Source organism: Crinia signifera, chromosome 19 (assembly GCF_055691185.1).
Source record: "Crinia signifera chromosome 19, ASM5569118v1, whole genome shotgun sequence".
Taxonomy (NCBI): domain Eukaryota; kingdom Metazoa; phylum Chordata; class Amphibia; order Anura; family Myobatrachidae; genus Crinia; species Crinia signifera.
Window position 1 is genome coordinate 133,623,302 of NC_139226.1, and position 66,607 is coordinate 133,689,908.

The 66,607-nt window shown below is 47.4% G+C and overlaps 1 protein-coding gene across 1 annotated transcript; it reads right to left on the bottom strand.

Moving 5' to 3' along the window:
• Positions 1-24,595: 24,595 nt before the first annotated feature.
• Positions 24,596-54,836, bottom strand: LOC146042180 (taste receptor type 1 member 2-like). The gene is made up of 6 exons (XM_083162107.1): positions 54,747-54,836; positions 52,760-53,057; positions 45,069-45,821; positions 33,007-33,213; positions 27,733-27,853; positions 24,596-25,525 (listed from the first exon to the last, which is right to left on the bottom strand). The coding sequence occupies exons 1-6, from the start codon at positions 54,779-54,781 to the stop codon at positions 24,597-24,599; spliced, it is 2,343 nt and encodes a 780-aa protein (XP_083018233.1). The 5' UTR covers positions 54,782-54,836; the 3' UTR covers position 24,596.
• Between the last annotated feature and the right edge of the window lie 11,771 nt (positions 54,837-66,607).

Consider the following 66,607-nt stretch of genomic DNA (forward strand, 5'->3'; position numbering starts at 1 on the left):
AACTAAACTAATATTACAAACATCAAACAAAGTGTGCCCCAGGCAAGACTAATTCAGTCTTTTTCTTGTAACCTATTACAAGACCCCGTTTTTCGAGTCTGGGGAGGTGCATGGTCTGTGCAGATAAGATTACACCAAGTTGAAGGAAGGACAAAACATCTCCCTTCGGCTGCTTATATCGGGAGAGACCGTATACAGGTGTTCTATCCAGGCCAGCCAAGGACTTGCTTTCGTTGTGGCGAAGAGGGGCATATGAGCAGTGAATGTGGAAACGTAAAATGCTCCCTCTGCAACGAGGCAGGTCACCCCTCAAGGTCGTGTAACATAGTAAAATGTAACTTGTGCGGCCTTGAGGGGCATCCCTACAGTAGATGCCCAGAATCTATGCACCATATGGATAGAACACCTGGAGCGGGAACAAAGGGGAAATTCAAAAAGGCTACAGTAGAAGAGGAGACTCTGGTAGTTTGGGAAAGAGACAAAGAATCAGAAAGGGAGGAACAGTTTCAGGAAGTGAGGAAGAGGAAAAGTGCCAAAAAAAGGAAAGGGGATGAAGAGATAGTGAGCATATCCAACAGGTTTCTAGTTTTTTCTGAAGAAGATGAGGATTGTGAGGAGGAGGAGGAGGAAGTCTATAAGGAAGGGGAGACTTTAGCTCTTAGGAAAGTTGAGAAAGAAGTAGGGAAGAGAAAGAAGAAAAAAGCAAATAAGAAAGGGAAAACGCAAGGGAAGAAAAGTAAGAAGGAGGAAGGAAAGGGGGAGAAAATAGAAAAAGTAGCCTTGGAGACAGGGAAAGTGGCAAAATGAATTAGTTCAAAAGAGAAAAAGGGAGAAGGGGAGCATGAAACAATACACAGAGAGGTGGTGACAAGGGATGAAGGAGAGCAAGGTGACCTGGAAAGAAACAGAGTAAACTTGCTAAATGTCTCAGACAGGCCTCCTGATCCTGTAAAAAGGAATGATGGTTTGTCTGAGGGTATGGCTGAGGATATGGATGTGTTGGTTAGTGGTGAATGTAAGGATGGTGGTGGGTCTGGTGTAAATAAGTAAAGGATTTGGTATTGCCCTACACTATGGTTTTTTGCATGGATCCTCACCCCGTAAGATGTGCCACAATTAATGTGGCTTCTATACATTCTGAGCGAGCTCGGTTCATGGCTTTTGATTTTTTTAGAACAGCAGAGGTAGACATCTTTTTTCTCCAGGAGACCAGACTGAGGACCCTAGAAGCCTTGCATAAGGCTAAAAGGGAATGGAGTAGGGGGCCCTCATTCTGGTCTCTTGCGGCCGAGCCGTATACTGGGGTGGCGGTACTTTTTTCCGGCATGGTAACCGTGCACAGAATCATAGAAATTGAAGTAGGAAGATGTATGGTTTTGGATGTCACCTTTAGAGGACATGACCTGAGGCTGATCAATATCTATGGTCCTCAAAAAGTTTGGGATAGGAAATGTCTTTTTGAGGTGAGAAAACCATTCCTATTCACAGCCCAACAGGTCGATTTTGGTGGTGATTATAACACTGTTGTAAGAACCAAAGACAGAGGAGGTACCAGAAGCAGTAGGACCTTGGGCTATGATGCAAATTATTTAGTTAGAATGGTTAGAGAGGCTGGTCTGGTGGATGTCCATATTAGGCATACTCCGGACCTCACTGGGTCCACTTTTTATAGCGGTCAGAATAAAAGTAGAATAGATAGATTTTTTGTCAAAACAAATTCGAAAACTCTGCCTTCCAAGGTGGAGCCAGTAGAATTTTCAGATCACTGCTTTCTTAGTTTTTCATTGAATGCTTCACAATCCATCCAGAAAGGGAGGGGTCTGTGGAGGCTGAACTCAGAGCTCCTAAAGGAAGAGAGTGTGAAGCAGTCTCTCAGAGGTCTCTTTGAGGATCATGAATCACTGTTGGAGGCAGGATGGAGTAAATCAGAGTGGTGGGAGGAAATGAAAAAGAAGGTCCAAGGTTTTTTCAAAAGACTAATTAAAAACAGAGGATTGAAAAAAAAGAGTGCCTACTATGTTCTTAAAAGGAAATTGGATTTCTTGATCTCTGAGGGTGGAGATGGTGGGGAAATCTCCCAGGTGAAGGCTCAGATGAAGGAATTTCAGTATAACCGATTGGCATCTTTGATTCTGGAGAGGGATTATGGTACATACCACTCACCGGATCCCTACCAGAATTGTAGAAAAGCCGTCGAGGCAAGAGAAGTCAGTGGCCTATATAATGGAAGGGGTGTGCTTCAGGAGAGGAGGGAAGGCATCCTGGAAGTCATTAGAGCCTATTATTCTGATCTTTTGTCTGAGCAAGCACCTATCAGAGAGAGGATGGAGACTTTTCTGAGGGAGATACCAGGTCTGATGGAGCCAGATGGCTCTCTTGAGTTTTTGGACAATAAGATTGGAGTAGAGGAAGTTAGGGAAGCAATTGATGGTTTGACATCAAAAAAGTCACCTGGACCGGATGGTCTAACATCGGAGTTCTATAAGGAATTCTCTGATGTATTAGCTCCCCGTCTCACGGATGTGTTCAATGCAAGTTTGGAGGAAGGAAATCTGCCTCCTTCCATGAGACGGTCGGCTCTAATCTTATTGTCCAAAGGAAAAGAACCAGCCCGTATTGAGAATTGGCACCCCATCGCTCTTCTTAATACGGACAGGAAGATTTTGGCAAAAGTTTTCTTTAACAGAATAATGGAGTTTTCTGAGAGGCTTCTCTCCCCCTCCCAGCACTGTACAGTGAAGGGGCGTAGCACTTTTAGTGCGGTCCTTGGTGTCCGGGAAGCCGTGGAGCGGTGCAGGGCTGGGGGGGGAAGGAAAATTCCTGCTGGCCTTGGATCAATCTAAAGCTTTTGACCATGTCAATCATGAGTATCTTTGAAAATTACTTGAAAGGTATGGCTTTCCGTCAAAAATGGTTAATTGGTTAAAGGTTCTTTATAAAGAGGCCAAGAGCTTCCCGCTTGTGAATTTTTGGGTAGGGCCCAAATTTGGGGTAAGCTCGGGTGTGCGTCAGGGTTGCCCCCTGAGCCCTCTTTTATACGTGTTTGCAATTGATCCTTTCGTGAGGAGGATTGAGAGCAGCAGGTTGGAAGGGGTGCAGCTGTCACCGGAGTGTACTCTAAAGGTGGTAGCCTATGCAGATGATGTTACGGTGGTCTTGTCAGCGGAGGAGGAGGCAAGTGACATCAACCAACTAGTGACTGATTTTTCTGAGGCGTCTGGTTCGAAGATAAATCAGGACAAGTGTGAAGTTTTCTGGATGGGGGAGGGAAAGAATTTTCTCTCCCGGACACCCTCCCCAGGCCTAAAGATAGTATCAAAATATTAGGCATCCAATTTGATCACGGAGATTATTCCTTGCTAAATTGGGGAAGAAACTAGATGATGTCACCAATAAGGTCAATCTCTGGAAAGGGTGCAAGTTCTCCCTGAGAGAAAGGGTTGACATTTGCAAAACTTATTTGATACCAATGTTCCTTTACATCAGCTATGTTTTTTGCCTCAGTCTTTGTGGTCTAGATTATGTTCCGTGTTTTTTCAGATGTTCTGGGGAAACAAGATGAACATAGTTAAGAGAGGAATCACATACAGATCGAGGGCAGAAGGGGGCCAGGAAATGGTCAATCCTGTAGTCCTTTTTGTAACAACTTTTTTTAAATTGAATGTGGGAGGTCTATTTTTAGACAACCCCCATCGATGGGTACATGGTTTCATGGAATGGATGTCTCCTTATTTTAGAACATGGATAGATGGTGGTCGGATGGGAAGACCTTGGACCAGGCGAGGTTACCTTCCGATTTACGTGATTCAATCCATAAAGATGATTACCAAGTGGAGTTTGAAGGTGGGTGATGTGAGAGATCTCTCGAGAAAGGAGATGGGGAAGAGGATCTTGCAGACCTACTTTTATGCTCCACTGGCTTTGAGAAATTGCCCAGGGGATGTCTGTTCAGCTGGGTTGAAACTGCTAAATGAGCAGAGGATCCCACTTAAGTTTAGAGACATTGCCTGGCTTTCTTTCTAAGGGAGACTTTACGTTAAAGGGAATATTAAGTTTAGAGGTGCCAATACCCGTGATTGTCCACGTGAGGAATGTCCTGGGGAGGAGAAGACAATGGACCATTTCTTTCTTAAATGTCCCTTCAATGTAAAAATTTATCAAGATGTCTCAGTTGCTCTAGGGATCCCTTGTCTTTCGGGGCTAAGTTACCCGGAGTGGGTCTATGGGGCATTCAAAGGTTATGGAAATTTTTATTTATGCACAATTTATATGATTAGTTTAGCAGTCAGGTTTCACACATGGAATGCACGGTGTCATTTTATATTGAGACAAAAGATCCTCCCTGTTAGGACGGTGGTGGGTCTTATTCTACATGAGGTGAAGGTAATGATGGAAATGGAAAAGGAGAAGCTGGATGCCATCAACTGGTCTCGCTTGTGGGGCCGGTTGAAACCTCCTTAGTAGGTGGCAAATAGTAGAACCTGGAACATACTGGGACTCTGTTCTTTTTATTTTCACACAAAATAGGGGGAATATGGAATATGAAATAAAATAATGTTTTACATACATGTTTTGCTAGTACCAGATCCTTCACTTAAAAAATAAATGTGGGTGGAGAAAATGGTTGGGGGGAGTAAATGAAGAGATGAAAGGCGTCTTGTGGGTAAGAGTAATGAATGTGTTCTGTATTAAAGGTGATGGGTATAGTGGTGAAGGTGGAGGGGAGGTATGATAGGAATGAATGTAGTGAGAATGAATGAAGATGGAAGGACGGGAGGATAAGGTAAAAATGATGGTAAGTTTAAAAGTGGAGTGGAAGGAGAGATGTATGGGGAGGTATGAGTATGAGAGGGTATGAGTCGGGGTGGATGTTTTGGAAAAGGAGAAATGGTGGAGCTCAGGATCAGGAGAAAGTACAGAATAGGAAAGTTTATTTTGTATAAGATTGTTAGGTGGTGGAGGTGAAGGTGGGGAAAAAAAAGGGGTGGGGGGATGGTGGGAAGGTATGGGGATATGGATCAAATTGATGTTTGTAAATTTATGTGAAATTATATTTTATACTGTATATGAAATGGTATATATTTTTGTACAAAAGGTTGCAATCTTCAATAAAGAAGCATTGTCATGGGTTCCATTCCCACCATGTGTTATATATACGGGGCAGTACAGATGGTGTAATGGTTAGCATTACTGCCTCACAGCACTGAGGTCATGGGTTCTATCCCCACCATGTGTTATATATACGGGGCAGTACAGATGGTGTAATGGTTAGCATTACTGCCTCACAGCGCTGAGGTCATGGGTTCTATCCCCACCATGTGTTATATATACGGGGCAGTACGGATGGTGTAATGGTTACATTACTGCCTCACAGCGCTGAGGTCATGGGTTCTATCCCCACCATGTGTTATATATACGGGGAGTACAGATGGTGTAATGGTTATATTACTGCCTCACAGCACTGAGGTCATGGGTTCTATCCCCACCATGTGTTATATATACAGGTAGTACGGATGGTGTAATGGTTATAGCATTACTGCATCACAGCGCTGAGGTCATGGGTTCTATCCCCACCATGTGTTATATATACGGGGCAGTACAGATGGTGTAACGGTTAGCATTACTGCCACACAGCACTGAGGTCATGGGTTCTATCCCCACCATGTGTGATATATATACGGGGCAGTAAGTATGGTGTAATGGTTAGCATTACTGCCTCACAGCGCTGAGGTCATGGGTTCTATCCCCAGCATGTGTTATATATACGGGGCAGCATGGACGGTGTAGTGGTTAGCATTACTGCCTCACAGCACTGAGGTCATGAGTTTCATTCCCACCACGGTCATGGAGTTTGTATATGCTCCCCGTACTTATGTGGGTTTCCTCCGGGTACTCCGGTTTCCTCCCACAATCCAAAAATATACTGGGAGGTTAATTGGCTCCCAACAAAATTAACCCTAGAATGTCTGGGTGTGTGTGTACATGTGGTAGGGAATATAGATTGTAAGCTCCACTGGGGCATGGACTGATGTGAATGTTCAACTATACCCTGTAAAGCGCTGCAGAATCTGTGTGCTATATGGCGGTGTTTCAGAGACATACAAACGGACAATAGACATATATGTAGACGAGGTACTTATGTAGTAGCCGGGCGCCCAATTTACATACGTACGGTTGCTGAATGAAATCGCATCACATCGCATGTCCCGTTTTAGTGCCATGCGATGCGATCCCAGTAGTTTATATGCATACAGCACTGATAGACGTTTGTCAGTTACCGTATCTATGCTTTGTGAATAAGCTTAAGCTACGCAAATAGCGTAGTCAGTCAGAAGTTGCGTAAGTTCTCCCGGTCACTCACTCTGAGGTGATTTGGTGTCGGTGATGAATGCTACTCAGTGACCGGTGTGCACAGTGCAGGCATGGCAGGTGAGCAGATGTCGATGTTCACCCTTCTTAGCAAGAGTCACAATGGGCACAACAATAATTGAAAATGAGAAAATGAATCTGCGGTACTAGTTTGCAAACCCTAAAATTCTCTGTATGGCTTTAAGACTGGTGGGTTGCACCGAATCCACAATGGCTTGTGCTTTGGTTGGATCCATCTGGTACCCATCTGGAGATATAACATACCCCAGAAAGGTAATTTTCTGCACTTCAAACTTGCTTTTTCAGGTTTGGCAAACCAATAGTTTTCTCTACGTTTTTGTAATATATACTTAACGTGACACCGTTTAGAGAAAATCAATATGTTCTACAAGTACACAACCACAAAAACTCCCAAAAAAATCTCATAACACATTGTTGATAAAATCTTGAAAGACTGGGTGACATCCCAACAGCATCACCAGGTATTCGTAGTGACCACTATGAGTATTGAAAGCGGTCTTCCACTTGTCTCCTGCCTCCTGCCTTTATTTGCTCCAAATTGTATGCCCAACACAGGTACAATTATCAGAATGAACTCCGGAAAACAGATGAGATGAGAGTGGTATGTACCCAGTTTACCTGTCTTTTTATCACTCTCACCTCTTGTCTATTAGGGATCATTTACAGAGGTTGATGACGAATCTGAGTTAAATCCCATATGTAATGAGAAAAATACTAGAGTTGGCTAGAGTGATTGCGTAAATTTAGCCACGGCCCCCACCTTGCAATGCCAGTATTTCAGGCGTTGCCCTGTGGGGGGCGGGGCGGGGCGGGAGGGGGAACCTGATTTCCAGGACCCACCCGGGCATTCCGGGAGGGTAGGCAACCAGTGGCGTAACTAAGTTTTGGACGCCCCCCTCCGATGTTAGGGGGGGGGCGCCCCCCCCCCCGCGCTCCCCCAATCCCCTGCCGCCCATGCAATCCCCCCCCCAATCCCCTGCAGCCTTACCTATCGCGCTGGTCCCGGCGGCTCCATTCTTCTTCTGCTGAGGACCACCACAAAATGGCCGTCCCCATACAGCAGACAGTTTCAGAGAACTGTGTGCTATATGGGGGCGGCCATTTTGTGGTGGTCCTCATCAGAAGAACGGAGCTGCTGGGACCAGCGAGATAGGTAAGTCTGTGGGGGATTGGGGGGGGGGTGTAACTATAGCACCGCAGCCCCCGGCGCCCCCACATGCACAGCGCCCCCCCACGGTGGCGGGGGCTGCGGTGCTATAGTTACACCGCTGCAGGCAACCCTGCATACAGGTAAGTTCAAGAGTCAATTGAAACAATATGCCATCTTAATAAAATGGTCAAGAGACTTGAAAACATTGACTCATGAACCGACTCCTGTGGTGATTCATATACAGTACCATACAGGTGGTAGTATATCACACTCATTCCATCCACAGAGAAGAATGCGGCACCAACACTCAGCAAAAAGAGTAGATTCTATATCATGACAAATTGTACAAAAAAGTAGTAGAGGCCTCCTTCAACTATAATAAATCTACTGTCTGCTGATTATCCTGAGTGCTGGTCCTGCATTCTGATGATGGGGTAACGGTTTTATTCTATAAATATCAATAAAATAATCCAGCACGTGAATTATTTAAGCAAACGGACAGATGTGGTGACTGCGGAGTTCGGTGGCTGTGTGGGATGCCAGCTGAACTAGGACATTTGTTTAAACGATGTCTTGAAAGCTATTGCCCCTTTAAAACACATATTATGTGACAGTTGTCTCTGTTCAGCAGATTTCTTACTATCTGTCTTTTTCTACCATGTACAAAATAAGCACAACTGACAAAATACATCTCACACTTACCTGCGGCATACGGAAGGTGCTGAACAACTTTGTAGAGACGGTGGCCTCTTCTGTGGAAGACGGTCCAATCACAGCCAGAACTCGGGTCTTGTATTCTGTTAGATTACAGCTCACCTCCATGTCTTGTGTCTCATTTCTTGCAAGGAATAGCATTGTAGGGTGTAGAACGACCAGCGAATTCAGACATGTATCATAGACTTCATAGCCTAGAACCTCTCCAGGAAGTAGGGTGGTGCTGTTATTGATTTCTTCCAAAGCAAATTTCATTGCTATTGCCTGGACCAAGCCTATGGGATTTAAACTGAAGTAACATAGTAACATAGTAATTAAGGCTGAAAAAAGACGTTAGTCCATCGAGTTCAACCTATCTAACTTGTAACTTGACTTGAATAAGTCATATCTATAGGATTCCTATGTCTAACAGTGCCTTAATAGACATATATTCTAAAAACGTCCAAACCTGCTAAATTTACCGATATCTACCCGAAGGACACTCACTACCTAATGGGGCCTATACAACTTGCATAGTTGCCAAGCCATTCACAGGGATCGGGGCTGGCCAGGGGCAGACATCGGCGGGGACAGTAATCGCCCATGGTAACACCCAGTGTCCCCCACGAAACCACTGGGCATTACCATGGCTAGGCGGACGCGACGATGTGTGCCGGGGGCAGGTGGCACTAGCAAATAAAAGTCAGTTTCCATTGACGACCATCGAATGATTTCTCCTGCAGCAGAGACATGCGAGGGGATGTCTTCATAACACATCCCCTTGCATGGTTGCACGGGAAGCGGTGGGGGAGGGGGGTATTTGGCGGGGAGGGCTCTGGCGCACAGCGGTAAACTGCAACCTTTGCAGCTTACTGAGCCAATCACAATCAGGCCAAATATTCTTCCATAATAACTGCTATAATAACATTGCCAATATTAATTTACCCACAACTAGTAAGCCCGCTCGAAGCAAATGCTTCGAAAGCTAGTCTGCAACCGTGTGATTGCCTCTGTGTTTGTGCATGTGTGAGAGAGAAAGAGATGTAGTTTTACTCGCTGCCAACAGATGGCGGTGTTTCAGAGACATACAAACGGACAATAGACATATATGTAGACGAGGTACTTATGTAGTAGCCGGGCGCCCAATTTACATACGTATGGTTGCTGAATGAAATCGCATCACCTCGCATGTCCCGTTTTAGTGGCATGCGATCCATGCGATGCGATCCCAGTAGTTTATATGCATACAGCACTGATAGACGTTTGTCAGTAACCGTATCTATGCTTTGTGAATAAGCTTAAGCTACGCAAATAGCGTAGTCAGTCAGAAGTTGCGTAAGTTCTCCCGGTCACTCACTCTGAGGTGATTTGGTGTCGGTGATGGAGGCTACTCAGAGTTGTTACACTGTTACAGTGACCGGTGTGCACAGCGCAGGCATGGCAGGTGAGCAGATGTCGACATTCACCCTGCCGACATCAGAGGAGGAGGCTGTCCTTTATTTTTTCAAATCTGCGTAACGGGCATCCGATGAGGCTTTCTGTCAAGGAAGTGACGTGGCGCTGCCACAAAAAGTGTTCCCGGAAAAAGGTCAGCATCCGAGCAGACCACTGGCTTCCTGACCCTGGTCCAGTTTCTCTACTCTTGGGCACTGGAGCTTACCAGTGTGCAGTACTGTCAGAGGGAGCTAAATATGTCCATTAAGACGACGGTGCAATACAACGGCCTCATGAGGGAGGCCTGCACCATGTATCTGCCGTCACAGCCGCAGACCCAAATTGGAGGCCCTGGCTTGGTGGTGGAGGTGGATGAGACCATTTTTGTGAAGAGGAAGTATAATGTTGGGAGAATGCTGCCCCAGCAATAGGTATTCGGTGGTATATGCAGGGAGACAGGGGCCTGCTTCCTGACCGCCATTGAAAGGCGAGACGCCACGACCCTTATGTCTGCCATCAATGCAAATGTCGCTCCTGGGTCCGTCATCTATTCCGACTGCTGGAGGGCATATAATAGCCAAGAACTGCAGCAGGCAGGGTACGAACATTGCCGGGTGAATCACCGCTACAATTTTAGGGGTACCCAAAATATCGAGTGGATGTGGGGGGCTGCCAAATGGCGCAATAAAAGACAGAGAGGCACCGCAAGGCACCACCTAGAATCCTATCTACAGGAGTTCATGTGGAGGAAAAGTTTGGGAGCAGAAGATCCGTTTCAAAGAATCTTACATGCCCTTTCAGTAACTGCCCTTTTTTTATCATTATTTCATCTTTTCTTATTATTGTTCGTAATCTTTCAATCATTATTCCTATCATTCTTTAATCTTTTATTATTGATATTATTGTTCTTAGGGGCAGATTTATTAAGCTTGGAGAAGATATAAACTGGAGATAAAGCGGAGAAAAGGTAAAAGGAGATAAAGCACCAGCCAATCAGCTGTGTTTGAAAAAGACAGTTGGGAGCTGATTGGCTGGTGCTTTATCTCCTTTTACCTTTTCTCCGCTTTATCTCCAGTTTATCTCTTCTCCAAGCTTAATAAATCTGCCCCATCTTTTCATTATTCTTCTTATATTTTATGATAATTATTATTAAGTAAATTCAAAGTTTAACGTTAACATGTGTCCACATTACTGTTTCAGAAGTGTTGTAAGGCTGCTGTGAATGTGTTCCTTAAACCCCCCACTATCCACACCAACCCGAAGCGTGGCGAGTGCAGCGAGCCCCGCGTGGGGTGGCGGAACACGTCCTCCCGACCATTTCATACCCCCACTATCCACGTCGGTGTGGAGTTGATTTTATATAGTGTGGCGAGCGCAGTGGCTCGCCACTGAGCCCGAAGCATGGCGAGCACAGCGAGCCCCGCGAGGGGACGTGGATTACTTCACATGTATTCCGCATCCCCTCGCAGGGCTCGCTGCGCTCGCCACGCTTCGGGCTCGCCACACTATATAAAATCCCTGTGATATTTTATCATATTGCTCAATTTTCATTTATATATATTTATTTTTATTAATTATCTTTATTTTTTAGATGTTGTGTGTTAGATGTACATCAATTGGGATATTAATTATTAAATAATATAATATTTTTTGAGAACCGTCTTGTCTATATTATTGGAACAGCTAACGCTGGCACACTTGCTGTTTTTAATCAGGTCAGAATAACCACCATAATCGCTGATGGAAAGTTACACACTTAGGAGATTATTTAGGTTTGATCGCTCCCCCGAGCGTTCGCACAGGGAGCGATGTTTAGCGGCTGCGCAATGCACACACATGTGCAGCTACTTGGTGTGAGCGGGCATGGTAAATTGACTATAGGAACGCCTGGAGTTCAATAGGTGCTCCCATGGAAATTCAGCTATGACACTGGTGTCACCAGATGCCAGCTCTGCCCAACTTCTTCCCATACAGGAAGCACACAAACCTGAAACACCAGATATGCATGCACATTACAAATCATTTGATGGTCAGCGAACGCACGCGCAGCGGTCCGACTCAATCAGAATAAGGGCCTTTGTTACCTTCCAATAGCAATGAGCTATCGGTTATTAAAATGCCAACAAGTATCCATCCTGTAGGCTTTCCTTACTCCTCACAAAATGCACATCTTGTCCAGCGGCGTAGCTAAGTTTTGGGCGCCTACCCCGCCGTTAGGGGGGGGGGGGGGGGGCGCTCCCCGCCGCCCATTCAAACCCCCCCAATCCCACGCAGACTTACCTTTCGCGCTGGTCCCGGCAGCTCCGTTCTTCTGCTGAGGACCACCACAAAATGGCCGCCCCCGTACAGCAGACAGTTTCAGAGAACTGTGTGCTATATGGGGGCGGCCATTTTGTGGTGGTCCTCAGCAGAAGAACGGAGCCGCCGGGACCAGCGAGATAGGTAAGTCTGCGGGGGATTGGGGGGGTTAACTATAGCACCGCAGCCCCCGGCGCCCCCATATGCACAGTTCCCCCCCGCGGTGGCGGGGGGCTGCGGTGCTATAGTTACGCCAGTGATCTTGTCATTGTATATTGATATATTGCCAATTGTACATTCGTTTGTTGTAGCAGCTGCTCAATAATGTGTTGTTGTTACAAATAAAAGTAATTACAAATAATAATGCTAATAACAGGTACAAGGTTTTAAACAAGAGAAACAACAAGATCATCTGAAATAGACTTTTCTATGATGCTGCCACTAAGATCAGGGTCTAGGGGGAATATTCGTAGAACTTTGGCAGACTTACCTTGAACATGTAAGTGGTTCTGGCTTCCAGTGATTATCCAAGTCACCGACTTTACTGTGAAATGAAAACAGACCGCCAATCATGAATTCTTCAGTCTTCTTAAATATCTGGTAGGCCTCAGCATCAGCGCTGGCCAGTAGGAACCTTGCATTGTATCCCAATAGGAACACGGTGTACAGGAGCATAGCTCCGATGATGTTTGCAGATGACTGTGAGGAGCACACAAACCAATGAGCAAGAAATGACAGCGCTAGTCATAACTATCGGAAACATCCTGAAGCCAGTAATCTGTCGTTAGCCAGATCATCTTTGTCACTGACCCTAATATTTGAGTATTTTAAAGTCTTTTTTTACAGCTGACAGTCAGGACGTGCAGTCAAATAGTGAGGTTTGTATCATATACAAGAGCTACAAAAATGCCTTCATTAACAAACTACCATGAATTTATGCAATAGATGCTTCTTTTGCCATCGACAGGGGAAAATCAAATGATTGCCCTTCATCGATGGCACAGCATAACCATATTTGTTTTCCCCAAGGGGCCAGGACAGGGAGCATAGCCCTGTCACCAACAACAGTGACGCCTGACCCTCCGTTTCTGATTGGCTTAAAGACCAAGAAGTTAAAGAAAATGGATGACCAATGATAGGTAAAACCATCGATGCTCATCTGTCGCATAGTATGCAACCATCTATGGCCAGTTATCAGCATCGATAGCAACCATCTATGGCCAGTTATCAGCATCGATAGCAACCATCTATGACCACTGTAACAATGGTCATTCCAAGTGTAGGGCCTCTGTGCTGGACGCCTGCATTGGTGCACACACTTTGATAATAGTGCCTGTGATTGACTTACTGCAGATACAGGGAAAGGTAAGTGTAACAATGGTAGAAAGGTAAGTATAGGAAATTGGTGCAGGCCAGGGTGAGTGGTGCAGGGTGAGTTCCACCTTGAATTAGGGGCCATTGTGCACCTTGCACTCTGTACCCATTATAAACCCAGGGCCCATTCTGCATGTGCGCAAAGTTGTATTAAGGTAACCTTTATCCTTAGCAATAAAATGACCACTCCAACCCAGCATGAGCCACCAGTCTTACACCGCACTGAGGTTCCACCTACAGGCCCTTATTCTAGTTGACTCGGACGGATGCGTATTTCGGACAGTGTTCGTAGCCCCGCCTACCATACGGATCGCTCACACTGTCCGAATGCGGTAAGACGCCGAGCGAACAGACCGGGAGTGGATGTTTCATGTGAACACCTCCCCCATCTGTGGGAACCTCCCCCATCCTCCGATGTTCGCCGACCATCGAATGATGGACCGAGCGGTCAGACAGCTCCGAGTGCTCCAGACCACTCGGACATTTCTCCGTATGAAAGCAGGGATATGGGCGGGCAGCTGGCATCCGGCTATGTCATATGTCCGCCCCCCACACGTGCGTCACAGCTGGATTACCATACGTATGCCCAGCGTTTACACGGCAACGCCCATGAAACGCGGGGCGTACGCATATGGTAATGAGCCCAAGCAGCCCTTCACGCCCCTCTCCACCCCCTGTTCGGATTGTTCCGTAGGATCAGTCTCTGCACGGACCTCACTCCATGGTTCGACGAGCGAGGCGTTCGCACATGCGCAGATACCAAACATCGGCCGCCCGACCGCACAAGCAGCCGTCCGACTCAATCAGAATAAGGGCCATTGTACATTCAGATTGTTTTTCATTTTTCTCTTACCAGTATCTGGACGATAAGTCGACAATGTCTAGGTCAACAGTCAATAGATCTACACTAAAAGGTTGACATTGACAAAAAGTCAAAATACGCAAGGTTGACACTGACAAAGGGTCAATACAAGCATGATCTCAACATGGCAATGGTCGACACATGAGAAGGATTTTTCCCAATTTGTCCATATGGATTCCGATGGGAAACAGTAAAGTGGCCCATAGGGCCGCAGCGAGCCATGCGAGGGGACACTGTGCACTAATTGGGGGTCTGAATACCCAGGTGTTGACAATCTTTTCATCTCAACCTTTTTGCTTGTATCAACTGTCAATGTTGACCTTTGTGTGTATGTCGATCTTTTCTGTATGTCGACCTTTTGTTGTTGACCTAGACACTGTCTAACCCTTTAATCCATAACCTTTCTTGCCACCATGAAACTTTTGTTCAGGATCACTTGGTGTAAAGCCGGGGTTCCCAAACTTTCTTGAATCGCGTCCCCCCAGATTATTTTCACTGCACTAAGAAAAAAAGTTTATAATTAATGTAATATTTATGGTAATTATTGCACCCATCTCCAGGGCCGGTGCAAGGTTTCTCAGTGCCCCAGGCAAACTGTCTGTCTACAGCCACCCCCCACAGAAACACACATAATGCATATAAGTAGAGATGAGCCACCCCCAAACGTACCTAATCCAGGGGCGGATCCGAGGACTTTGCTGGGTCCCACGATCTTTCTGAGCCCAGAACGAGGCCAAAACGTCATCATCTCAAGATCTCGTGAGATTCTCGAGAGACCGGATCTCTATAAAAGTCCCGGCTCCGGCGCCAGCTTCATTCGGCAAGTGGAAGTCAGACAGCACAGATGTGGCCGTGCTGTCTGCACAGAGAGGAAAGCTATGGGGGACAAACTAACACTAAAGGGGGACAAACTAGGGTGGGACAAACTCATGGGGAAACTTATAGAGGCTGCCTAACTTAATGGGGGCTACTCAAGGGGGACAACTACAGATCGGGAATCTAAAGGTACATTTACTAAGGGGGAACTAATGGTTCAGGAACTTTTGTACATCTACTAAGGGGGAACTACTGAGGGGAAACTATACTAAGTGGAAAACTATTCAGGTAACAACTACTAAGGGGGCATTACTAAGGCTACTACTAAGGGGGGCTGTTAAATGGAACTACTGTGGGGGACATCTAAGGGGCTCTCTGCCCAGAATTAGTCCAGCTGTGCTGCCCAGTGTCCCGTATCAGTCCTAGGGAGCTGCCCCTATTTTTTAATTGAAATATTAAAAAAAGGTGTTTTTTTTTTTTTTTTAACCTGCAAGGGGTGTTAAGTGTGCCATATCAGTCCAGCTGCCCTGCCCAGTGTCCCGTATCAGTCCAGGGGTGCCCGTATGTGTGCTGTATAATTCCATGGGTGCCCCCATTTGTCCCGTATCAGTACAGGGGTGCCCGCAAGTGTGCTATATTATTCCAGGGGTGCCCCAATGTGTCCCATATTAGTCCAGGGGTTCCCGCATGTGTGCCATATAATTACAGGGGTGCCCCTATATGTCCTGTATCAGACCAGGGGCGCCCGCATGTATGCCGTATAATTCCAGGGGTGCCCCCATGTGTGCCAGATAATTCCAGGGGTGCCCCCATGTGTCCCATATCAGTCCAGGGGTGCAGGGGAGGGTGTGCAGGTGCTACCCCCCCCCCCCCGCGCGGTTGATGCTGACCGGCTTTATGGGGGGGGGGGGCCCTACGGCTCACCTGCTCTTTCCCTGCAGATAGTGCCCCGGGCTGGCTGGGATGAATAATGGGTGGCTGATTTCTTCCTGCTCCTCGGACGGGTGCTTTCCTCCTGCTCCTCACGCGGCGAGCGGCTGCTTTCCTGCTTGTTTCCTGCAACTCGGTATCGCCCTCCAGTGGCCCATAGGCAAATGTGTTTGAACAACTACATAGAAGCTATAAAAGCAGACTTCCGTCCTTGATAATGGAGCCTCTACTACCAAATACAGTCTCTGAAAATCCAAACTTCAGTCATTGACAACCGAAAGCCATGCCACCAGTAAATATTGTGCATGGGGACTGGGTCTGGAATGGGCAGTCGGTAAATCTGGGTGGTTTTTCCAGCTGTTACACATGGAACAATGGGGCAGATGTATCAAGCCTGGCAAAGAGATAAACTGGAGATAAAGTGGAAGGATATATGGCACCAGCCAATGTTTAAATAATGACAGTTGATTGGCTGATGCGTTATCTCCTCCCACTTTATTACCACAGTCATGGACTGATGGTGCAAGGTTATCGGACTGGAACCGAAGGTATAGTGTTAATTGTCTGGAACCAATGACGCTGTTTTATCAGACTGGAATCGATGGAGACTTTGAACTAGATTACGGTTACAGTCAGGAATTGCTGGAATCTTTAGACCGATGGATGTAACTGGGTTTGGGCAATGGCGGCTCCTACCTTCTGTGAGGAAGGGGGCTGCCTCTGGCCGCAGCTGCCGTGGGGGTACCGCGATGCAGGCACCCCCCTCCCCCTGTCGCCACCGCTGCCGCTCTCCTCCCGGTCCCCGGCGCCTGTCCTATGATGACAGGTACAAACATATGTACTGCGCATGCGGCCAGCTTCTATGTGCTGCTTCGGCAACAGCCCATAGAAGGAATCTTGGTCCCGGCGCCTTTACAATATAAATGACAGGTACCGGGACCATGCACAATTGCCGATTTTGCACGGCAGCCTGCAGCAAGGCGTCCTGGAGGAAGGGAACACCTCCCAATGGGACTGCCTTGGTGACTGGCAGGTCGGACTTCCAATAGGAAGTCAGTGCCGGTCACAGTGAAGCCAGTGCAGTCTCACAGACAGCATCTGGCTTCACTATAGTGGCAGATTTTACCTGGGGGGGGGGGGGGGGGGGCTGCAGCCCAAACTGCCACTGGGTTTGGGGCCTGATTCTTCACCACTAATGTGAGAATTTGCAGCATAGGACTAAGCCACCACCCAGATACTCCTACTACTCCTTGCAAAACAGCAAGAGAATTGAGACTGGAGTGCTAATTGGTGTCAAATCACTATTCCATATGCAATTCATAAACCATTGAAAGGATTTTATTGTCAGTGAAAAAGTGAGTACGTCTGAGGCTTCCACTAATTTGTGAATAAAACAGGGTGGATGTAGCCATTGCTGACGTCACATAAATGCCTGGGCACGCCTGAGTTTTTTCTCCACACTCATTGAATGGCAGGTTAACGCCCCTAATCACCGGCTTCCAGTCAGTCACACTGCGAGTGGTATATGTTCCCGATCCATATGAGTTTTGTTTGCTAATTCCCATCATGCAATGCGTAAAGTGTATCGTATGCAGACGCAATCGTTCAATAATTGCTCAATTTGTTCGGCAACACTTGAACCAGGAGCCAGGTGGTACAGAGAAATTAATATTTCCGGATAGGAAATAATTCCACATGCGCTCACTGCAGACATACACAGGACCAGTCCAAGCCTAATTGTTTTGGTAAGCAAACATAGATTTTAGTGCCCCTCGTGCGGATATTCTCGGTGGAGCTACAATGTAGGTGGAATATTAATTGATACTTAAAAATAGGGATAGTGCGCAGTGGAGGGGCATAGCAAAAATTTAAGGCATGGCCACATAATAGGATCAATTACAAACATTACACCACACAGCAGTGCCCCTTATACACAGTGCCCCAGCTAGAGCCCTTTAGACACATTGCACCGGATAGAGCACCTTAGTCTCACTGTGCCAGGATTGTGCACACTGTAAGGCCCATTACACATTGTGCCACACACCGTAATGACCATTACACATTATACCACACTGCGACTCGTGATTGGCTGCCAAACCGGGAGCTCTGATTGCTGGCGAGTGGTCACAAGATTTCAAAATAGTTGTGGACCTGCTCGGAATACCGCCAGGCGGCCCACTGCTCTCCCACGCTTTGCCGCTGTCACCGCTTTCTGCCCCACCAGCACAAACCCTGGCCATCGGGGCTGTAGACGAATTTGGATGGCAAAGAGCAATCCTGAATTGGCCCCCGTGTGAGTCATGAGCATTATGGTGTGTGGCATATTTATAAGGGGCATAACAGTGTGGCATAATCTGTTAGGTGCATTACTATAATGAGGGAAAATCATTTGATGATGAGTGAGGTGCATTTAAATTTGCAGCCGCCAATTTTATATTTGCTATTAGTATAGTGGCGGATTTATAATACGATCAATGTGTGCGGTGCACACGGGCCCCTGAGTCCCAGAGGGGCCCACACCACACACACTGCACCCATTTTTTAAAACGTACCCCTCTGTAGCCTCGCGATAAAGGCAGCTGCGGCTCTCTAGTGCTCAGACTCTTTTGCGCCCTGCACTAGTGCTGCGTTGGCAGCCAGGAGAGAGCAGGGGGCAAAAATGGAGGAGGCTTCACTCGCGCCTCTGGTCCTGTATATTAAATAGTTGATTTGTCCTATTTACATAAAATATATGCGATTTAATGATCCACATCCAATCTGGCGCCTTATTTCCAGTGCAGAATCCATCTATATTTTTGTTGTTTATTACCGGTGAATGAGGATATTTCGTCTATGCTTTCACAGACATAGAATTGTTTCTGCTGATTTATTTATTTACCAGATTTTTCAGTTCTTTATATTATATAAATGTTGTTTATTTTCACCTATTGCATTAGTTCTGCTCTCTCTGCACATGTTACATCTGCCCCACCTACAGTGCAGCATGGTTTTGTCCATTTTGAGAGCACATTTGCCCTGTGATCAGGTGTGAATTAGGCCCTATACTTTGGAACATGCCTGGAATATCATAGGAGCTATACAATGAAACACAATGGATAACATCTTGTTTTGCACAGTAAACACAGAAGATTACAACTCATTTTAATAATGCAAACATATTTATTTAAACATCATTCCTGCTTTGCCTGCTGCACTGGTTGTTACTTTGCATACTATTTACATATTCCTAGAAACTAGGAAATCCGAGATTGCTGCTTTCCCATTCAGCATAACATCCGTACTGTGTATCACTGACAAGAGAAGAGAAGAGAATAGAATTCCTTTATTCGTCTCACAATGGAGAAATTGGCAATTGTTACAGCATAAGAGTAATAGCATAATACTAATAATATTAAGAAGAAGAACACACATAAGATAAGATCCAAATAATATAACTCAAGAATCTAAAGGGGTGTACACACTTAGCGATCCTTCTAATAAAGGGGTGTACACACGTAGCGATCCTTCTAATAAAGGGGTGTACATATGTAGCGATTCTTATACTAATGGGGTGTACACACTTAGCGATCCTTCTAATAATGGGGTGTACACACTTAGCGATCCTTCTAATAAAGGGGTGTACACACTTAGCGATCCTTCTAATAATGGGGTGTACACACGTAGCGATCCTTCTAATAAAGGGGTGTACACACTTAGCGATCCTTCTAATAAAGGGGTGTACACACGTAGCGATCCTTCTAATAAAGGGGTGTACACACGTAGCGATCCTTCTAATAAAGGGGTGTACATATGTAGCGATTCTTATACTAATGGGGTGTACACACTTAGCGATCCTTCTAATAATGGGGTGTACACACTTAGCGATCCTTCTAATAAAGGGGTGTACACAGTAGCGATCCTTCTAATAAAGGGGTGTACACAGTAGCGATTCTTATACTAATGGGGTGTACACACTTAGCGATCCTTCTAATAAAGGGGTGTACACACTTAGCGATCCTTCTGAAATGGGGTGTACACACGTAGCGATCCTTCTAATAAAGGGGTGTACATATGTAGCGATTCTTATACTAATGGGGTGTACACACTTAGCGATCCTTCTAATAATGGGGTGTACACACATAGCGATCCTTCTAATAAAGGGGTGTACACACTTAGCGATCCTTCTAATAATGGGGTGTACACACATAGCGATCCTTCTAATAAAGGGGTGTACACACGTAGCGATCCTTCTAATAAAGGGGTGTACACACGTAGCGATCCTTCTAATAAAGGGGTGTACATATGTAGCGATTCTTATACTAATGGGGTGTACACACTTAGCGATCCTTCTAATAATGGGGTGTACACACATAGCGATCCTTCTAATAAAGGGGTGTACACACTTAGCGATCCTTCTAATAAAGGGGTGTACACAGTAGCGATCCTTCTAATAAAGGGGTGTACACACTTAGCGATCCTTCTAATAATGGGGTGTACACACGTAGCGATCCTTCTAATAAAGGGGTGTACATATGTAGCGATTCTTATACTAATGGGGTGTACACACTTAGCGATCCTTCTAATAATGGGGTGTACACACATAGCGATCCTTCTAATAAAGGGGTGTACACACTTAGCGATCCTTCTAATAAAGGGGTGTACACAGTAGCGATCCTTCTAATAAAGGGGTGTACACACGTAGCGATCTAATAAAAGGGCCTACACACGTAGCAATCCTTCTAATAAAGGGGTGTACACACGTAGCGATTCTTATAATAATGGGGTGTACACACGTAGCGATTCTTATAATAAAGGGGTGTACATACGTAGCGATTCTTATAATAAAGGGGTGTACACACGTAGCGATTCTTTTAATAAAGGGGTGTACACACGTAGCGATTCCTATAATAAAGGGGTGTACACACGACGTTGCAATCCTTCTAATATAGGGGTGTACACCAGGCTTGCCTACCCTCCCGGAGCCGGGAGCCTCCCGGAAATCGGGTCCTTCTCCCGGTCCCCCGGGAAGGTGGGCAAGTCTCCCGCTTTCTAGAGATAGGCCCCGCTCCCCCTTGCCCGCTGGTTTAATTACCTGAAATTGCGGGTTCGCGGAGAGGGGGCGGAGCTAAAATGACGCAATCGCAACATATTGCGTCATTTAAGCCCCGTCCCCTCTCGGAAGCCCGCAAATCAAAAAATTTTCCGGCAAGTAATGTCACCCTTGCTCCCGCCCCCCCTGACGTGTTGCCTCTCCGGGAGAAGGTGAAATTGAAAGTAGGCAAGTATGGTGTACACACGTAGCGATCCTTCTAATAAAGGGGTGTACACACGTAGTGATCCTTATAATAAAGGGGTGTACACACAGGGAGATTTTGACTAATGACAATTTTGACTAAGCAATTTTGACCAAGCAATTTTGGGAGAGATTTTGGCTAGATGGACTGGAGATTTTGACTAAGCGATTTTGTCTAAGCAATGATAGTCTATGATACAGTCAACATTTTCTTGCCTGCACAGTCAATCTATGCTAAGCAATTTCTGCTAGACAATATTGACTAAGCGGGCAAAAAATAGGGATATTTTTGCTAACCTTCTAGGAGATTTTGACTATCTAGTGAATATCTCCTGTTAAAAGTTCTCCGTGTGTACACCCCTACATAGTCAAAATTGCTTAGAAGATTAGCAAAGGTCGCTGTGACGGTTAGACAAATCTCCCTATAATATCGCTTATTGAAAAAAGAGTTGCCAGGCAAGAATATTTTGACTAGATTGATCGCTGCTATTCACTGCTGAGGGAGATATTCACTAGGCGATCTGCAATGAAGACCAACCAAGTATGTTAATTCTAGTATAGTCAAAATCGCCCACAGACAAAATTGCTTAGTCAGAATCGCTGGGGCATTTGTTCAAATCGCTTAGTCAAAATCGCTGTTGTATCTAGTGAAATAGCTTAGTCAAAATCGCTTAGTTAAAGTCGCTCATTAGCAAAAATTGCTCCATGTGTACACACCTTAAGAACATGTAGGTCTTCTTCAGACCATGACAGTTGTACATTCTAATTGCAGCAGGAAGGAAAGATCTGCGATATCTCTCCGTTGAGCATCGAGGGTGAAGCAACCTATCACCGAAAGTGCTACACAGATCCGTCAAAACAATTTTGAGAGGCTGTGAAGCATTATCCAATAATGATGTCATCTTGTTGATCATTCTTCTCTCACCCACAATCTCTACAGAATCCAAAGGCATTGCTAGGACTGAACTGGCCTTCCTTACCAGTCTGTTTAGTCTCTTTTTGTCAGCTGTTGAAACACTGCTGCCCCAGCAGACCACTCCGTAGAATATGGCAAACACCACTACACAGTCGAAGAAGAATGATTTTAAATGAATGAATGAATGAATGATTTCTTTTTTGTTTCAATAAGGCGCCTATTGAATTATAGCGATTGACCTTTGACACTAGCTTAACTATATATTAACCCTAGAAATAAATCACACGGACACATCTTATCACTAAAAATAACAGATGACAACTGCGTAAATTATAAGGTCATGGATATTTCTTAACTGGTAGGGCCCTATTTGTAAAGGGATGACTAGGAAAGCGCTTGGAGACCAACTCTGGTCAATGGGTGTTAATAATGGTGGTGACCAGAACGCCCCAACTTATAGCATGGGCGATCAATGCCCCATCTACCTAAAGGTACAGACCACGCTGTGATGATCTCACCACCCCTTCGATGGCATGAAGTGCCCAACATCTCCCCCAGAGGCAGGACTCACCAGCTGTCCTGGCAAAGTCGGCAAAACCAGAGTCCACCTGTACCTCAACATGTCCGACCATTTTAATTAAATATTTCAAAAAGCCAATATGGTGATAGCCAACAGGCCAGGTAGCAATTGAGAGAGCAAGGGAAATGGAGGGTGGGATTCCAGGACCCAGAGGTAGATTTATTAAGCTGGGTGAAGTGATAAAGTGTCTGGTTTTTATCACCGGCCGGGCCCCTCCAGCAAGCCCGGGGTAATTAGTACCTGCCCCCCCCCCCACTCTCGGCTGCCCTGGTTACAGCCGTGGAGTGATGGCATACCCCAAGCATTCCATTGTTCCAGTAAGAGGTGTAAGAGGCAAGGTGATAGTTCCGGGGGTGGGGGGGTCGGGTGGCATTCCCATAAGCCATGAGACTGGGCCCAGGGCTCGGCTGGTCACAATTAGAGGGTATCTTGTGTTGGTCCTTCCAAAGGGGTGACACACTGATGCGTTCCACTGCATAAAGTGCAGTGAAAAACATGTGTTGACCTTTTAAGTGTTGACCATGTCAACTTTAAGCATGCGTCGACATACTGACAATGTTGACCTATGGTATGTCAATCATTTTCAGTTGTCCACATAGTCACTGTCAACCATTAGTGGTCGACCTAGTGACCTAGACATTGTCAACCCGTGGAAGGAGGCTACAAAGCCAGGGCGGGAGGCTGCAGGAGGCACATGGTAGGAGGACACAGGGGCAACGGGTCTGGATGAACCTTTGTCGTATGAAGATATTTGGGTACTTGTTTCCTATCTGGGCGCCCATCGCGGGCATCGCATGTACATCGCATGCCATTATAATGACATGTGATGCGACCGACGCGATTACCGTGATTTTACATAGGGAACAATGTTAAATGTCCCAATTGACCCGATTTCACATACGGAACAATGTTAAATGCCCCCCCCCCCCCCAATTGTTAACGCCAACGTCAACCCGAAGCGTGGCGAGCGCAGCGAGCCCGCGAGGGGTGACGGTACGCGTCTTACGACCTTTTCATACCCCTACTATCCACTAGGGCGTGGAGTGAGAATAGAATAGTGTGGCGAGCGCAGCGAGCCACCGAGCCCGAAGCGTGGCGAGCACAGCGAGCCCCGCAAGGGGACGCGGATACCTTCACAGGTATCCACATCCCCTTGCGGGCTTCACAGGTGTCCGCGTCCCCTCGCTGCGCTCGCCACACTATTCTATTCTCACTCCACGCCCTAGTGGATAGTAGGGGTATGAAAAGGTCGGAGGACGCGTACCGTCGCCCCTCGCGGGCTCGCTGCGCTTCGGGTTGACGTTGATCGTGGAGTGGCGTTAACAATTGGGGGGGGGGGCCCATTTAACATTGTTCCCTATGTGAAATCGGGTCAATTGGGACATTTAACATTGTTCCCTATGTGAAATCGGGTCAATTGGGACATTTAACATTGTTCCCTATGTAAAATCGCGGTAATCGCGTCGGTCGCATCGTATGCGTTTTTTTTGTCAGCACGCGACGCGACCGACGCGATTTTTTTGCTTGCAGATGCCCAAGATCAAAATCGTGGGCGCCCAGATAGGAAACAAGTACCGATATTTGTTCTATTGTTACACAAACAGGAATCTTATTCAGAAAGCTAAACCCCATTATTATTACTACAGACAGAAGAACATTTCAAAAGATACATTTGGCTGAACCTGTGAGGAACCTTTTTTGACAGATTTCCATCTTCGGAAACTCTTTACCGGCTAATTTACCACAAAAATCACAGCTCCACAAACTTTTTAGCTTCTGAAAAATTCTCCCATTTTTATTCCAATTTGCCTAAATTTAAGCATAGGCAGAAAATAATGATGCAGCAATGAAATATAGCCACGAAGTGTGATGGTCTCGGCCTCACTTTGTGCTCCCACTTCCTCTTTTGGTGTAGGAATGGATTGTTGTTTGGAAGTGCTTTGTGGTGTTAAACTGCGGACGAAAGAAAATGATGTAGCATTTTGGGAAGAAATAACCCCCCGTGACGCCCAGAAGACTGAGCAGAGACAGACCTGCGTTGATCGGAGTGACATATTCCCCTATGTCAATGAGCTGAGCTGTAAAGAAGGAGATGCAAACAACGAAATAATTCAGCATGGAAAATGTGATGCACTTCGCTTCACTGTAGTTTTTGGGCAGCTCTTTGCCCATGTAGGCAAAGGTAAAACAGAGGAGACTGAGGAGAGCATTGTAACTATACTGCAAGATATTATAGACAGATCCAAACTGGCTGCACTCCATGAGGACTTCCTCTGAACTCAGCTCTCTGGTGGTAACTGTAGGAGGGCTGGTGATGATCCACACACCGGAGATGAGGACTTGGACACCAGAAATGACCGCTAGGCAGATGTACTGCCCATTCTGCTTCACCCAGTAATCGTAGGTGGCTGGCAGCTTGGAAGCCATCTTGAAAATACAGACTATCTGAAAGGACCGTATGGAAATATACGCGAAGCAGATAGTGAGTGCGATGCTGTATATGGGAAGCCTAACTATACATTTTATTGTACCTGGTTCTCCCAGGTAGGCCAATATGCTGACATAGGCCATAGTCAGTGATGTCAGCAGGAGGAAACACATTCTTCCACCTGCAGCTTTCACCACAGGACTTGATAAGTAAACGGTAAAAGTCACCGTGACCCCGATGTTTAGCAGCACCCCCAAGATCGTGATTACAAATAAAGGAATGGTCATACTATCCTTCCAGGTGAGAAAGCGTTTGGCTTTATTGAAGCAGGAGGTACTTCCCTCTGGCGACCATTGCTCTGTGCTGCAGTTCATACAGGTGCCTACAAGAGAAGAAACGACATTACGGCTGTTCATTTCATTCCATATCCAGTTACTATTCCAAAATACTGTGGCTGACATTTAATAGGATGAGATATTTCGACTTTTGTGATTTTTTTTTTGTCAAAAAATGGCCCAATTTGCAGGGGTTTCCAAAATCATCAATTTAATAGGGTCCAATTTGTGGTAAAAATCACACTTTTTGCCGCAAAAATCGCATTCTGACCTCCCCCTCCTGAGCAAAACCAGACCAAGGCTCAAAGAACCGTTCCTGTTTTGGAAATCCCCAGGATTTCTAAGACCAGCACCAGGCTCAAGGGCCAGTCCTTGTTATCAAAATATGGGGGACAAAATGATAAATTTTATTCTAGTTCCCCCAGCCAAAGCATTCATCCCTGTGGCTGCTCATCCCGGGCAGGGACCCTGGAGGAGTTGGGACCCCCCAATAAAGGGGTCCCCCACCCCCCAGAGTTACCCCTGCCCAGGCTGAAACATGGGACTGTCCCCGTTGCCCCTGGGGCAATGGGCAACGGGCTCATAAATGGTTAATAATAGATTAAACTATTGTGTAATGTTGTGGAACTACAAGTCCCATCAAGCCAGCACACGGGGTATTAAAGGGCCCGCTGGTACTTATACTGAAGTTCCACAACAGTACAAATAGTGAAATAAAACACACAAACACAAACTTTATTACATACAACATTCATTCACACATACATTACTTATGGATTCCCTCAAAGGCCTGTCCTCTTGTCCAAGTAGAATCCAAATGGGTACCTGTTTAGGGAAATTATACTCACTTGCCCTCTGGTGCCGAACGCTCTGCTCCTCCTCCTGTCAGTACCACCGGCTGGACACAAGCTGAGATTGTTTACCACATACTGTGGGGTTTAGCCCTGCCCACCAGCCAATGGCCGCTCCTGATTGGCTGGAGTCAGGAGCGTTCATCCCCTGCCTGGGCTGACCAGTAATGGGGATGAATGCTTTGTCCGGGGGAACTTGAAAAGAAAGTTTCCCCCAGCTGCGGCATTACCCTGTTGGCTGTTTTGGCCCAGTGCTGGTTGTCAAAATACGTGGGACCCCTACTCATTTTGTCCCCTGTATTTTGGTAACCAGGACCAGCCCCTGTGCCTGGTGCTGGTTATAGGGTACTTGTGTAGTTTCACGGCATCAGCATGGCGCCGTGCGTCTGAGTCCCCTTGCGGGGCTCGATTCGCTCACCCACGCTGCTCGGTGGCTCGCTGCGCTCGCCACGCTATTTAAAATCAACTCCATTCCAACATGGATAGTGGAGGTATGAACTATCCATGTTGGCATGGAGTTAAGTTACTTTTTTGGACATATTTCGTGGCGAGCGTACACCCGGAAGTAGCACGGCGCCATGCTGGCGCTGTGAAACTACACAAGTACCGTTATAGAAATCCTGTGGATCCCCTGTGTTTTTTGACCCCTGAATTTCTAAACCAGGACCGGTTCTTTGAGCCCGGGGCTGGTTATGGTCTACATTGAATGTTGAACGATTTTTATGTTCTTAAATTAAAGCAGCTCACCATTAGATGAGCTACAATTAGCGCCAGGGTTGTTGAGCCTGAAAAGACGTCGGACTTGAAAGGGTTAAAAACACTGAATGACCATTTTAACAATATCCAAAATATATAAATAAAAATGGACAGGTCTTTCATGAGGGGATAAATACCAAATGCCATTATTTAATGGTTACTGACAATTGAATGATCTTTCCTCCTCTTGCCGGTGCTCGCAGCTGCGCATGACCCAGGAGTCACTCGTCTGGTGCACGGATTTAAGTTTGGGGTGGGCGCCAACATCATGCATCCACCCCTAGCAGGCCTTTGGCCAGGCATTCACAGCGTTTCTATGGGTTTGCCCACCATTTTTGTGGGCACAGCCATGAAACGCCGGGGGTCCACTCTGGCATGCCCCCCCGCCTGTCGGTAAGGCTGTGAGCACCTTGGTAAGGGGATGCTCTCGCAGCTGTGCTGCAAGTCTGAATCAGAACCCTATGTGGTTACACAACCATTAACAGTCCTGATTTCTGTGACCAGAGTATGGCAGGGATTTGCATTTTAGGATTCGGGTCTGACAATTTATCAGAGATGTTTGGTTGGAGCATTATGTGAGCCATTACAATGTGGTAACAAATATCCCAATGTTCATATTCTAATTATTGCAGATGTGATTTACAAACCGTTCTCGTTGAGGTAGGTCCCTGCAGCACAACTGACACAGATAAAACAGCATTTGTATTGTTTTTCGTGCTTCTTTTCCTGCCCCGATAAACATTCAGCAGCGCACACAGATGAAGGCACCTAATAAACAAGACAGAGACAGTCAAAACGACAAGGTCTTGAATCAGAGCCCCCAGGAAAAGTAATAATATATGATTTGGTTTCTCAATCACTGCACCTGTCAGGACAACTGTGCAAAGCCATGATGCATCGTAGGGCAAACTTGCCTACCTGACCCTCACATCCATGAGGGAGAAAATGCTCTGTTCCTGGGCTTTCCTGGTAATGTATGATTGCCAGCACCTGTGGTGACACCTTTCTTATCAGTTACCTAGCTCCCCACAGGTGCTGGCAATCATACATTATCCATACCTCCCAGCATGCCCCTCTCCAGGAGGACACAATGCTCTGCTCCTGGGCTTCCCTGGTAATGTATGATTGCCAGCACCTGTGGTGACACCTTTCTTATCAGTTACCTAGCTCCCCACAGGTGCTGGCAATCATACATTATCCATACCTCCCAGCATGCCCCTCTCCAGGAGGACACAATGCTCTGCTCCTGGGCTTCCCTGGTAATGTATGATTGCCAGCACCTGTGGTGACACCTTTCTTATCAGTTACCTAGCTCCCCACAGGTGCTGGCAATCATACATTATCCATACCTCCCAGCATGCCCCTCTCCAGGAGGACACAATGCTCTGCTCCTGGGCTTCCCTGGTAATGTATGATTGCCAGCACCTTTGGTGACACCTTTCTTATCAGTTACCTGTCTCCCCACAGGTGCTGGCAATCCTACATTATCCATACCTCCCAGCATGCCCCTCTCCAGGAGGACACCATGCTCTGTTCCTGGGCTTCCCTGGTAATGTATGATTGCCAGCACCTGTGGTGACACCTTTCTTATCAGTTACCCAGCTCCCCACAGGTGCTGGCAATCATACATTATCCATACCTCCCAGCATGCCCCTCTCCAGGAGGACACAATGCTCTGTTCCTGGACTTCCCTGGTAATGTATGATTGCCATCACCTGTGGTGACACCTTTCTTATCAGTCACCTAGCTCCCCACAGGTGCTGGCAATACTACATTATCCATACCTCCCAGCATGCCCCTCTCCATGAGGACACAATGCTCTGCTCCTGGGCTTCCCTGGTAATGTAGGATTGCTAGCACCTGTGGTGACACCATTCTTATCAGTTACCTAGCTTCCCACAGGGGCTGGCAATCCTACATTATCCATACCTCCCAGCATGCCACTCTCCAGGAGGACACAATGCTCTGTTCCTGGGCTTCCCTGGTAATGTGGGATTGCCAGCACCTGTGGTGACACCTTTCTTATCAGTTACCTAGCTCCCCACAGGTGCTGGCAATCATACATTATCCATACCTCCCAGCATGCCCCTCTCCAGGAGGACACATTGCTCTGCTCCTGGACTTCCCTGGTAATGTATGACTGCCATCACCTGTGGTGACACCTTTCTTATCAGTTACCTAGCTCCCGACAGGTGCTGGCAATCATACATTATCCATACCTCCCAGCATGCCCCTCTCCAGGATGACACAATACTCTGTTCCTGGGCTTCCCTGGTAATGTAGGATTGCCAGCACCTGTGGTGACACCTTTCTTATCAGTTACCTAGCTCCCCACAGGTGCTGGCAGTCCTACATTATCCATACCTCCCAGCATGCCCCTCTCCAGGAGGACACAATGCTCTGTTTCTGGGCTTCCCTGGTAATGTATGATTACCAGCACCTGTGGTGACACCTTTCTTATCAGTTACCTGTCTCCCCACAGGTGCTGGCAATCATACATTATCCATACCTCCCAGCATGCCCCTCTCCAGGAGGACACAATGCTCTGTTTCTGGGCTTCCCTGGTAATGTATGATTACCAGCACCTGTGGTGACACCTTTCTTATCAGTTACCTGTCTCCCCACAGGTGCTGGCAATCATACATTATCCATACCTCCCAGCATGCCCCTCTCCAGGAGGACACAATGCTCTGCTCCTGGACAACCCGGGTAATGTATGATTGCCAGCACCTGTGGTGACACCTTTCTTATCAATTACCCAGCTCCCCACAGGTGATGGCAATCATACATTATCCATACCTCCCAGCATGCCCCTCTCCAGGAGGACACAATGCTCTGTTCCTGGGCTTTCCTGGTAATGTATGATTGCCAGCACCTGTGGTGACACCTTTCTTATCAATTACCTAGCTCCCCACAGGTGCTGGCAATCCTACATTATCCATACCTCCCAGCATGCCCCTCTCCAGGAGGACACAATGCTCTGTTCCTGGGCTTCCCTGGTAATGTATGATTGCCAGCACCTGTGGTGACACCTTTCTTATCAGTTACCTAGCTCCCCACAGGTGCTGGCAATCCTACATTATCCATACCTCCCAGCATGCCCCTCTCCAGGAGGACACAATGCTCTGTTCCTGGGCTTCCCTGGTAATGTATGATTGCCAGCACCTGTGGTGACACCTTTCTTATCAGTTATCTAGCTCACCACAGGTGATGGTAATCATACATTACCAGGGAAGCCCAGGAGCAAAGCATTGTTTCCCTCCTGGAGAGGGACATGCTGGGAGGTATGGATAATGTAGGATTGCCAGCACCTGTGGGGAGCTAGGTAACTGATAAGAAAGGTCTAACCACAGGTGCTGGCAATCATACATTACCAAAGAAAGCCCAGGAGCAGAGCATTGTGTCTTCCTGGAGAGGGGCATGCTGGGAGGTATGGATAATGTATGATTGCCAGCACCTGTGGGGAGATAGATAACTGATAAGAAAGGTGTCACAACAGGTTCTGGCAATTATTATTATAATTTTATTTATAAGGCACCACAAGTGTTTCGCAGCGCCGTACAAAGGAACAATACAGGGAGACAAAACTTGGCATAACATTGAATACAGTAAATAACAAAAATACAGTACAAATAAATAGCGCCACAGATCAATACACATTACAGCTTAAATGTAAGTAGTGAGGGCCCAATCAACATACAACTAGAGGCTTGAGGCCAATGATGGAGATGAGTATGAAGATGGTCACTGAGTGTTGGAGTATAGGAGAGCTGTGAGTGACATGTGAAGAGAAGTGGGCTTTGACAACAGGAGGGAAGAGGGCCCTGCTCGGAGGAGCTTACAATCTAGTAGGAAGGGGAGACAGACAGATTACAAGAGGTGCAAGCGAGGGGGTGGTGGTTAGATAGCAGGATGTAAGCAGGCAAGGGGTCGGAGAACCAGCTGGTTTTTGCAGTGGAAGGGTACGCTTTGATGAATAGGTGAGTTTTCAGTGCCCGTTTGAAGCTTTGCAAGGTCGGAGAGAGTCTAATGGAGCGAGGGAGTGCGTTCCACTGAAGGGGTGCAGCACGGGCAAAGTCCTGTACTCTAGCATGGGAAGCAGTGATCAGGGTGGAGGAGAGACGACAGTCGTCAGCTGACCGTAGAGGGTGGGGGGGTGTGTGAATGGAGATGAGGTTAGAGTTATATGGAGCAATGGAATTAGAGATGGCCCTGTATGTGAGTGTGAGGTGTTTGAAGAGGATTCTGTAGGGGAATGGGAGCCAGTGCAGATTATGTTGAAGGGGAGTAACAGAGTTAGAGCGGCGGGAGAGGAAGGTAATGTATGGCAATCCTACATTACCAGGGAAGCCCAGGAACAGAGCATTTTCTCCCTTAAGGAGAGGGTCAGGTAGGCGACCATGATATAGGGCCTGATACTGGATCACTCGCAAAAGCAAATTCTCTCTCTAATGGACAAAACCATGCTGCACTGCAGGTGGGGCAGATGTAACATGTGCAGAGAGAGTTAAATTTGGGTGGGGTGATATGTTTGGTCAGTCTCAAATTTGCTAGTAAGACATGTATACAATCACATACCTCCCAACTGTCTCGCTTTTCGTGGGAATGTCCCTTTTTGGGGACATTCCCGCGCGTCCCACCCGTGGGCCGGCAGTGTCCTGTGGTGGGGGTGGGGGGGGGGGCAGTTGAGAGTCTCCCCTTGTCACCCGTGGATAGACACTGTGCGCAGCGTCTATTCCTGCAGCCAGAGGGGCTGGGGAGCTGCTGGGCATGCCCCCACCGCAGCAAAAATGGGGCGTGGCCTCATGGTAGCATAGCAGTTATAGGCCACGCCCTTCCCACTAGCCCACGTCCCAAAAATTTTGGCTGCACCCGCTGTCCCTCCTCAGCTCACTCGAAAGTTGGGAGGTATGCAATCACATGCATAGCATAAAACCCCATGTCGACAGATCCTCCGAGCTGAGTGAGATGCTTAAGCACAGATCACTCAGCACACTTCATGACACACATGCGATGCACCTGCGATGTGAGCTGAGCGATCTGGGCTGAGCTTATAGGCAAAACCCTGCACTCAGCAGTTTAGAGAGTGCATGCACTGTCTCTCTCTGCGGGTGATGGCAATGCAGGGGGCCACACATCGCTATAGGGTGTATAGGGCAGTCAGATCACCTAGAAATGGGATACAGTCACTAGGTCGACAAGGGAATTATGGACATGCATTGGGTCGAGCACTGATGGTCGACATACATGAAGGTTGACATGTCTGAAGGTCAACCGGGACATTAGGTTGACACATGCATTAGGTCAACATGGGGTAGGTTGACAGTCAAAAGGTCGACATGGGGTTTTTCAAAAGAAATTGAGCCGACGTGCCGACGGGCGGTATTTCATGCCCTACAATCCACTAGGGTTTGGTGGGAAATTAAAATAGTGTGCCGAGCCTAGGGAGCCTTGTGCACTTTTTTAGTGTACATGTCCACTGTGTCGACATTTGGGATAAAAAAAAAAGTTTTAAAAAAGCCCATGCCAACATTTTGACTGTTGACCTTGCCCATGTCGACTTAATGCTGGTGTTGATCTAATGACCCTGTCGACCTAGCCCCGTGTCAACCTTCAGACATGTCGACCTTGATACATGTCGGGCGTCAATGGTTGACCCAATGAATTTCGACCTTCCTCTTGTCAACCCTATGACCCATACCCCTTAGAAATGGTGCTTAAATCGCCCCTGCATTATAAATGAACATCCTATATCATAAAAGTCTAATGCTGCTCCTCGCCTCTAAGGGGTTAATTCAAGTGTTTTGCGCACTGATGGACACTAGATGGCACACAATGGAGCAATACAAGTGCTACTCCGTTAGGGCACACACAGCCTCCAATGCGGACGTTACTGTTATGTATAAAACACAACAACTGACCACATTATTTGTTGTTTTCCAAATCATTTTGCCAGGGTTAATGTCAAGGTTTCCCAATCCATTGTAAGACCCAACACTCTCCATTGGCGTTCCACCCGACCAGTTCCAGTAGACAATGTCATATCCAGCAGGAGAATCGCCACTTTCATCAAAGTTTATGCGATTGTTCAGTAATGAAAAGTTCACTTCCCTGAGAGCTTCTGTGATCTAAAATGAAAAAAAATATACACTTGTGAGAAAGGCAACAAAGTATTATTATTATTACTATTATAATTTTATTTATAAGGCGCCACAAGTGTTTCGCAGCGCCGTACAGGGAGACAAAACTTGGCATAACATTGAATAAATAAAAATAGAGTACAAATAAAGAGCGCCACAGTTCAATACACATTACAGCTTAAATATAAGTAGTGAGGACTCAATCAACATACAGATGGGGCAGGTTCCATCTTGGCAGGGGATGGCGATGGCGATGCCAGCCGCCATCCCCCGCTAGCGCCATCTGCATAACGAGAAGGGGACGCGCACGCACGAGAGGCGCGCACGTCCCCTTCCGACGGCGCTTCCAGTCGCTCCCCCGGGTCACCGCCGGCTTGTCGGCGGTAACCTGGGTTCCCCGCAGCCTGCCCGCACCCCCCCCTAACCCTGTCCGTCTCCCTGAGGCGGAGACGGACAGGGTTCCCGTTGCCCCGCGAACGGAGATTGAGACGTGCGTGCGTGTGAGTCAGATGGTGAGGCAGGCCGCTGGCGGATCGCCAGCACTGACATTCTGGCGATTCGCCAGCAAGGAAGAGGCCTGCCCCATCTGTACAACTAGAGGCTTGTGGCCAATGATGGAGATGAGTATGCGGACGAAGATGGTCACTGAGTGTTTGAGTATAGGAGAGCTGTGAGTGACATGTGAAGAGAAGTGGGCTTTGATAACAGGGAGGGAAGAGGGACCTGCTCGGAGGAGCTTACAATCTAGTGTGGAAGTAGAGGAAGTGTGATACTGAGTATTATGACATAACTCTGCCCAGGGAGAGGTTCAACCCAGTCGTCTTGAGGAAGGAGGTCTTGGTTGACTTTTTCGGTCTGTCCATTTGTCTATGGATAGTATGTCATAGAGAATTTAAGCTTAACTTGAAGAATGGATTAGAGATTTTACCAGAATTTAGTGGCAAATTGGTCAGAAATCCTGAGGCAGACCATTAAGCTTTAAAATTTCCTGAATGAATAATTGAGCTAGCTTGGAAGCAGATGGAAGACCGGTGAAAGGGGCAAAGGGCCTTATTCTGGTTGGTGCGGCCGGGCCGTACGCGTAGGTCCCGGTGTTTTTCATGATCTGCGCATGTGCAGATACGCTAATGCGCCGGCGCGAACACTCCACAACGCTTACGGCCGGGTCTCAACGTGCGAAAAAACCTGTACGCGAGTGTACGGGTAATGGGGGCGGCATAGGGGCGTGTTGATGGGAGCGGCCGAAATAATGAGGGAAAATGGGCGTAAATATGGGCGTACACGGGGGTGTGCACCAAAAATGAGCGGTGCTACTACCGCACGATCGACTAAAGCACCGCTCATTTCGGACACAAAACAGGCGGCCGCCAACCGACATCTCAAACCACCCCTACAGATACCGCATGCCAGCGTGCGCCTGGGTTAACTAATTTACGCGGATTACTACTCAAACACATACACCTGAATGTAATAAGCAATGCTGCAGTCTATTAAGTCCAAACCATGAATTCACTACCTGCAAGCCACACACAGCACTCTAACACATTGGAAGGTTATCTTTCTATACTTCTCTACATTTAAAGGTTTGTTTAATTTAAGGTAAGAATCTTTGTAAGACCTGCTTATATATGCTAAGGTAGGTATTTGTTAAACAGGTCGACACATTCACTACGTGCTTTCATCGACTTTACACAGTAGCACACTCAATCTACACAAGTCGACATGTGTCAACGTGTTCACTCTAATACAAACATAGGTTTTGTATTTATGATACAATAACATAAACCACATCTAACACCTACAAAGGATGTTTCAGCAATGTTTTAAGCCCATGGCCACTATTTTGCACATTAATTAATTCAATCAATTAATTAATTTTCATAATTAGAGTTGAAAGCCAAGATTTGCAGGTCCATATATATGAAGGGTATGTCAGCGTACACGGACGTACGCTCACTCTCACGAGCGGTGACATAAGCTGACTTTTCTATTGAAAACAATAGGGACCCGTCCGTGCAAACTGGCGTACGCTCAGATCTCCGCAAGAAGTCGGTGGGGAGACGGACGAAAGACGTCCGTAAACGGCGCCGTACGCTCAGTTGTACGCCTGTTGTCGGAGTGCAGGGGCTGGGCCGTCCGCGTACGTTGCCGTACGCTCATTTGTACGCCACTCCCCTTCTACGGTATTTCTGCCCATAAGTAAGCGGCTGATTTGTGGGTGGACCTAACCCTAACGGCCGTGTACGGCTAGCGTACGTTAATGGCGAACGTACGCACGTTTGGCCGCTCCGATCAGAATAACCTCCAAAGTGAGCCATCTTAGTGAACCATTCTAGTATGACCCAGATGGTGTTGCACTTGGCGGACTCTGGAAGGTCAGTAATGAAATCCATGGACAAGTGGGTCCATGGACGATGAGGCACAGACAATGGAATCAATTGACGAACTGGAGACTGGAGATTGTGACTTTGGAGGTTATTCTGATCGGAGCGGCCAAACGTGCGTACGTTCGCCATTAACGTACGCTAGCCGTACGCGGCCGTTAGGGTTAGGTCCACCCACAAATCAGCCGCTTACTTACGGGCAGAAATACCGTAGAAGGGGAGTGGCGTACAAATGAGCGTACGGCAACGTACGCGGACGGCCCAGCCCCTGCACTCCGACAACAGGCGTACAACTGAGCGTACGGCGCCGTTTACGGACGTCTTTCGTCCGTCTCCCCACCGACTTCTTGCGGAGATCTGAGCGTACGCCAGTTTGCACGGACGGGTCCCTATTGTTTTCAATAGAAAAGTCAGCTTATGTCACCGCTCGTGAGAGTGAGCGTACGTCCGTGTACGCTGACATACCCTTCATATATATGGACCTGCAAATCTTGGCTTTCAACTCTAATTATGAAAATTAATTAATTGATTGAATTAATTAATGTGCAAAATAGTGGCCATGGGCTTAAAACATTGCTGAAACATCCTTTGTAGGTGTTAGATGTGGTTTATGTTATTGTATCATAAATACAAAACCTATGTTTGTATTAGAGTGAACACGTTGACACATGTCGACTTGTGTAGATTGAGTGTGCTACTGTGTAAAGTCGATGAAAGCACGTAGTGAATGTGTCGACCTGTTTAACAAATACCTACCTTAGCATATATAAGCAGGTCTTACAAAGATTCTTACCTTAAATTAAACAAACGTTTAAATGGAGAGAAGTATAGAAAGACTAGGTGATTCATCGCGCCCTACGGGCGCTCTTCACACCGTCGTAAGGGGCTGCGCCCCCTTAATTTGTGAACGTTTGTATATGAGAAATATGGTTAGAATTGTATGAAAGATGCCCTGTATTGCAACTTAGGTGTCCGCGAATCGCGGGAGGGGGGGTCGCGGAGGGTGCCGCGAATTGCAGGAGGGGGGGTCGCGGGGGGTGCCGCGAATTGCAGGAGGGGGGATGTGGGGGGGGTGGATGCTGCGAATCGCGGGAGGGGAGGGATTGCAGAGAATCGAGGGAGGGGGGTCGCGGGGTGGGTTGCCGCAAATCGCGGGAGGGGGGTTACGGGGGCGGGGGTTGCGGCGAATCATGGTAGGGGGGGTCGCGGGGGGTGTGCCGTGAATCACGGGAGGGGGGGTCGCGGGGTGGGGTGCCGAGAATCGCGGGGGTGTGTGTGTGTGCCGTGAATCGCGGGAGTGGGGGTTGCGGGGGGGTGGGGGGGTGTGATGCGAATCGCCACAAGAAAAAATCAACACAGAAAGGTCAACACATGTAAATGTTGACATAAGTGTGGCACTTCATTGGTGTCCATGTCGACACATGAGAATAAATATGAAAACATTCAAAAAATGAAAAAAAAACCTTCAAAAACTCATGTCAACCTTTTTCATTGTCGACCATAGCCATGTCAGTGTTTTCCATGTGCAATTTAATTCTGGAGCTGCCGCGTATCGCGGGGGGGGTGCCGCGAATTGCGGGAGGGGGGGTCGTGGGGGTGGGTGCCGCGAATCGCGGGAGGGGGGGTTACGGGGCAGGGGTTGTGGCGAATCATGGGAGGGGGGGTCGCGGGGGTGTGCCGTGAATCACGGGAGGGGGGGTCACGGGGTGGGGTGCCGAGAATTGCGGGGGAGGTGTGTGTGTGTGTGCCGTGAATCGCGGCAGTGGGGGTTGTGGGGGGGGGTGGGGGGGGTGTGACTCAAATCGCCACAAGAAAAAATCAACACAGAAAGGTCAACACATGTAAATGTTGACATAAGTGTGGCACTTCATTGGTGTCCATGTCGACACATGAGAATGAATATGAAAATATTCAAAAAATGAAAAAAAACCTTCAAAAACTCATGTCAACCTTTTTCATTGTCGACCATAGCCGTGCCAGTGTTTTGCATGTGCCATTTAATCCTGGGGCTGCCGCGAATCGCGGGGGGTGCCGCGATTTGCGGGAGGGGGGGTTGCGGGGGGTGGGTGCCGCGAATCGCGGGAGAGCGGGGTTCATGGGGGTTCCGGTGGGGGGTTGCCGCGAATTGCGGGAGGGGGGGGTCGCAGGGGGGTGCCGGGGTGCCGCGAATCGCCGGAGGGGGGGTTGCGGGGGATGTGACGCGAATCGCCACAAGAAAAAAATCAACACAGAAAGGTCAACACATGTAAATGTTGACATAAGTGTGGCACTTCATTGGTGTCCATGTCGACACATGAGAATGAATATGAAAATATTCAAAAAATGACAAAAAAACTTCAAAAACTCATGTCAACCTTTTTCATTGTCGACCATAGCCATGTCAGTGTTTTCCATGTGCAATTTAATTCTGGAGCTGCCGCGAATCACGGGGGGGTGCCGCGAATTGCGGGAGGGGGGGTCGCGGGGGTGGGTGCCACGAATCGCGGGAGGGCGGGGTTCACAGGGGTTGCGGTGGGGGGTTGCCGCGAATTGCGGGAGGTGGGGGGTCACGGGGGGTGCCGCGAATCGCGGGAGGGGGGGTTGCGGGGGGGTGTGACGCGAATCGCCACAAGAAAAAATCAACACAGAAAGGTCAACACATGTAAATGTTGACATAAGTGTGCCACTTCATTGGTGTCCATGTCGACACATGACAATGAATATGAAAAAATTAAAAAAATGAAAAATAAATCTTCAAAAACTCATGTCAACCTTTTTCATTGTCGACCATAGCCATGTCAGTGTTTTGCATGTGCCATTTAATCCTGGGGCTGCTGCGAATTGCGGGGGGGGGGGTGCCGCGAATCGCGGGAGGGGGGTCGCAGGGGGGGTGCCGCCAATCGTGCATCTTTTTGCCGCGAATCGCGGGAGGGAGGTCGCGGGGGGGTGTTTTTTTCGCAAATCGGGGGGGGGGGGTCACGGGGGAGGGTTTGCCGCGATTCGCGGGAGGGGGGGGGCGCGGGGTGGTGGTTATGCCGCGAATTGCGGGAGGGGTCGTGGGGGGGTTCTTTTTGCAGCGAATCGCGGGAGGGGGAGTCGCGGGGGTGTTTTTGCTGCGAATCGCGGTAGGGGGGGTCGCGGGGGAGCGGGTGTTTTTGCCGCGGATCACGGGAGGGGGGGGCGCGGGAGGGGGGGGGGAGTTTTGCCGCAAATCGCTGGAGGGGGGGGCTCACCAGGTGGCTGTGGAGTAGCAGTGCTGGGCAATATGGGAAGGCAGTGGGTGTCTGGCACTGTCTGTTGGCTCACTGGGCTGGTTCTCTGTCACATACCTCCCAACATGACCCTCTCCAGGAGGGACACAATGCTCTGTTTCTAGACTTCCCCTTAATGTATGATTGCCATCACCTGTTTTAAACAGGTTAATTTCTCAGAAAGGTGTTCAGCACAGATGAAGGCAATCACACATTAAGAGGAAAGTCCAGGAACAGAGCGTTATAGACACAGACACCCACTTTGAGTGACAGATGTAGCCAAATATATAGGAGATAACCTTCCAATGTGTTAGAGTGCTGTGTGTGGCTTGCAGGTAGTGAATTCATGGTTTGGACTTAATAGACTGCAGCATTGCTTATTACATTCAGGTGTATGTGTTTGAGTAGTAATCCGCGTAAATTAGTTAACCCAGGCGCACGCTGGCATGCGGTATCTGTAGGGGTGGTTTGAGATGTCGGTTGGCGGCCGCCTGTTTTGTGTCCGAAATGAGCGGTGCTTTAGTCGATCGTGCGGTAGTAGCACCGCTCATTTTTGGTGCACACCCCCGTGTACGCCCATATTTACGCCCATTTTCCCTCATTATTTCGGCCGCTCCCATCAACACGCCCCTATGCCGCCCCCATTACCCGTACACTCGCGTACAGGTTTTTTCGCACGTTGAGACCCGGCCGTAAGCGTTGTGGAGTGTTCGCGCCGGCGCATTAGCGTATCTGCACATGCGCAGATCATGAAAAACACCGGGACGTACGCGTACGGCCCGGCCGCACCAACCAGAATAAGGCCCTTTATGCTGTGAACACTTAGACGAGGAGCAACAAATTCTTGGACATATTTCTTGAGGGATGGCCACCAGTAGGATCTGGCAATGAATTTGCAGGTTTTTTTGGATGCCTGCGTGACCAGCAAACTTAGAGGCATGAGCCTAATGAAGGAGTCTCTTTTGAAGTGTTGGCTTTACAAATGATTTCCCAGGAGGAGGTTCAGGAGCAACTTTCACTGTGGAAAAAGCAATTGGGTTACTAATGAGATGCTTTTCCATGGAATTGAATTCATTGAATGGGAAAGAGCATCCATCTTGTGGTTCAATGTCCCTGTACAGAATGAAAGCTTGAACTTGAAGCGAGAGAAGAGGAGTGCCCATCTGGCTTGTTACGGGTTAAGGCAGTGAGACGTCTTCAAATATAGCAAATTCTTGTGATCCGTGAGGATTGTGATCAGCTCCTTCCAAGTGGTATCGCACATTCCTTCAAAGTCAACTTGATCCCCGATGGGGTTTTGTTCTGCAGGAGAAAACTTACCGAAAAAACCCCACAAGGGTGGATGTGACCATCAGGACCTTTTTGAGTTTCTTGGCTCCTGATTGGACGCTAGGCGGCCAATGGAATCATTCTGAGGAGAGGCGCGGAAGATGAAACATCTCTGCGCCTCTCCACTCGGTGAGCGGGTACCAGCCGGGAGCAGCGCGTCTACCAGATAAGATGTTGGGGTCGTCGTCGGGGACCAGGTGAGTAGGATTTCCTTCCTTAGGAACCCCTTTTGGATTACTTCGGATCCTGGACCCCAGAGACATCAGCCCTGGAGCCCAGGACCCCGGACCAGCCCCGGAACCAGGACCAAGGCCCCGACCTACGTGCTCAAGGTAGGTAAGTATCAGTATGTGTGGGCTGTGGATGTATTAAACTTTTATTTTTCTGGGTGTCAGTGTGTTTTATTTAACTATTTTTTGTACTGTGGAACTACAAGTGCCAGCGGGCCCTTTAATGCCCCGCATGCTGGGACTTGTGGTTCTTCAAGTACCAGCATGCGGGGTAGGCTTGCTGGGACTCATAGTTCTACAGTATATGACAATAGTTTTTATTCTTTTTTTTACACTTTTCATCAGCCCGATGCCCACCGCCCAGGGGCATCGGGGACAGCCCGGACTTTCAGCATGGGTTGGTAAGTCCTGGAGGGGGGGGGACCCCTTCATTGGGGGGTCCCCACTTCCCCAGGACCCCTGCCCATGCTGACCAGCCACGGGGATAATGCTTTGGCCGCGGGACCTTATATAATAAGTGTCCCCCGGCTGTGGCATTACCCTGCTGGCTGGTTGGGTCTGGTGCTGGTTCTTAAAATACGGGGGACCCCTAGTCATTTTGTCCCCCGTATTTTGGGAACCAGCGCTGGACCTTGAGCCTGGTGCTGGTTTCATTAAATCAAGGGAACCCCTATTTGTTTGTCCCTCTGATTTTATGATACCAGCACCGGCTTTTTGAGCCCGGGGCTGGTTATGCTTAGGAGGGTTTTTTTTTTTCTTTTTTCTTTTTTTTTTTTCAACACACCGCACAGTATTGAAAATGTGTCGATTTTCATGACTGAAAATCGCACATTTTCAGGACTTAAAAATCGCCCGAAATCGCACCATATCACACTTTTTTGCCGCAAATTCGCATCTCATTACATATGCAAATTCGCGGCAAAAAAAACGATTTTTAAAGGTGCGATTTTTTTCTTACGGAAAAAATCGCACCCTATTACATTACGCCCAGGATGGTTATGTCTCTTGGTGGATAGATACCACCACTGGACTAAGTCCTTAGTAATAAAGTTCCTTTCAGTGCCAGAGTCCTGGAGGGCGAAGATTTCTCTGAAGAGCTGATTGGCGGTGATGGAAACTTTAAAGATGGAGTCTGTACTTTGTGAAAAGGAATGAATTACTCCTAGCCAACCCTCTCCTTGATTGGCTAGGATTTGAAGTTTAATGGACATTTGGGACAAGTGTTCAATGAGTGTGAGGGGGCTGCACAATATGGGTAGAGATGCTATGGTTGACGTCTTTTGCAAGGCGACAGATAAGATCTATTCATTTGCATGGGTTCATCTGTATTAGGTGATACCACACGAGGATGGACAACAACAGATGACTTAGGTTGTGCAGACCTTCCTCTCTCCAATGCTCCTTGGAGCCACTTTATTACAAAGGAGACTAACGCACCTGATTTGGAAGTTAAGTCTCTGGTAACAAGTTCATCTTTTATACGATCAGACAAGTGATTCCAGAATGCAGCATAGAGAGCTTCATTGTTCCAGAGAAGTTCTGAAGCTAATATTTGAAACTGGATCAAATACCGTCCTACAGATCAGGATACCTCTCATAGCTGAAGTGTGTCAGAAGAGGTGGATAAGACTCGTCTTGGCTTGTCAAAGATGCGCCGGAAAGGTGCCAAAAAACTCTTAGTATGTGGATAATAACAGCGCCGATCTTGCCACAAGGGAGATGCCCACTCTAAAGCTGGCCCAGGCAGCAGCAAGATGATGTATGCCACTCTTGTACGATCAGTGGGGAAGTTATTTGGCTGCAATTCAAAGTGGATCTTGCATCGGTTTAGCCACAACAGTGCTTAGGGGAAAATTAAGACGGGATGGAAAATTGGATGCAGGTAGAGAAGCTTCTGCTCTTGTATACCATCCAGCCGGGTAGACAGGTCCTGTAGAAACTAATTTACCTGACCCTGTGCAGCCTCTTGGTGGTCACTTTTGCCTATATAAGCAAAATCGAATATAAAAATAGATCAAATCGAACCTTGTGTACACCCTAATACACTCAACAGAGATTGGCTGCTTAGGCTACATCCCACCCCCACCACCCCCTCAGGGCCTCAAGCCTTAATGACCAGTGGTGTAGCTAGGTGCCACGGCACCCGGAGCAAAGGCATGTCCCCCCGATTTGTAGTAGGCAAGGCTCTTGCGCGGTGAAAAGGGGGCACGGCCTTACATTATACCACACACCGTAATGCCCATTGCACATTTTAGCGAACTTTGTAATACCAATTGCACATAAAGCCACATGCCATAATGCCAATTACACATAAGGCCACACATGATGCCCATTGCATACTATATAACAAACCGTAATGCCCATTACATACTATATAACAAACCGTAATGTCCATTACATACTATATAACAAACCGTAATGCCCATTACATACTATATAACACACCGTAATGCCCATTACATACTATATAACACACCGTAATGCCCATTACATACTATATAACACTCCGCAATTCCCATTACATACTATATAACACACTGTAATGCCCATTACATACTATATAACACACCGTAATGCCCATTACATACTATATAACAAACCGTAATGTCCATTACATACTATATAACACACCGTAATGCCCATCACATACTATATAAAACACCGTAATGCCCATTACATACTATATAACACACCGTAATGCCCATTACATGCTATATAACACACCGCAGTGCCCATTACATACTATATAACACTCCGCAATGCCCATGACATACTATATAACACTCCGCAATGCCCATGACATACTATATAACACTCCGCAATGCCCATTACATACTTTATAACACTCCGCAATTCCCATTACATACTATATAACACTCCGCAATGCCCATGACATACTATATAACACACCGCAATGCCCATGACATACTATATAACACACCGTAATGCCCATTACATACTTTATAACACTCCGCAATTCCCATTACATACTATATAACACTCCGCAATGCCCATGACATACTATATAACACTCCGCAATGCCCATGACATACTATATAACACTCCGCAATGCCCATTACATACTTTATAACACTCCGCAATTCCCATTACATACTATATAACACTCCGCAATGCCCATGACATACTATATAACACACCGCAATGCCCATGACATACTATATAACACACTGTAATGCCCATTACATACTATATAACACACCGTAATGCACATGACATACTATATAACACACCCTGATGCCCATTACACATTTGACACTACGCCCCTGACTGTAGGTACCATCCTTCTATAGGGGGGGGGACACACCGGTAGCCTGCACATGTGTGTGACAGCACCAGGCATGGGTACAGCCACCGGGGTAAGTGCATGCCTTGGAGAAAGTGTAGTGTGACACCCAGGACTCGGAATAACAGCAGCACCTCTGCACACCAGCACTGTCACACTGTCTGCCCAGCCAGGGGTGCCGGTCCCGCATGGTTGGGGGTACCATGGCACGCGGAGGAGGCTTACCTGGGCGCAACATACTTTGGAAATAGATGACCAGGACGAAGGATCCCAAGCAGGTGAACCAGCACCATCCGGCACATCCGATTCATCCTCAGGAACTCCATCAGAACCTGCTTGATAGTGGCGGTGGGCGGCTGGGGAGGGAGGCAGGAGGCGGGCGGTGGCGGTCGGTGTGTCTGCGGACAGGGTGCAGGCTCCGTGCACGGGAACTTGCTGCGGATGCTGTGCTACACGGGCTTGGCATGTATCCCGCATGTGTGCAGGGAGGCTCTCCGGCGGTCACATTACGCTGTGCTGCTGGGGGTAGATGCGCCGGTCCCGCTCCTGTGCTCAGTACGGGTGTAGGGTGGTGGCGGATTGATGCTCTGTGGCTAGTGCCACTGGGCCTTATTCTAGTTCACTCTTAAAGGCAAATTCCTTCTTAGCTGGACAAAACCATGTGCACTGCAGGGGGCAGATGTAACAGGTGCAGATAGAATTAGATTTGGGTGAGTTATTTTGTTTCTGGGCAGGGAAAATACTGACTGCTTTATATTTACACTGCAATATTTATCTCACTTTGAAGTAAAACCCCACCCAAATCTAAATCTCTCTGCACATGTTACATCAGCCCCACCTGCAGTGCACATGGTTTTGTCCATTTGAGAAGTAATTTGCCTCTAAGAGTAAGGCCCACTGTGCCCGGCCGGCTCCCCGACGCTATTTTCAGTTCAAGGTTCTTGCTTGGCCGCAAGCCAATAGGCGCTTGCAGTCCAGCAGCCACCATTTGATTGCCTGCTGGACCGCAAGCGCCTATTGGCTAGCGGTCCAGCAAAAGACGTGAATTGAAAATAGCAGCACGTCGCCTCACCTGGACACAGCGGGGGGAGCAGGGAGCAGGCAGCTGGGAGTGCGAGGGGAGCCAGCAGCAGACAGGGGAGCGGGCAGGGGAGTGGGTGAGCTGGCGGTGCAGGCACGGCTCCGGCGCCCTTTTATCTTCCGGAGCCCGTGCTCCGCCCTCGCTGCGCCCCTGTTAATGACCGTTAACAAGCTGGGACTTTTTATGGTCAAACCTAGTCATGTAGCTGTTCTACATCAAGCATTGAAATGTACACAATGCAAAGATATACAGACTAGCACTACAATGTCAGAAAGTTACACCTACTTCCCACGGATAGACCTCTGTTTTGTTGCAATGTAACGTTTCATCACAACCAAGAACGTCATGTAGAGCATGAGCCACAGCGTACACTGCTGCGTAGGTGCTGAAGCTGACTCTTTTTTCGGAGCAGCCAAGTAAGTCGCTCAGAGATGAAGTAAAACAGTCATCGCAGTTCTGGTTGCAGTTGGTTTCCAGCCCTGACTTCCCAGATTTGCTTCTGTTTTGATAATAGGCATTCTCCAGATATTCATCGAAGCTTGGCATCTTCACGTAGTGTAGAGCAATGCCAAATATTACCCCTAACTGCTCAATATTTGGTAAATTGTAAATGTCTTGAGACAATGACCACGTTTCGGTGGCAAGCCAGATTTTAGATGGCAGATTCAGATCTACTGCATCTTTAAAAAAATCATAAAGTATAATGTCTGTAGAAAATACCAGAACGACGTTGACGTTAGCGAGGGTGATATTTGTAACAATGTGATGTACGGCGTCTTTCCAGTCTGTGTCCGTATCCAATACTTTATTTGGTAAGAAGGTCTTATATGCGACACAGATATTCAGATCTGATATGAAGTTTAGGAACTGGTTCACCCCTTGGATCCCGTACTCATCAGAGCTTCCCAGGACAGCTATCCAAGTCCAATTAAAATAAGTTATGATGTCTATAATGGCTTTCTGCTGCACAGTGCTGCTAGGGACAGTCTGGAAAAAGGAGGGCAGGCTCTTCCTCCTACTTGTAGCAAAAACGTTGATCTAAAAATAAAAGGAAAAAAATAAAAGTTATATTTAAATACCTCAAAGTACAGTACTGTATCCTTTCAGAAATCAGCAAAGGTTACAAACTCTCTGGAGACTTCCAAAACTCAGTCTGGTAAGTAACGTGTCCATGATCTTATACTAATTTTGAAGTGACACCTTTTTTATTTCAATTAAGAAAGTTATTTTAAAATAAAGTTTTAAAAATAAAGTTTGTACGGAGACACATGTGACTGTGTTAATAATTATCTAGGTAACCAAATGCATCTTACAGTAGCAACCGCTTCATTATCTTTTATAAAGTGGTAAAAAGGCAAAAAAAACCTTTAAAACTATGGAAGGATGAGTTAATTTCACGGACAATAAGACATTTTGGGCCTCTTCATATCTCAGAGCATGTTTGTGGCCTACAAATAGACATAAGATACAGTCAACAAATTTTTGCTCAAACATACATTTTTTGGTACTTGTTTCCTAGCACGGCGCCACCGATTTTGATTGTGAGCATCGCGTCAGAAAAAATCGCGTCGATCGCATCGCATGCCAACCAAATCGCATGCGATGCGATCGACGCGATTTTCCATTGATTTTAATTTGAAATGCCCCAAAACACCCCATTTGTATAGAAACCCCCCTGGTGTTTTAAATGGCCCCCAATTTTAACGCCACCCCGCTATAGACGCCAACCCGAAGCGTGGCGAGCGGCGGCGGTACATGTCCTCCGACCTTTTCATACCCCTACTATCCACATCGGCGTGGAGTTGAGAATAGAAAGTGTGGCGAGCGCAGCGAGCCACCGAGCCTGAAGCTTGGCGAGCGCAGCGGATACCTTCACAGGTATCGCGGCCCATCGCGGGCTTCACAGGTATCCGCTGCGCTCGCCACGCTTCGGGTTGGCGTCAATAGCGGGGTGCCGTTTAAAATTGGGGGGGCCATTAACCATGCTTTTTTAACACATTCAATGTTAAATGGACCATATTGGCCCATTTAACATTGTCACCTATGTGAAATCGGGTTGATCGCATCGCGGGCCATTATAATGACCCGCGACGGACGCGATCAACCTGATTTTCACTTTAACATAGTTCCCTATGGCAGGGGCGGATTGGGAATTAAAACCAGCCCGGGAAAAATCTTGAAGCAGCCCTAAGAGGGGGGGGGGGGGGGGAGTGTTGTTGCGCGCCGGAGGCGTGCCCGAATTTTTAGGGGGTGTGGCCTATCAATATGGGGGTGTGGCCTATTCCAACAAGGCCACGCCCAATTTTTGCCGCTGTGAGGGCATGGCTAGTGGCTCTCTTAGCTGCTGGCTATGTCCCCAGCCCCTCAGGCTGCAGAATAGGCGCATGCGTACAGCTTTTATTCTACAGCCTGTGGGGCTGGGGAGATAGAGATGGGGGGGGGGGGGGTCTCCCAACACAGTAGAGTGGCAGGGTGGAAGAGGATGCAGGGAGGGAGGGGGGGATGGAGGGTGCCGTAGAATGCTGGGAGGGGAGATGCAGAGTGGCTGAGAACGAAGGGAGTGAGGACTTACACAGGGTGGCACAGGACGCAGAGTGTGAGGGGGCATGGTGGCACAGGATGCAGGGTAGGAGGGGGGATGCAGAGTGGCAGGGGATGCAGGGAGGGGAGTCACAAAGTGGTGGAGGAGACAGTGATGCCCATTATAGATATGCCATACACCGTGATGCCCATTATACATATGCCACACATCCTGATGCCATTATACATATGCCGCACACCGTGATGCCCATTATACATATGCCGCACACCCTGATGCCCATTATAGATATGCCGCACACCCTGATGCCATTATACATATGCCGCACACCGTGATGCCCATTATACATATGCCGCACACCGTGATGCCCATTATACATATGCCGCACACCGTGATGCCCATTATACATATGCCGCACACCGTGATGCCCATTATACATATGCCTCACACCGTGATGCCCATTATACATATGCCTCACACCGTGATGCCCATTATACATATGCCGCACACCCTGATGCCATTATACATATGCCGCACACCGTGATGCCCATTATACATATGCCACACACCGTGATGCCATTATACATATGCCTCACACCGTGATGCCCATTATACATATGCCACACACCGTGATGCCCATTATACATATGCCACACACCGTGATGCCCATTACACATATGCCTCACACCGTGATGCCCATTATACATATGCCGCACACCCTGATGCCATTATACATATGCTGCACACCGTGATGCCCATTATACTTGTGCCGCACACCGTGATGCCCATTATACATATGCCACACACCGTGATACTCCATTATACATATGCCGCACACCGTGATGCTCCATTATACATATGCCACACACCGTGATGCCATTATACATATGTCACACACCGTGATGCCCATTATACATATGCCGCACACCGTGATGCCCATTATACATATGCCACACACCGTGATGCTCCATTATACATATGCCCCACACTGTGATGCTCCATTATACATATGTCACACACCGTGATGCCCATTATACATATGCCGCACACCGTGATGCCCATTATACATATGCCACACACCGTGATGCTCCATTATACATATGCCACACACCGTGATGCCCATTATACATATGCCACACACAATGATGTCATTATACATATGCCACACACCGTGATGCTCCATTATACATATGTCACACACCGTGATGCCCATTATACATATGCCACACACTGTGATGCCATTATACATATGCCCCACACCTTGATGCCCATTATACATATGCCACACACCGTGATGCCCATTATACATATGCCACACACCGTGATGCCCATTATACATATGTCGCACACTGTGATGTCCATTATACATATGTCACACACCGTGATGCACCATTATACATATGCCACACACCGTGATACTCCATTATACATATGCCGCACACCCTGATGCCATTATACATATGCCGCACACCCTGATGCCATTATACATATGCCGCACACCCTGATGCCATTATACATATGCCGCACACCGTGATGCCCATTATACATATGCCGCACACCCTGATGCCATTATACATATGCCGCACACCGTGATGCCCATTATACTTGTGCCGCACACCGTGATGCCCATTATACATATGCCACACACACGTGATGCCCATTATACATATGCCTCACACCGTGATGTCCATTATACATATGCCACACACCGTGATACTCCATTATACATATGCCACACGCCGTGATGCCCATTATACATATGCCGCACACTGTGATGCCCATTATACATATGCCACACCGTGATGCTCCATTATACATATGCCACACGCCGTGATGCCCATTATACATATGCCGCACACCCTGATGCCCATTATACATATGCCCCACACCGTGATGTCCATTATACATATGCCCCACACAGAGATGTCCATTATACATATGCCACACACCGTGATACTCCATTATACATATGCCACACACCATGATGGCCATTATACATATGCCACACGCCGTGATGCCCATTATACATATGCCGCACACTGTGATGCCCATTATACATATGCCACACCGTGATGCTCCATTATACATATGCCACACGCCGTGATGCCCATTATACATATGCCGCACACCCTGATGCCCATTATACATATGCCCACACCGTGATGTCCATTATACATATGCCCCACACCGTGATGTCCATTATACATATGCCTCACAGTATGAACCTCTCTCTCACACTTTAAGGCCCCCATACACTAGGGCGCCCCCGACTTCCCCCTGAGCTTCCCCGGCTGCTCCCCGGGGGAGCTTGATTAGACTGGCACTTGATGTGCCATTTTTTACATGTGATAAATCGTCTCGATTTATCACATGTAAAAAAACCCGGGGAGCAGGGGGGGGGGGGGGGCTGGGGACTCTGTGTCCCCCGCTGCTGGGGACGCTGCGGGGGACAGCGTCTGTGTCCCCCCAGCGTCTGTGCGGCGAGGCGGTAGAGGGAGCAGGGGGGCTGGGGACGCTGCGGGTGACACGTCTGTGTCCCCCCAGCGTCAGTGCAGCGAGGCGGTAGAGGGAGCAGGGGGGGCTGGGGACGCTGCGGGGGACACGTCTGTGTCCCCCCAGCGTCTGTGCGGCGAGGCGGGAGCAGGGGGGCTGGGGACGCTGCGGGTGACACGTCTGTGTCCCCCCAGCGTCTGTGCGGCGAGGCGGTAGAGGGAGCGGGGGTGGCTGGGGACGCTGCGGGGGACACAGGCGGCATAGAGCCGGGCAGGGGGAGCCGGCGGGAGCTGTCAATGGTAGAAAAAAAAAGCCTATACAATGAATGGGCTGCCTGTGATTGGCTGAGCGCTCTCTCAGCCAATTGCTGACTGGCTGAGAGAGCGCTCAGCCAATCACAGGCCGCCCATGCATTGTATGGGCTTTTTTTTTTTTATTCAATACTGACAGCTCCCGCCGTCTCCCCCTGCGCGGCTCTATGCCGCCTGTGTCCCCCGCAGCGTCCCCAGCCCCCCCTGCTCCCTCTACCGCCGCACTAGGTCCCAAGTCGGGTGGTCGGACGTGCAGCAGGTCCGACCACCCGACGCAGATCCGATGCGCACGGGACCGCGCATCGGATCTGAGGGGACATCCAAACTAGCCGATTTTGGTCCGATTTCTGCCAGATCCGACTGATCTGGCAGAAATCTGACCAAAATCGGCTAGTGTATGGGGGCCTTTAGTTACCTTAAAATCAAGCTGGCTGGCACTTCATCTACTTCTTCCTTTCATTAGATGTGTGCTCCCGTGTAGCTCCGCCCCCTTCCACTCGTGTAGCCCCGCCCCTCAACTCCGTGTTGCTCCGCCCCCTTTCCAGTCCCTGCTGTCATGACTGATGACACATGAAAGTGGGTTGGAAGCCAGGGAGAGAGCTCTGTGCTGCCGGCGCTGCTGCCTCTAATGTAGTGTGACAGTGTACTGGCAGCCGGCAGCTACAGAGTCTGAGGACAGAAGCGGCCGGGGATGTACAGCAGGGAGAGAGCCTCCCTGCGCAACCATCCTCACAGTGAGTGCTTGCCACACACAGAACCGCGGGAGCAGCTGCGTGCGGTCGCACATGCGCACCAGCACTCCCGTGGCCATTTTTATTTCTGTAATAGCCGAGGCTGCCCGCAGCCATATTTGTTTATGGCACAGTGCTGCGGCCACGGCCGCCCGTTAACCGCAGAGATGGCGGTCTGCGGCCCCGCCAATGGGGTGAGCGGCCTTTTAGTGACTATTAGGGGCCGGCCCACCGGGAAATGGCCCGGTTTCCCGGTGGTCCAATCCGCCCCTGCCCTATGGGGAAATCGCGTTGATCGCGTCGGTCGCATCGCGGCCCCTTATTAGGGGCCGCGATGGACGCGATCAACACGATTTTCAGTTTTACCGGCAATTGAGACAGAAAATCGGGTCCATCGCGTCCATCGCATGCCTTAAGTACCTTTACTTAAGGCATGCGATGTACCACGACGGGCGCCGTGCTAGGAAACAAGTACCTATTTTTTTATTTGAGTTTCATTGATTTAGATCCTTGCAAATCTAAGTGCTGTGTAAGAATATGGGCAGATCTGGAAATGCTGTAGGCATTATTTGATTTGGCCACATCCATCCCTGCAAGCGCATGACTTTCCAATGTGTTGAGGATCTCCTCTTGGAGATGCAGACGGAAGGTCCACAGTAAGGTAGGGTGAGCTGGGATGACCAGACGTGACCTACCCATCATATCCTGCTTACAGCTCTAGCACTGAACTGAATTTAAGTGTACAGTAGATCTAAAGAGCAGTGGATCTATTTTCAATGTTTAATCAAAGCTACTACAGGTTGAGCATCCCATATACATATATCCAAAAACCCAAAATATGGTACTTATGTAATATCTGGGCTCCCGTTCTTCTTATGAGACCGCGTCCCCTTGCGGGGCTCGCTGCGCTCGCCACGCTTCGGGCACGGTGGCTCGCTGCGCTCGCCACACTATATAAAATCAACTCCATGCGTAGTTGGATAGTAGGGGTATGAAAAAATGGGGTGCATTTAACATGGGAGCCCAGATAATACATAAGTACCCAAAATATTCCTAAAACCATAGGTGCCAATTCTGTGGGTACTCAAGGGCCCGAGCACCCACAGAATTGATGAGCACCCACGGACCCGAGTCCTGCTGCTGGGCTACCATATTACCTTGCTAATTTGCAGCTGCAGCACCCATATCACTGGACCCGCCACCTGGGAAACAATATGTATTCTGCCCACGGAGTACCTGCACTGTTGGGGCATTTATGTGCCTGCACTGTGGGGGCATTTATATATGTGGAAATCTGTTGCCGTAATTTGAATATTAGAGATAACTGTGCTCCGTAATATAAATTGGTATTATTTTGTGGCCACACCCCTTCCCCATGAAGCCACTCCTCTATATTTTTGGCTTGAGCACCCACCAGCAAAAACATAAATCGGCACCTATGCCTAAAACCATGTTTTTTCATAATATTTCGGGTTTTTTTGTTGTGGTCTTTTTTCCCCCTGCCCCTTTTTTCATACTTAACACATCCCTCGGTGTCCATGGTGGGCTTCAGGATCCTCTTCAGTAACATCACCGGTCCCAGGGGTGCATTACGCACCTGCAAACTCACGCAATGCACCCCTGGGACCGCTGAAGAGTATCCTGAAAGCCCCATTGGATGCCGCGGGACACCGTGGACTCCGGGGGACCACCAGGGGACCAGGAAAGTATGTTAAAAAACAAAATATTCCAAAAAACGGAAAAATCCCTTATCCAAAATGCTCTTAGTCCCGAGCATTTTGGATAAGGGATACTCAGCCTGTACCACCATCATGCAGCTGTGTGATTCATCATTCTAGGGTAGAAACTAAGTATCTTTAAATAGTGGGTGTGGAGCAGTCTAGCCATTGGCCATAGAAGTACCTGCGGAAGAAGTATCAGACTGAAGAGGTCAGCGGTTGTCTCCATGGCATCACTGTTATCTGGGCCAATCACAGAGATCACATTGGGGATATAATTTGCATAACCACTTTCTGTGTCAATGGCAGAATTCTGTGACATGAATGTCAGAGCCGGATGGATGGTGTTATAAATGTAACAGGTATCGAAAACATTGTATCCCAAGGTAATGTTTGGCAACAGTGAGCTGCTGTTGTTGATCTCCTCCAGTGCGAATCGCATCACCTGGAAGCAGCGATATCCCGCAAAGTTCACTTTAAATCTATTGAAATAAGAAAAGTCAGTGTTAGAAACGCTCCCGAATATATTTTGGGCCTGATTTTGAGCTGCATGTAATGCAGGCCCATTCTATATACTCTCAGGGACTGAAGGTCCCCTTCAAACAGAGGGAAACCATCTACAGTATGTGACTGCACTGCCTCCAGTCTAGGGATGGCCATCGTTGCCTTTGCAATGGTTGTCATCGATGGCAATTCTGCAACTGGCCATCGATAGTGCTTAACTATGCAATGGATGACCATCGATATTTTAACATATCGATGGTCATCCATTGTGTTTGATTGATTGGCCTGTGGGCCAATCAAAACATGGGGACCGGGCTTCGTGGGTGTCGAGGGGCGGAGCTATGCTCCATGTCCCGGCACTTTGTTAAAAAAAAGCAAAAGATTGTTTTGCTATTCCATCGATGGAGGGAAACCATCTGGTTCTCCCCCATCGATGGCAAAAGTATTCAACATCGGTCATGAACCATTGATGATTTCAAATCATCGATGGTTGATAGCCATCCCTACTCCAGTCCTCCTCTTTGAGAGCTGCCAGTGCCACTGTTATAAGGATTTCTACCTTCTGCCCCATTCTTGGTCTGAATAACACTGGACGAATGTCTACATACTGTACACATAAATCCGAATAATATACAACTCTGTTCACATGCCTAAAACAGGGGTGCTGAGAGGGGGGGGGGACAGATTACCAGGCCCAGCCTGCTGGGAGGGGCCAGAGTTAGCAGCTGATTCAGACATTCTTCCCCTCTGTACGGTTGCTATGGGGGACACATGTTTCCCTGTGCAGAGTGAGGTGCTGTTTTGGATCCTGTCGTACTTTACTCCTGTAGTACTTTGTCAGCTATTGGCGGTACTGCACACCTGCAATACATTTGTTCTGTGTTGAACATAAGCACATTATCAGTCACAGTGTGAGAAAATGTCACCTATTGGCACCCACAATTACACACGTGCACATACGTGCAAATTTGGCCCTTTGCAATCACTAGAGAATCACCCACTACTGTATATAATATACACACTGCATGCACAAGTACATACATAGCATACTCAAAGGGGGGGGGGGGGTGATTCGCTACTCCCGGGGGGTTTGCTCGCTACTGCCCGGTGTGGGGGTGGGGGCGGCGATGGTGAGCACCACTGGGTGGGGGGGAGTCACCGCCAGGCTGAAGGCGGCTCGCGGGTGCCGTCACAATCAGCGACCAGTGGCCACTGCTTGGTCAGAAGGGCAGGATAGCCCAAAACAAATATGCCCGCCGCACCACAGGGCTGATAGCATCGGCCCTGGTAGAACGGTCGGCGGCCCAGCCAGATGAAAATCTGGACCGGCTCGCCGGGAAATGTCCCGGTATTCCAATCCGCCCCTGTGCAGCATACATACAAATAGAAAGAACACACACATAGCATATATTCATATACACAGCATGTACACCCAGACACACACACATGCAACATTCACAGAGACACACATATAGCATACATTCATACACATAGATACATACAGCATGTACACACAGACACACATAGCATGTACACACACGTAGCATACATACACACATCATTTACACAGAAACACACACATACACAGCATACAAACACACACATCATATACAAAAGCATACACCCCCCTACCCCCATGTGCAACCTCAAAAATCAGCAGCGCTTACCTGCTGTGGACAGTCCTGGCCTCCCCCGGCCACATGGAGAATGCTGGAGCCCGGCCTGGGTCTCCTGGGAGGAGCTGCACTCTAGCTCCCTCTACCTGCAGCCAGCGGCAGCCTGTCTCTCTCTGACAGTTGGAAGTAGGGATGGCCATCATTGCCTTTGCCATTGAAAAATCAAAATATGGGGGTGGGGCTTTGCAAGTGTCGGGGGCGGAGCTATGCTCCATGTCCAGGCACTTTAGGAAAAAGCAAAAACGAAACTATTCATTTAAGCTTTACATCGATGGTGGGAAACCATCTGGTTCTCCCCCATCGATGGCAGAACTATTCGACATCGGCCATAAACCATCGATGATTTGTAATCATCAATGGTCAATGGCCATGCCTTGTTGGAAGCTGCCGGCCCAGTCTGCTCTCTGCTGAAGCAGGCGGCTGCTTAAATTGACATCTGGGCCGATAGAATGGCAGGCAGGTGGGGTTCTATGTACTCATGTACTCAGACCACCCCCCCCCTGAGTGCGGGGGTGGTGTTTGGCAGGAAAACATCGCAGCATAACATTTTGTATGCAGATACAGCCGCAATTAAAACACCTGGGGCGAGATTTAGTGGGTTGACCGTTTTTGAGAAAATGCGATTTTTTCTCAAATCGCCCTATATCGCCATTTTTTTAAATCACATTTTTGCCGCGAATTCACATATTTAATGAGGTGTGTCTTCCGGCATGAAAAGTGCGAGAAAGTGCGATATAGGGCGATTTTCGGAATGAAAAAGTGTGATTTTTAGTCATGAAAAGGTGCCATTTTGGTGAAATGTGCGATTTTGTCATTAAAAAAATAAATAAATAAATAAAACGGCGTGAGGTCCCCCCTCCTGTACATAACCAGCCCCGGGCTCATTGAGCCGGACCTGGTTCCAAAAATACGAGGGACAAAAAGCGTAGGGGTCCCCCGTATTTCTGAAACCAGCCCCGGACTCTTGGTCCAGTCCTGGTTCCAAAAATACGGGGGACAAAAAATCTGGGGTCCCCCGTATTTTGAAACCAACACCAGGCTCCAACAGCCCGCAGTGTCATGCCACAACCGGGGGACACTTTTTACATAAGGTCCCCCGGCCGTACCATGAGCACCGTGGCTGGTCAGCCTTGGACGGGGTACCTGGAGGAGTGGGGACCCCCCCAATAAAAGGGTCCCCCCCAGGCTTCACCCATCCAGGGCTGAAGCCCGGGGCTGTCACCGGCGTCCCTGGCCATTGGACGCCGGCCTGATAGGGTTAAATTCACATTCCTAACATTGCTTAATACAGGAGAACTACAAGGGCCAGCAGACCTCCCCCGCATGCTGGGACTTGGAGAAGCACAAGTCCCAGCATGCGGGGCATTAATGGGCCCGCTGGGACTTGTAGTCCACCTGTAAAAAGAATGTTAAAATAAAACACACACAGAAAAGTAAAACTTTATTACACACACACACACACTGTAATTTTACACCACTATACATACCGATCCAGGATCCAGCGCTGGTCTCCCTTCTGCAGCAGAGCCGGCTCCCCCCGCACGGACAGCTTTCTCCGATGCAGCTAACAGCTTCTGTCGCGTTGTCCCAGTGCAACAGAGGCTGAGAGTGTGATTGGGCGATGCGTCTCCATGGAGACACATAAGCCGAAGACGCATAAGCCTCTGTTGCACTGGGACAACGCGACAGAAGCTGTTAGCTGCATCGGAGAAAGCCGGTTGTCCCTGCTGTCAGTGCAGGGGTAGCCGGCTCTGCTGCAGAAGGGAGACCAGCGCTGGATCCTGGATCGGTATGTATAGCGGTGTAAAATTGAAGTGTGTGGATGTGTATGTAATAAAGTTTTACTTTTCTGTGTGTGTGTTTTATTTTAACATTCTTTTAACAGGTGGACTAAAAGTCCCAGCGGGCCCATTAATGCCCCGCATGCTGGTTTCAAAATACGGGGGACCCCTACGCTTTTTGTCCCCCGTATTTTTGGAACCAGGTCCGGCTCAATGAGCCCCGGGGCTGGTTATTTTTTTACTTTTACACATATTTTACCAAAGAACCATACACAGATCACAATGATCTGTGCATGGTTCTGACAAAATCGCCATGTTTCTGAAAAATCGCCAGTCAGGATCAGGTCTATTTTTTTTTTTTTTTTTGCTGTTTAGACCATTTTTTTTGGCGATTTCCAAATTCGCATCTCATTAAAAATGCGAATTGTATATTTTTCAATGGGGAAAACATCTGGATGCGAATTCCGGAGTTAAAAAAAATCGCACAAATCCCGCATTTTTTGCAGATTTTCGCATCTCATTAATTATGCAAATTCGGGAAAAAGTGTGAAAACGGCCGTTTATCAATGTCACCCCTGGAGTCAACTATTTACTGTGCTGCCTTGATCTAAATGACAAATCTGACTTTTGATTGACTTGGATGCTGTTACATTGACTGACTTGCGCAAATTTTGGGAAAAATCAAACATTTCACAAAATCAGATCATAATCAGCTCCTATTTCATCCCAGGACATAGTGTGATCTGAATTCCAGGTTGTCAGTACCCCAATGAGAGTTAAAATAAATTCCTGAAGTACTTCAATATCCTACATATAACCAACAATAAGAACGGGAAAGCAGGCACAAAACAAAATCATAACTTCTTTCTTTTTGTAAACAATATTTAGGGGTCTATGTACTAAGCGTTGGAGAGAGATACAGTGCACAGAGATACATTTACAGCCAATCAGCTCCTAACTGCCATGTTACAGGCTGTGTTATAAAAATTAGCTGATACATTATCTCCGCCACTTTATCTCTCACCAAGACATAGTACATGGACCTCTAGAAGGGATGATTCATAAGTACTATCCAGGTGGGGGATACATCAAATGCATTTCCACTATTTACAGAATTAGGCTACAGTAACATAATCCACTGTGCCAACGTCATCCCACCAAATTGCGTCATCGTCACCCCACCCTGCCCGTTTCACTGAAGAAACCAACAAGATGCCGGAACTCCGGAATCTACCGGACATTCCGAGGCAGTAGACAATGTTAAAAAAGGTTGAGAGGGTAAATAGTCTGTAGTAATACACTTAATTGTCTCCTCATTAATATTGATCCAGGCATGTTGCTAAATATGTCACTTGCCTTACCTGGAGCAGCTCTCTACAACAGGTGTATAGTAAGGAACATTGTCTGCCATTGAGGCGTGCAGGCTGATAAGTCCCCCAAGGGTGTAATCTCCTTTGAAATAAAAATTGGATTCAAATTCTTCATCGTCACAAGCGGACGCGGCGTGGGTGGGAGTTAGGAGTAGTCCCAGAGTTAGAATGTTCCGGTTCATCCTCTCAGCCTGCTCAGATTGCCATTATTAACCTGGAACCTCTCCTCGGCAGTACTGCCGTAGCCCGAAATATTCCAGAGCATTAGATAGGGTTATTGGTTAGGGAAATCCTTTTGTTCATGGTAAATATAATTTGCATGCATGCAGGTACGTACTGTATACAGTGTGACCTAATCATATACTATCAAGTGCTACAAGCTGGCAGGGTAACAGGATGTGCCCTGATCATTCAGCTCTGCACTGTAGTTAATAGAAAATGTCTTGCAGAGTAAATTACATTTGAGCCCAAATCTGACTCTCAACAAATTTCTGATTTAGGGCCAGATGTATTTACGTTTCAACAATTTTTAAAATGGAGAGTGATAAACAACCGGCCAATCAGCTCCTATCTGTCACTTTTAAAACCCACACCGTAACATGGAAGTTAGGAGTTGATTGGCTGGTTGTTTATCACTCTCCATTTTATTACTTTTTGAAGCTTGATAATCTGGCCCTTAGGCACTTGGGGGTAGAAGAAGGGAGGGTTGGGGGCTGGTTAGGGTGTTGGTATTCTGACCTCCGGCATTCCCACCGCCAGTCATCCATATCATACCTACCAACTTTAAATTCACAGGGATCGGGACACTACGACGGCCGAAAATGCACTGCCAGCCCCGGACTGGATGAGGTACAGTCAATAGGGACTGTTCCATGAAAGTCGGGAGAGTTGGGAGGTATGTCCATAACTTGGGTTTATTTACTAAGATGGAAGTTGTATTGGAGATGGGATGTTGCTATGGGTAACCAATCAAATTCTATCTATAATGTTGAAGATAGTGCTAAATAAAAAAGTAGATTTTGAATGGTTGCTATGGGAAACATCCACTCCTTAACAGAACGCCCGTCACAGATCTGTGCATGGTTCGGTCAAACTTCAGGGAGATTATAGTTGATAGTAGAATTTTGCACAGCGCCCCATTGAGGGGCGTGTCATGCTCCACCCAAAGGGCGTGTCTAGTTCCATATATGGAGAGACTGTGAAAAGAGACTGTGAGCATGGCACCTAGAATCGTGGAAGTGTAATTTAAAATGATTTACTGTATATACAAATGTAGATGAGCCCCAAAGCAGTTAGTAAGAGATACTATACTTGGTAAAGTGCTGGGAAATGGTGCTGATGATTCTATGTAAATGTATCTGTCTCTCATTCCTTTTTTGCCCAAAAATATAACAGTGTAACAGTGGCTAGGTGAAATGAGGGAGATTGCTAGACTAATGAGGGAGAGAGGGAGATTGCTCTTATTTCAGGCAGTCAGCTGCAGAATGCAGTAGGGTAGGCAGCTATGCCCAATAGTCACTATGGGGGGAATTTTTCTAAGATGTGTATTTTACTTCACATGTGATATTGCTATGGGCAACCAATCAGAATCTACTTCTTATTTATTTAGCAACCTCTAGAAGATAGTAGACAGGATCTGATTGGTTTCCAATAGCAACATCACATGTGAAGTAGAATACATATCTTAGTAAATTTCCCCCTATAAATTAAGTGGCAAACTCCCGAAAACCAAGCTGCTTCTGTAATCTCTAAATGTATAATAATTAACCCGATAGTCTATATTTCTTTACATTTTATTTTATCTAAGATGTAACCCAGAGGCACACTTTATTAAGGTACTGCTGATGTAGGGGACTTTGTAATAATGGCTGGTCAGCTAAGTGTCAAGAAGCAATTCAAAATGATCGGATGTTGTGCTCTTTTGTCCTTGAAATTCTTAGTTATTTAACGCATGTCACAATCTGTTTCTGTTCTGGAGAAATATTAATATTGATGTTATTTTTTTACTTGCCTGGATTTCAGCCCAGCCGGAATGTATCGCTCACACTGCCATATTTAATATCACAGCACCCATAATATAATAATGTCTAAATATGATCAAACATTATGTATAGATGTTGTTTTGTTATTCTATAACAGTGGCGAATAACTGAATTTTCACTGCACCTCCAAGTGCCACTCTTTGGGACCCCAAAGGTGAATAGACCACCCTGCATGACTTACATTCTTAATGCAAGTTTAATGCGTGCAGTTAAAATGCACTGTAGTCTATGTGGGGTATTCAATGTAGGGTCACGACTGTCCGGCTGGCCCGACAGCTGTGACCCTGTCCCGTTCTTGGCTGGCTCGACACTGGCAAGCACCGCAAAGGGTGTCCATCACTCTGCCTGCATATTGCATTCTTATAGGTATTTAACCTTACATGCCATTGCCAGTATTGAGTCACCATCACTCTGCCTGCATATTGCATTCTTATAGGTATTTAACCTTACATGCCATTGCCAGTATTGAGTCACCATCACTCTGCCTGCATATTGCATTCTTATAGGTATTTGTGCAATTGTATTAAGAATTAAAGTGAGTTTGAATGTATTAGTGGCTGGGATGGTATGTAACCTCTTACCATTTGTTTATCTTAGTTTTATTGCTAGTGGGAGAGGGGCTCTGGCTGGGTGGGGTCTTAATCAATTAACTTAGAAACAGCATTTAGTATTTAGTGAGAATACTAGGCTGACACAGCCTGGCTGACGATTGAAAGCTGACTATTGATATTTTGTCAGTTTTTAAAGTAGGAAGATTTTTAAGTAGGGAGAAAAAGTTACATAGATTAAAGATTGGACTTATTCTGGACTTAAACTGGACAGAAACTGCCAACCAACTTAACATCTTGATATCAAAGTGATTCAGAAAAACAGAAACTACAGCAACTCAGAAAACCAAAGGACTGCTTTGAGTGAGCTCACTTCATACTCACAACATACTACTCCTGGGTATCTGACTGTTCATCCAGCTTATCACCATTTCTGCAACTGCTAAAACTTTGAGTATCACTGTTAATGCTTGTATTTGCACTGTCTGTTTTGAAAATGCCCTGCTGTACCTCTAATGACTTCACCTCTCCTGCTCTTCCATTGATAATAGGTGTCCCCCAAAATTTTATTCTTGGTCCTCTTCTTCTCTATCTCTTTATGTCCTCTCTGGGTGAACTTATTTGCTCACTTAACTTCCACTATCACCTCTATGCTGATAATACTAAAATCTACCGCTCCTTTTCTGATCTCTCTCCTTCCATCCTCACTCATATCTCCTACTGTCACTCTGCTATCTACTCCTGGATGACCCAGCGCTTTTTTAGACTTAAAATATCAAAGACTAAGCTGACCTCTTCCCACCCTCCAGCATAAAACCTGACCATCTCTCATCCTAATTTACTGTTTATGCCCACTTCTTTCCCTTCTGGGTCACCCCGTCTGTCTAACCCTCCCCTTTTAGAATGTAAGCTCTCACGGGCAGGGCCCTCTCTCCTCTTGTGCCTTTCTTAGAATATATAAACCTCTGCCACCCTGATGATTGCTTCAGTGTCCTGTCCCCTGATGCAACTATCCATATTAACCATGTACTTGTCCTAAACTGTCTTGTACTGTAATTTGATATGTGTTTTTGTTCCTAATTATGCTTTGTAAAGCGCTGCGGAATTTGTGTGCGCTATATAAGAAACTGTTAATAAATAAATAAATAAATAAAGGGGGCGTGGCCATGAGAAGCGGGCGGAAATCGTCGACCTGTGGCCGGGGGCTCGGCAATTCCCCGCCTGCTTGTGAAGTCGTGCACGTTCTGCCGAGATCCCTGTTCAATGCTGTCGGGGGAAGACGGCATTGAATAGGGCCCCGCCGCTATTTCCCCTGTCAAGAATAAGCGGCGGGAGATTGAATATCTTCCTACAGATGTAGCCGGGCTCATCTTTGCAGGGGATGGTGATTCTACCGCCATCCCCCGCCAGCGGCTGGCTACCACCAGGGGCGTGCGCACACGAGACGCTCGCGCGCCCTGTGGCAACGGAGCTTGCAATTCAAACAGTCTGGTTTAAATGTTTGAATTAATTGTCATTTTGGTACTTGTGTACTTTCAAGGCTCCCGCATGCCATATGTAGTGGCATGCGATGGCATGCGATGCAATGCGATTTTCCCGTATTTTTATGCATTTTTGCTAAAATCGCATGCGATCGCATCGCATGCGATCTCATGCGATGCAATGTCATTTTTCACAGAAATTATGGACATGAGTTGACATGTAAAATGCACCCCAAATGTCATTTTTCACACTGTACCACCCCCACTATCAACGCCAACCCGAAGCGTGGCGAGCCCGCGAGGGGCGGCGGTACACGTCCTACGACCTTTTCATACCCCACTATCCACGTCGGCGTGGAGTTGAGAATAGAAAGTGTGGCGAGCGCAGCGAGCCCCGCAAGGGGACGCGGATACCTTCACAGGTATCCGTGTCCCCTCGCGGGCTTCACAGGTATCCTTGTCCCCTCGTGGGGCTCGCTGCGCTCGCCACGTTTCGTGCTCGGTGGCTCTCCACACTTTCCATTCTCAACTCCACGCCGACGTGGATAGTGGGGGTATGAAAAGGTCGTAGGACGCGTACTGCCGCCCCTCGCGGGCTCGCAGCGCTCGCCACGCTTCGGGTTGGTGTTGATAGTGGGGGTGGTTTGTCTGTACGATGCACATCGCGGGAGCCGTGAAAGTACACAAGTACCGTCATTTTTATTTTTTTCTTAAAAATAGACCATATTGAATGTTGAACGATGTTAATGTTCTTATTTTAAAGTGGCTTCACCATTGCATGTAGTCAGGCTCAACAGTGGTGTGGTATATTGTGATTTAGAAGTATTATTTATAGGAAACATGTAACATGGCATTCCTTGTTGAGACCTGATGGTGGTTATTCATTTTTTGTTTATTATAAATCCATCTCATTTTGTGCTGAATCAGGCATTTATGTTGATCGCCCCCTTCTTTTGAATGTTTGTATATGATCTATAGGCATTACTTTGAAATCAGTTGAGTCCATCTTTTGATGTGCCTTTATTGGCCTACTTTCACAAGCTTACACCACCACAAAGGTTGGGACAGGTGGAAGATCTACCCGATGTGTTGGTGTCCCTGTCAGCATCTATGATATGTTTTATGTAAGCACTGAACTTCCCCTGGTAATGCTCCGATGCCCTCCTGTGGCATGTCATCACTGTAGATCACTGTATATAGCGGGGATGGATGAGGCGGCACTCTGAAGACTTGGTGAAACAAACAGCATCTTTATTAACTGTCAAAACCAACACAGTAATAAAGACGCGCAAAAGACTTGTGCGCCCCGTTCCGATGGAGATCCCTGCTGCCGTCCGCGGCCTCCCTGCTCGCCGTTGCCGGTGGGCATAGAGGGAGAATATAATAGTGTTCCGAGCGCAGTTAGGTACTGTACGGTGTCCATGACAACCTATGAAATCCATGAAAAAAACACATCGTCCTTTTCCTATGTCAACATTTTTCATGTGGAATTTTTGCTTGTGACGACTTTTGACCATGTTGACCTAATGCATATTGCTTTTTTCATGTGTCAACCTCTTGACTGTCAACCAACAGTGGTCCACCTTTTGACTGTCCACTGTTGACCCATACCCCTCAATTCAGTCTGGTTTTTTTTTCAGCTAGCCAAAAAAACTATTCTATTTTTGGCTGTTTTTTAATCATGTTCCGACTTTGCAATTTCAATTTTTTTAAAGTCAAAACTGCACAAACAAAAACAAACAGATTTCGACAGTCAAAAATTCAGCACTTTAATTAACTAATTTGACCTAGAAACGAAAAGTGACAATTTTTTGACTATCGAAAAAATACGGCACATAATTAAATACCTCCATCATCTATCAAACTAGCGTATTCCCATTGTTTCCATTGTAAATGTTTTATAAAAGAAAAATGGGTACTTGTGGATTATCACGGCTCCCATCGTATGCCATCGCATGCCATATATAGTGGCATGCGATGGCATGCGATTTTTTGCAGTTTTTAAATGTTTTTTTTTTACAAAATCGCATGCAATCGCATTTGTATGAAACATGTTCAATGGCCCCCAAATGGCATTTTTGCGGCTGTACCACCCCCACTATCAACGCGAACCCGAAGCGTGGCGAGCGCAGCGGTACGCGTCCTACGACCTTTTCATATCCCCACTATCCACGTCGGCGTGGAGTTGAGAATAGAAAGTGTGGCGAGCGCAGCGAGCCACCGAGCCCGAAGCGTGGCGAGCGGACACCTGTGAAGCCCGCGAGGGGACGCGGATACCTGTGAAGGTATCCGCGTCCCCTCGCGGGGCTCGCTACGCACGCCAATCTTCGGGCACGGTGGCTCGCTGCGCTCGCCACACTTTCTATTCTCAACTCCACGCCGACGTGGATAGTGGGGGTATGAAAAGGTGGTAGGACGCGTACCGCCGCCTCTCGCATGCTCGCTGCGCTCGCCACGCTTCGGGTTCGCGTTGATAGTGGGGGTGGTACAGCTTTAAAAATGCCATTTGGGGGCCATTGAACATGTTTCATACTAATTTCAATACATTTGGATGCCTTTCTGTTAAAAATCGCATGCGATGAGATTTTTTCATGTACGATGCCCATCGTGGGAGCCGTGATACTCCACAAGTACCGAAAAATGTTTTTGTTCTGCCCAAAAGTGACCAGAATTTGGGGGTTATAAAAGGTGGTATCTATTTATTCAGCAAATGTTTTCCTTAGATTGTGTATTTTCTAAAAAATGTATTGAGACATCATAGATACATAACAGAAGGAAAAGAAAATGTCATCAATTACAGTCAAAAACATTAAAAGAACATGTTTAATGATAAAAAATGATACAATCCAAGTCTAACCACCACACACCACACACAACAGAAAGGAAATATGGAAAGCTGGAAATCATACCCGGAGCTGCCAGTGCCAACCTAGTGAGATACTACATTGTATTTTTCAGGCTAACATGTATCTGTTGTCATGTGAAGAGGGGAAGAGTCAAGGGCGGACTGGAAATTTTTTTAGACTTGGGGCGGTATTCAATGAGGCTGATTCGCCAGGTTTTTATGGCGATTTTGTGCTGTAAGGCGAATTTCTGACTAAAACGGTGAATCACCCTATTCAATGACCAGATGGCGAATACATTTCAAGGTTTTTTTCGCCATGGTTCACCGAGTAGCAATCGCTATCTTTTTATGGTGAAGTGGAATGTGAACTTTTAAAATTAAGTGTTTTGTTTTTTACAATTGGTGTCAAAAAATCTGGGGAGGGGCATGCTATTTTTATTCATGAATATATATTTAATTTAAAAAAAATATTTTTATTTTTTTATTTTTTTTACACAGACCAGCCAGCAGGGGGCCGGAGCCGAGCCGCTCATTAGATATTCATATATTCACTTCACCCGATCATTACATATTCATGATCGGGTGTAGTGAATATACCCGGTCCCCTGCTGGCACCCCCGGGGGGCAGCCTGTGCTGCCTGGCACCCGGGGAGCCCACCTCCCCCCCACAAACATTCTGGGGCAGGCAGGGAGACTTCCATCTCCCTGCCTGCCACCGTCCTCAGGCTTCCTGCGGCGTCCGCCGCAGGAGCTCAAATTCGCCGGTCGTTGAATACCGGAGCCGGCGAGGCTCCGGAACGCAGCGAGCAGTGGCGAATGTGCAGCGAATCCTAAACAGGATTCGCTGCACGTCGCCGGTATTCACATTGAATACCGCCCTTGGCCTCAAGTGGGTGGCTCCAAATCATATGTAGGCGGAACAAACACAAAAATAGGTGGGGATAGTACATCACTACACCTGTGTGGAAGTTCTTGGTTTTAATATGCTTGACAGTCTATGGCGAACCGCAAACCTCCACATTTCAAATAACACTGCGCCTGCACCCCTTGAGACTGCATGATGGAGATTATGGGGTCTGTTATTAGGCAAGCAACTCATTCGCATAACCCCATGAAAATCGCTAATATTGCCACCCCTTCCCCAGTGGAGCCCAGAAATACTCCATAAATTGTTACATCCCCAGATAGCACCCACTCCTGTCACAATGCATATAGATGGGCCCCCACCTTTAGGGGGTTATTTTGGTTCACTCTTTCTGACAAATTCCTTCTTAGATGGACAAAACCATGTGCACTGCAGGTGGGGCAGATGTTACTTGTGCAGAGAGAATTAGATTTGGGTGGGGTTTTACTTCAAAGTTAGATCTATATTGCAGTGTAAAAATAAAGCAGTCTGTATTTTCCCTGCACAGAAACAAAATAACTCACCCAAATCTAATTCTCTCTGCACATTTTACATCTGCCCCCCTGCAGTGCACATGGTTTTGTCCATCTAAGAAGGAATTTGTCAGAAAAAGTGAACCAAAATAACCCCCTTAGTGAGCATTTGCAGCACGGTTACTCTGCTGTTTGAACTGGCAAAGGCTGTTTGTGTGGGAGACAGGTGGGGGTGGGGCTACTACTCACAGGTGGCCTCACAGGACCTCCGCCTACCAGGAATCTTCCCTGTAAATTCTATGGCCAATCCATCCCTGGGAAGAGTGGATATATATAAGAATCCCACAAACTTTGCACTCGTTTACCTCTATCTACAATGGCTTCTACCCAATCCATTCTGAATAAGAA

Excerpts from the sequence above, each read along its gene's own strand:
- LOC146042180 (XM_083162107.1), bottom strand. The coding sequence starts at position 54,781 with ATGTGGCCGGGGGAGGCCAGGACTGTCCACAGCAG. Across the intron at positions 53,058-54,746 it reads GCCAGGACTGTCCACAGCAG|ATTTAAAGTGAACTTTGCGG; the intron begins GTAAGCGCTGCT and ends TTATTTCAATAG. Across the intron at positions 45,822-52,759 it reads GTCTGATACTTCTTCCGCAG|ATCAACGTTTTTGCTACAAG; the intron begins GTACTTCTATGG and ends TTTTATTTTTAG.